The sequence below is a fragment of the Coregonus lavaretus genome, assembly GCF_964263955.1.
Source record: "Coregonus lavaretus genome assembly, contig: HAP1_SCAFFOLD_1620, whole genome shotgun sequence".
In the NCBI taxonomy this organism is placed as follows: Eukaryota; Metazoa; Chordata; class Actinopteri; order Salmoniformes; family Salmonidae; genus Coregonus; species Coregonus lavaretus.
This window is the reverse complement of record NW_028160957.1, coordinates 27,869-99,957: the sequence shown is the minus strand read 5'-3', so window position 1 is coordinate 99,957 and position 72,089 is coordinate 27,869. Positions and strand designations below refer to the sequence as shown.

At 44.2% G+C, this 72,089-nt stretch overlaps 3 protein-coding genes across 3 annotated transcripts; all 3 read right to left on the bottom strand.

Annotated features, from left to right (window-relative positions):
* Positions 1-1,854: 1,854 nt before the first annotated feature.
* On the bottom strand, positions 1,855-2,260 carry LOC311121264 (histone H2A; the record flags this gene model as incomplete). The annotated part of the gene is made up of 1 exon (XM_084195774.1): positions 1,855-2,260. One exon carries the CDS (start codon positions 2,258-2,260, stop codon positions 1,874-1,876), a length of 387 nt encoding a protein of 128 aa, XP_084051900.1. The 3' UTR covers positions 1,855-1,873.
* Positions 2,261-19,990: 17,730 nt separating this feature from the next.
* LOC311121265 (uncharacterized protein) lies at positions 19,991-23,706 on the bottom strand. The gene is made up of 7 exons (XM_084195775.1): positions 23,435-23,706; positions 23,091-23,336; positions 22,586-22,843; positions 21,738-22,082; positions 21,370-21,639; positions 20,756-20,839; positions 19,991-20,609 (listed from the first exon to the last, which is right to left on the bottom strand). Exons 1-7 carry the CDS (start codon positions 23,677-23,679, stop codon positions 20,543-20,545), a joined length of 1,515 nt encoding a protein of 504 aa, XP_084051901.1. The 5' UTR covers positions 23,680-23,706; the 3' UTR covers positions 19,991-20,542.
* Positions 23,707-24,943: 1,237 nt separating this feature from the next.
* Positions 24,944-55,727, bottom strand: LOC311121266 (uncharacterized protein; the record flags this gene model as incomplete). Its single annotated transcript, XM_084195776.1, has 4 exons — positions 55,598-55,727; positions 45,112-45,543; positions 31,734-32,165; positions 24,944-25,223 (listed from the first exon to the last, which is right to left on the bottom strand). The coding sequence occupies exons 2-4, from the start codon at positions 45,423-45,425 to the stop codon at positions 24,944-24,946; spliced, it is 1,026 nt and encodes a 341-aa protein (XP_084051902.1). The 5' UTR covers positions 45,426-45,543; positions 55,598-55,727.
* Positions 55,728-72,089: the final 16,362 nt, after the last annotated feature.

The window sequence follows — 72,089 nt, the reverse complement described above, 5'->3', positions numbered from 1 at the left end:
GGGGGCGTTGAGCAAGGATGCTCTGTCGGTCTCCTTCATGGCCGTCATCGACAGCCAGAGGTGCCGCTCCGTGACCACCGAAGTGGCCATGGTCCTGCCCGCACATATAGCACGCACATATAGCAACCGCTTGCGTCAGGTGGAGGATGGCTCCGGAAATCCTGGAAGCCTCCTCCACTTCCTCGCTGGTCATCTCTGACCTGCCCGTTGTGAGACGGGACAGGGAGGCCGCGAGGAGGGCGATGTTGTTCGCCGCCGCAACGCTCTGGGCTCCCAGCGTGAAGGATTTCTCAGCCAATTGGGCTGTGAACATGTCCTTCTGTGCTGGCAGGGTGGCCTTCTTGGAGGCTGCCCAGGGACTCGAACCCGGCACTAGGAACGCCGTCATGGCGCCTTCGAGCCTGGGGATTCCCCTAGCTGCCCACTCATATCCAGCCACTCTGGTGAATGGGGTGTACACTCTGGCCGGCGAACGCGCCGCCAGAGGTGCCCCCCACGAGCCCTCGACATATTTGCCAAGAGAAGGCAAAGCTGGAGCCATTGGCTCAGCCGCTCTCCTCGGCTTGGAGTAGGGGCCGCCCTCCATCAAATCCACCTCCATCGGGGGGGGAGCTGGGGGCAGCGCAATCTCCAGTCGGGTGGCCGCCTTCTCAATGAGTTCGGGAAAGTCCGAACGCAGAGAGGCTGCCGCGAAGGACAGAGCTTCTGACCTAACAGAGCTCATGTCTTCTTCGCACAGGGAACCTTCAGACCTCGCGCTTCCCGATGGGAAGGGGGTCTTAAAGGCTGGCGCCAGAGCTCCGGATTGCCCCACTGGGACATCCGGCTCGGCGCTCTCCCTGTCATCCTCTGATTCCGCACTGTCCGCTGATGCCTCTGAGCCAGAGGCGAGCACGGACATTACATCGTCAAGAGGGACCTCCTCCTTGAAAAACGCCCAGCGCTGCTTTCTCTCCTTCATAGGAAGGAGAGCGCAGGAGGCGCAATTAGGAGGGTTGCCGAGACCATCCTTGGCATGCAGCGGTCCCAAACACACGAAACATAGGTCGTGGGGGTCCGTGGTTGCCATGGAGGTGCAGCGGCACAGGGCCCTGAAAAGGGCCTTTGGGGGTGGGAAATTCCCTGGTGTGCTCATTGTAGGAAGACGTTGATGGCTGGATATCAACGACGAGATCTTCCTGAGTCTTCTTATGGCTTCTTCTCTAGTCCAGTCGCTGAAGATAATGGGAGGCAGATTGAGGGAACGGGGTTCCTTATATAGGGACACCTGTACTCCTATTGGCTGTAGGTGTGTGCATAATTTTGCTTCAGGCTGTTTCTGCCTTAGGGCAGAGGGTAAACCACTAGGAGCATAGCTCCCCTATGGGGCGGAGCTCCACGATATAGAACGGTTTGCTTGGTTCTGGCCATGGCGCTTCTCTGACAGTCGGGAGTATAGCCTCGAAATGCCTAAGTGAAGTTTATATAGCCGGCAGTGGGGCCTGCTGATTGGACACCATCTCCCCACCAACCCGATTGGCCCGTCGCGCAGGCCTCCTCCGTTGGCCATTGGACGGGAGGCGCGGCCTCTCCAAAATTCAAACTCCCGGTGCGCGCGCGCGCAATAGGACGCCGCCGGCCCTTTATGCGCAATAGGACGCCGCCGGCCCTTTACGCGCAATAGGACGCCGCCGGCCCTTTACGCGCAATAGGACGCCGCCGGCCCTTTACGCGCAATAGGACGCCGCCGGCGAATGTCGAAATAGTTGTGTATACACCCACTCAATGTGTGGCGGTCATAGAAAGGTACTTTGCGCTTTTGGAGAGCTAGGTGGTTGGCTCTTAAAAGAGCCTTTGGGGGTTGAGTAGTCAAGTTGAAGTCGCAGTAGCGAATTTACTTGGCTTTGACTGCCTTCTCGGTCTTCTTGGGGAGTAGCACTGCCTGGATGTTGGGCAGCACACCACCCTGAGCGATGGTCACACCGCCGAGCAGTTTGTTCAGCTCCTCGTCGTTACGGACGGCCAGCTGCAGGTGACGGGGGATGATACGAGTCTTCTTGTTGTCACGGGCAGCGTTGCCGGCCAACTCCAGGATCTCAGCAGTCAGGTACTCGAGCACGGCGGCCAGGTAGACTGGTGCGCCAGCGCCCACACGCTCGGCGTAGTTGCCTTTGCGCAGCAGCCTGTGCACACGGCCCACGGGGAACTGGAGCCCGGCACGGGATGAACGGGTCTTTGCCTTCGCCCTGGCCTTGCCTCCGGTTTTGCCTCTTCCGCTCATATTGGTAGCTTGAGAAAGTCTGAATGAGCCGCTCGCCACTTCGAGAGCCGTACTTATACCTCGCCACAAGAGGCAACGATTGGCCACCGGGCCGGTGTGGCCTTATCCAATTGGAGCGAGGGACAGACAGACAGACAGACAGCCCTAAACCGGTTCCAACCCACAGGCAGCGAGTGAGAGGCTACTTTGTTTCCCTCCGACTTTGTTACTTTGTGTCATTTCGCGTGAGCGCCAAAATGTCCGACATGAAATCCTCACATTATTTCTCTCCAAATGGGAAACAAACAGCTGGTGAGGGTGCACTCTTGAGTTTGAAATCGAAGCCACTATAGTATTGTTATTGTTACTCACTCAGTCTCTCTCTCAGTCTCTCTCTCTCTCTCTCTCTCTCTCTCTCTCTCTCTCTCTCTCTCTCTCTCTCTCTCTCTCTCTCTCTCTCTCTCTCTCTCTCTCTCTCACTCACACTCACTCACTCAGTCACTCTCTCTCTCTCTCTCTCTCTCACTCACACACTCTCTCTCTCTCTCTCTCTCTCTCTCTCACTCACTCAGTCTCTCTCTCTCTCTCAGTCACTCAGTCACACACTCTCTCAGAGAGAGAGAGAGACTCTCTCTCTCACTCACTCATTCATTCACTCACTCAGTCTCTCTCTCTCTCAGTCACTCACTCAGTCTCTCTCTCTCTCTCACTCACTCAGTCTCACTCACTCAGTCTCTCTCTCTCTCAGTCTCTCTCTCTCTCTTTCACTCACTCTCTCTCTCTCTCTCTCTCACTCACTCACACACTTTCTCTCTCTCTCTCTCTCTCTCAGTCTCTCTCTCTGTCTCTCTCTCACTCACTCACTCAGTCTCTCTCTCTCTGTCTCTCTCTCTCAGTCACTCACTCAGTCTCTCTCTCTCTCACTCACTCACTCTCACTCACTCAGTCTCTCTCTCTCTCACTCACTCTCTCTCTCACTCACTCAGTCTCTCTCTCTCTCTCACTCACTCATTCAGTCTCTCTCTCTCTTTCTCTCTCTCTCTCAGTCACTCACTCAGTCTCTCTCTCTCTCTCTCACTCACACTCACTCACTCACTCAGTCTCTCTCTCAGTCTATCTCTCTCTCTCACTCAATCACTCTCTCTCTCACTCACTCAGTCTCTCTCTCTCTCTCTCTCTCTCTCAGTCACTCACTCAGTCTCTCTCTCTCTCTCTCTCTCTCTCTCTCTCTCTCTCTCTCTCTCTCTCTCTCTCTCTCTCTCTCTCTCTCTCACTCACTCACTCACTCTCTCAGTCTCTCTCTCAGTCTCTCTCTCACTCAGTCTCTCTCTCTCTGTCTCTCTTTCTCTCTGTCTCTCACACTCTCTCTGTCTCTCTCCGAGTGGGACAAGGGCTGCATATGTGGTTGGACTGGGAGAAGAATCCCAGCAGGTGCATGTGGGTCAGAAGGTTGATTGCGGCCTCTTTTCTTTTCCCTGTTGTATAGGCAGTGGCGGTTCTAGACACATTTTACTAGGGGGGCCAAGGAGGGGCCAGTGTTTAATCAGGGGGGCACACATAAAAAAACTGGCAACACATGATATTTAAAGATTATAAACTTTATTTTACTTTAAAATCATATGACATTTATTATAAGTTATAAGTTCTAACAGCTCTTTGATAATCCCTCCATGCGATCATTGCACACTTGTGTCGTTCAGACTTTGCATGTAGTGAAAACGATTAGTTACCGGAGTGTAACTCCAGTTCTATGAGTGGAGCGGAGCCCCATAGGGGAGCTATGCTCCTAGTGGTTTACCCTCTGCCCTAGGGCAGAATAGCCTGAAGCAAAATTATGCACACACCTACAGCCAATAGGAGTACAGGTGTCCCTATATAAGGAACCCCGTTCCCTCAATCTGCCTCCCGAGATATTATCTTCAGCGAGACTAGAGAGGGTCGGTAGGGCCTTAAGTCCTATGGGGCTCCGCTCCACTCATAGAACTGGAGTTACACTCCGGTAACTAATCGTTCTATATCGTGGAGCTCCGCCCCATAGGGGAGCTATGCTCCTAGTGGTTTAAGGCGGAGCGAAACGCTCCAAAATGTACTCCCTGCCGAGCCTAACATTTCCCATTAAAAAAAAAATGAAAAAGGTCAAGCCCAGCAATGGCTGCAACCAATTCCCGCAGTAATGCGACTAAAAAACCCATCAGGGCATCACAATATACCGCGTCATCGGTTATAGACCCGCCCCATCTAGCTCAATGACAATGTCAATGGCTATTGGGCAGATCAATAGAATAGACGCCCTGCTAATCTGAACTAGCAGATAGCCGTGCCTCAATATTCTATGAAAACACTCAATACATGTTTCTACATGCTGACACTGTCAGCCAGGAGACATGCCACAGAATATGCTCTTCATCCAAAGCGGACCTGATAGAGACCTGTCTATCGTCCTGCTTCTCTCTCCTCTATCTCATGATCTCACCTCAGCCACGCTGAGTACAGACTGAGCCAAAGAGTTAGAAGACATATCCAACAGATAGAAACGGATAAAAGGAGACGGTGTCGACCATGACGCCGCTCTACAAATATCCTCTACCTCTGTTCCTCTGAAGAGGGCAGTAGAGGCTGCAACTCCACGAGTGGAGTGCGCTCTAATACCCTGAGGCGGTTGTTGCCCCGCCGCCTCGTACGCCGTCTCAATGCCTTCACAAATCCAATGAGACAATCGCTGTTTTGAAAGTGGTCTACCCAATGCAGTTGCACCGTGACACACAAACAGCTGAGGTGATGACCTAACCGCCGCTGTGTGCCTCACGTAACACGCCAGAGCGCGTACTGGGCACAAACAATGAAGCTTTTCCTCACTCCTCTCCCCATGGGGAGGGGGATGAAAAGCACACAATTCCACGATCTGTGATCTATATGCACTGTTAATAACCTTCGGCACAAATGCCGGGTTAGGACGTAACACCGCTCTGCTCAGATCGCCATTAATGGCAAGGCAGTCGGGTCTCGTTGACAGTGCACACAAATCACTGACTCGTTTAGCGGTAGTCAAGGCGAGCAACAGCGCCGTCTTGATAGACAGCACCTTGAGGGGTATTTGATTCAATGGCTCGAACGGCGACTTACATAGCGCTTCGAGAACCAATGCCAAATCCCACTTGGGCAGCGTAGCTCTAGGTCTTGGCCTAAGCCGTTGCGTTCCCAATAGGAAACGTTTCACTAATGGGTGACTGAAAACACTTTTCCCGTTAAACCCTTCATGACCAGCTGAAATTGCCGCTACAAACACTCGAATGGTGGAGGGCGATTTCTGCTTATCAAACATAGACTGTAGGAATGAGAGCACACTCTCTACCTGACAGCTCATGGGGTCTACGTCCTGTGTATTACACCATCGTGAGAAAACGTTCCATCTGCTGGTATATACCCTAGAAGTGGAACCGGCTCTTGCGCCCTGTATTGTTCTGATCACTGCATCAGACAACCCACGGCGCTTCAACCTGTCCCATTCAGGAACCAAGCCTTCAGTGGTTGGCCGATTATGGGCCATTGCCCTATCGAGCCTCCCGCCTGAGTCAACGCGTCTCGTCGATGTGGAATTGGCCAAGGTGGCGCAATCAACATCTGACTCATCTCTGCAAACCACGGAGCCCCCGGGCGATCGGGCGCTATCAGTATCACTGACAGCTCCTCTGACCTCACCCTGGCTAACAGTGGGAGAATGTAAGACAGCGGAGGGAATGCATACAGGAGAACTTTCGGCCACGGGTAGTGCGCGAATGTGTCTCTTCCCAATGGCGGTTCGTCCTGGTTTCTCAGAGAGAACCATAGGAGACACTGCGCGTTCACACGTGACGCGAACAGGTCCACCTCGGCTCTCCCGAATTGTTCCCAAATCTGTAGAACAATGTCCGGGTGCAGACACCACTCGTCGTCTCGAGGACCCCTTCTTGACATGAGGTCTGCCCCTACGTTCAAGTAGCCCGGGATGTGAGCTGCTCTCAACGAGCGAAGGTGCTTGTGAGCCCACAGCCACAATTCCATTGCCGCCCGATGAAGGGCAGGAGACCTGACCCCTCCCTGGCGGTTTATGTGAGCCACTGTGGTTCGGTTGTCTGACCAGACCAACACATCGCGACCCCGAAGGGTAGACGCGAAGTGGGTCAAGACCAGTCGCACCGTTTCCAACTCTAGGAGGTTGATGTGACGACCTGATTGAGGCCATGCACCTCCTATCGCTTGAGACTGACATGTCCCTCCCCATCCAGTCAGAGAGGCATCTGTAAACACTGGAATGTAGGATGACACCTTGCCCATCGGGACTCCGTGCGTGAGAACGCACGGGTTCCGCCAATAGTCCAGGTCTGCTCTTAGCGAGAGAGGAACCACCACCAACCGATGACGTTGACGCACTGGGTCTAGTCTTAGTTGGGCGAACCACCGCTGTGCTCTGCGCATGTGCAGAAGCCCTAGCGGGACCACAGAGTGGGCTGCCGACATGAGACCCAAAAGTGACATGATCGATAGCGCCGTTACTGTGTGACTCGGACGACACTTCCTCAGGGCTAGTAACAATGCTGCCCTTCGAGGGTCCGAAATTCGCGCCCTCATCATTACAGTGTCTAGCTGTATTCCCAGGTAGACAATCTGATGACTGGGCCAGGGTGCGCTCTTTTTCCAATTCACAGCAAACCCCAGACGCGTGAGATGATTCACTGTCTGTGTCGTGTGTGTGAACGCCAGCTCTGCTGACGGGGCGAGAATCAGCAGGTCGTCTAGGTAGGCTAATAGCCTTATTCCTTGACGACGCAGCGGTTCCAATGCCGCCTCCACACATTTGGAAAACGTTCGAGGTGCCAGGGCGTACCCAAACGGCATCCTCGTGAACTCGTACGCCACCCCTTGAAAGGCGAACCGCAGGAACTTTCTGTGGCGCGATTGTATCGGCACATGAAAGTACGCGTCCCTTAGGTCTATGCTTGTACACAAATCTCCCTTCTGAACACATTCCAGTAGGCGTTTTGTCGTTAGCATTCGGAAGGGCCGTTTGGTTATGCTCTCGTTGAGAATGCGTAAATCCAAAATCGGCCTCACTCCCCCCGTCTTTTTGGGCACTAGGAAATAGGGCGAGTATAGCCCCTTGTTCCTTTGCTCTCGGGGAACTACTGTGACCGCCTCCTTCGCCAAAAGTTCCGTAATCTCTGATCTCAGAGCGGCTACTTTGTCTGGCGTTTTCATCACCGTTTCCACCACTCCCCTGAACGGGGGTGGGGTCCGATGGAATTGGAGGGCATAACCCTTCTCTAACGTCCGTTCTAGCCAGCGTGAGAGGGTACAGCTTCGACGCCACTGCCAGCAATGCAGAGAAAGCGGGTGCGCGCGAAGCTGTGGTGCGTCCAGTAGGAAGGACCTGTATTCCTCTATGGCCCTCGCCGCCGCTATTCCCCAGCACTGGGTTGGTGGAATAGCCCAAGGCGGGCCCCCCTTGAAAGGGAGAGGACACATCAGCTCGTTCTGGGTGAATCGGGGGCTTTGATACGTTGGTTACGACCGTAACTCCAGTAATCTTGCCCTCCGTGAACGCAGCACGGGTCTGAACTGCACTGTCTGAGGTACTGGCCTGAGACAGAGCGCTCTTCCCGGAAAGCGATTGCGTCATCATGTCATTGTCTGACTGAGACTGCCGCTTAGCATGAGACTTATCCTTTACAGAACTCAGCAGAATCTGAAAGGTGTGATCTCTGACTGACACCACACGGTGGTGCCACAATGCCTCTTTACTGGTCTTAAGCGGCTGTTCAACGACACACTCAATGTGTGGTGAGCTGCGCTCAGAGCCATGGGCATTGACACGTTCAGAATAATTCGGAGGCGTCCATACCTTGGTGGTATTGCTGCTCTCCGTGAACGTCGCACGGGTCTGATCTGCGCTGACTGAGGCATCGGCCTGCAGTAAGGCGTCATTCCCGGCTAGCGGCTGCGCCCTCATGTCACATTGGGACAGAGGCAACTGCCTGCTATGTGAGACCTTTACTACAGAGCTCCTAGGAGTCTGTAGTAAGAGATCTTTATTAGGTGAGCTAAGGCTGCGCCTCGCTACCTTTACCCTTTTCCTCTCTTGAGCGCGCTCAGCTACACACTCTAAGTAGGTTGAGCTACACTCAAGATGGTGAGGGAGAGACATAGAACGTGAAGTGTTCTGTACCTTATGGAATAAATGTCCTTCTTTGACAATGTCAATGAGAACCAGCTCTTTATTCACACAATGAAAAACACTACCCTCCACGCCCTGAACAGTGGGGTGGGGGGGAACAGTAGGCCCTTCTGCGTAACTCGCCGGGCCATCCTCCGTTCTCTCCCCCTCGCCTCGTCAGAGGTGCTTGCGCTTCTGGGAGACCTTCTGGTGCTGCCAGGCTGGCCTCGTGACGACCTCCCTCACCGCTGGGACCGTCGCTGCCACCGTCGCTGCTGGAGGGGCCGAGCCCGCTCTCCTGTCTGTCTGTGGCGACGGGCCTGTCGCCTGGCCCGTCGCCTCCCTGTAGCTCTGCTGGGGGCGTTGGAGGTGAACGGGTTGGCTGGGGCTTTGCTGGTCCTCATTGCCAACGGCAAATGTTTCGCCAGGTGCCTCCTCTCCTCGTCCAGTTTGGCAATACGTTCGGTCGCGTCCTTCACGGCGAGGCCAAATAGGCCCTCGCTGGAGACGGGGGCGTTGAGCAAAGATGCCCTGTTGGTCTCCTTCATGGCTGTCATGGAGAGCCAGAGGTGCCGTTCTGTGACCACCGAGGTGGCCATGGTCCTGCCCGCACATATGGCAACCGCCTGCGTCAGGTGGAGGATGGCTCCAGAAATCCTGGAGGCCTCCTCCACTTCCTCACTGGTCATCTCAGACCTGCCCGTTGTGAGACGGGACAGGGAGGCCGCGAGGAGGGCGATGTTATTCGCCGCTGCTACGCTCTGGGCTCCCAGCGTAAAGGATTTCTCAGCCAATTGGGCTGTGAGCCTGTCCTTTTGGGCTGGCAGAGTGGCCTTCTTGGAGGCTGCCCAGGGACTCGAACCCGGCACTAGGAACGCCGTCATGGCGCCTTCGAGCCTGGGGATTCCCCTAGCCGCCCACTCATAACCGCTCACTCTGGTGAAGGGAGTATACGCTCTGGCCGGCGAACGCGCCGCCAGAGGTGCTCCCCACGAACCCTCGACATACTTGCCGAGAGAGGGCAAGGCTGGAGCCATTGGCTCAGCTGCTCTCCTCGGCTTGGAGTAAGGGCCGCCCTCCATCAGGTCCACCTCCATAGGAAGGGGAACTGGGGGCAGCGCAATCTCAAGTCGTGTGGCTGCCTTCTCAATGAGCCCGAGAAAGTCCGAGCTCAGAGAGGCTGCCGCGAAGGACAGGGCTTCTGACTTAGCAGAGCCCATGTCGTCATCGCACAAGGATCCTTCTAACCTCGCGCTCTCAGAATGAAAGGGGGTCTTGAAGGTAGGCGCCAGAGGTCTGGATTGTCCCACTGGGATATCCGTCTCGGCGCCCTCCTTGTCATCCTCCGATTCCGCACTGTCCTCTGATGCCTCTGAAGCAGAGGCGAGTGTGGACATTACGTCATCCAGAGGGACGTCCTCCTTAAAAAACGCCCAACGGGGGGCGCTAGAGAGCGTGCTATGGAGTAGACGTGCATTGCTAGAGCTCCGCTCAATTTTGAAACAAATTAATATTTATCTTAACCTCTCACAACCTATAACTTCAAACAAATATGACAAAGGGAAAAGGCAACAAAAAAGGGGGCGCTAAACAAGATAATTGGAATGAGACAGACAACGAACCAATTTCAACGTCGCCGACCCACGAGGAGCTAGCTGAAGAGGCTAGCTCCCAAGAGTTCCCCACAGATCCTACTCAAAGTGACATACTGGCTGCCATAAACGCACTAAGCAAGAAGGTGGACACAAGGTTGGCTGATATCTCAAAGAGTATTGGGACTTTGGCCGAAACTGTGAAGGCAACTAAGGGAAGGGTGCACGAGGTTGAGCAGACGACAATCGATCACGAGGCCAGGCTACAGGACATAGAGAAACAGTGCGCAACGCTCAAAAATGACAACAAAACCCTGAAGGCCCGACTGGAAATGCTCGAGTCGCATTCAAGACGCCAGAACATCCGAATATGTGGGATCCAGGAGGACACGGAGAAAGGGAAACCCACTGAATTTGTCTCGGAGCTGATACCGGCATTGCTGGGGAGTGAACACTTCAAAACGGCCATCCTGATCGACCGCGCACACAGAGCACAGGCAACAAAGCCGGCCAAGGGCGGGCCACCAAGGCCATTCATTGTAAGGCTGCACTATCCCCACACCAGGGATCTCATCCTCAAGCTGGCTAGTCAAAAGTTCCCCCTTAACTACAACGGAGCCAGGGTGTCTTTCTACCCAGATCTTACCTTGGAGGTGAGGAACCAACGGAAAGAGTATGATGAGGTACGCAACAAATGCAGGGCGGCCAACATCCGATATGGATTCCTCTTCCCTGCCCGGTTTAAGGTGACAGTCGAGGGATCAACACGTACGTTTGACAACGCAAAAGAGGCAGATCTGTTCTTGACAAGCAAGCTCCCCGGCTGAGGATACAGAACGGCTGTGCCAGCAGGCTAAATGGCCAAATACAGGCCAGGAATGTGTGTGAATTGAATTTCCGGCCTATGTCTTTTCGATCAGAAGATCAGAAATTGGGACTTATAGGATAGGTGAGATGTTGTGGCTAATATAGCATTGTTTGGCATGTCATGTTTTAGCGCCACTCACCCCCTAACATGAGAGTTAAGTTAAGTGTTATTTCATATTAGTTTATATGCGGAGCATCTATAGACGACGAGTTAGTTCAAGCTTTATGTCTAGACACCCTAACGTTTGTGTGTTAGCCAAGTAGTGCTTCGTTTGGGGAAGTCACTCAGTAAAGGGACGGGAGGGGGGTTGGGGTCTGTGTTTTATGTTCACGTTTATTAGTACAGGTGGCATGACAAGCTCCCGCACGGCGGGACGTTTTTCTTCTGGGTTTTGTATGACAGCAGCAATTTGCTTTAAAATAAGAAATGCCACATAGTGACCGAGCACAGAGTAGACCAGGTGGAATAAAGATAGTCAGCTGGAACTGTAATGGATTAGGGCATGTCGTGAAACGAGCTAAGGTTTTTTCTCATCTTAAATCACTGGGTGCTGACATAGTGCTTCTTCAAGAAACTCATATTAAACGCTCCGCGCAGGCCAAGCTACGAGTCGGCTGGATCGGTCAGATATACCAGTCTAACTTTGATGCAAAAGCGAGAGGGGTAGCAATCCTGATAAGGAAAAACATTCCTTTTGTTTACTCAACCTCGATTTCAGATCCTAATGGTCGGTATATTATTGTGGCTGGTACACTGAACTCAAAACCAATAACCTTGGTCAATTTATATGGACCCAACTTCGATGATCCAGTATTTTTTCAAAGGGTATTTAAGGCCATACCAAATATCTCGGATACAAGTGTTATTGTTGGAGGTGACTTTAACTGTACGTTAGACCCTCTTTTAGATAAACAGCTATCAAGGTCACTTCAACAATCAAATGCCAGTGTCTGTCTAAATACATTGATGACAAACCTTAACATTGTCGATATTTGGAGACTGACGCACCCAACAGACAGGGATTATTCTTTCTTCTCATCAGTTCATAAATCATATTCCAGAATTGACTATTTTTTGTTGGACTCCAAACTAATCTCAGCAGCTGAGTCGGTTACCTATCACCCCATTCTAATTACGGACCACTCTCCTCTGTCCATGGTGCTGAAACTCGACAATATGTCGACAGGTCGGCGACCGTGGCGCTTAGACGCATACCTGTTGAAAGATGAGGCTTTCTGTCAGTATTTGGAGGAGCAGATTGCCTTTTTCCTCAGTACTAACGACACGGGGGATGTTGACGACTCCACCCTTTGGGAATCTCTAAAGGCTGTGATTAGAGGTTACATTATTTCTTATACATCAGAGAGGAAGAAACGTGCCAATACTAGGCTGAGAGAAATTGAAAGAGAGTTAGGGGAACAGGAGAACGTTTTTAGGACAAATTCCTCGTATACAGTCCTTGAGAAGATCACAAAGTTAAAGTATGAATACAATACCATCCTTTCGAAACGGGTGGGCTCTTTACTTGCTAGAACGCAACAAAGTTATTTTGAACTGGGGGACAAACCACATAAATTATTAGCAAGACAGCTAAGACATGTACAAGCATCTAGAGCTATTCACAAAATAAAAGACAAGAAGGGTAAAATAGTAACAGATCCGCAGGACATTAATAAATGCTTTGCACAGTTTTACTCAGAGCTATACCAATCAAAATGCGATGCTACTGATCCACAAACTATGGAACGCTTTCTCGCTGATTGTGAACTTCCTAAACTAGACAGGGGGGCAGCTGCCGCACTCGATGCAGGGATAACCTTAGATGAAATTAACACAGTGATAGCACAATTTCCAAACAGCAAGGCCCCTGGGCCCGATGGATATGTAATAGAATTCTATAAGAAGTACTGCGCTAGTCTATCTCCACTTATGCTGCGAATGTTTCAACAATCCAAAGAAAATACCAAACTCCCGCAAACACTGTATGAGGCTACAATAGCCCTGATCTTGAAAAAAGATAGGGATTCCATGGAGATGTCGTCGTATCGCCCCGTGTTGTTACTCCCCATAGAAAACAAGGTGTTGACAAAGATATTGGCAAACCGATTGAAAAAATATATTTCCGACATCATACACCCTGACCAGACAGGTTTTATCCCGGGCCGACATATATACTACAATTTGAGACGCCTTTTCAACGTAATGTATCATGATCATAAAGTTGAGGCAGTGGTAATAGCTCTTGATGCAGAGAAGGCGTTTGATCAGATTGAGTGGAAGTATATGATGTCGGTTCTGGAGCATTTCGGATTTGGAAAGGAATTTATTAATTGGATAAGAATTATTTATGCACACCCAATGGCGTCCGTGGTGACCAATCAGGAAATGTCGCAGTCATTCCGCCTGTTCAAGGGGTGCCGACAGGGGTGCCCTATTTCGCCTGCTCTCTTCGCTATAGCCATGGAACCCCTTGCTACGCGCATTCGGGCATGTGCCGATATAGCTTCTGTTAAAATAAAAGACACACAGCACAAAATTTCCCTATATGCAGACGATGTTCTTTTGTTTTTGTCCAAGCCTAAAACGTCTATTCCACCATTACTTAACTTGATAAACACATTCGGCTCCTTCTCTGGCTACAAGATAAACTGGCAAAAAAGTGAGATGATGCCAATATCACGGCCTGTGGGTATGCAATTTCTGCAATCTACCCCGCTTAGGACAGTGAGGGACAAGTTCACAAGCCTTGGCATTGTAGTGACAAGAGACCTTGACCAGCTATTGAAAGTGAATTGGGACATGAAAATATATCAGCTTAAACAAAATATAGATTTCTGGAAAACTCTGCCTATCTCCTTGGTTGGTCGTATAAACGCTATTAAAATGGTTGTCCTACCCAGGTTTCTTTACCTCTTCCAATGTCTACCCAATTTCATACCACAAAGCTATTTTAAGAAACTGGATTCAATAGTAACTCCATTTTTATGGGATAACAAGGCAGCCAGAATTGCAAAGAAGCATTTATGCAAGTACAAGATAGAGGGGGGCTTTGGCCTTCCTCACTTCAAACTGTATTATTGGGCTGCTAATCTGAACATTGTGTCTTTCTGGAGGGAAAGTCTACCTGAGATGAGACGGAAGGATATGCCTTCATGGCTTTTGATTGAGCAGGCCTCCTGTCAACGTTCCTCACTCCCTGCACTTGTTAATAGCCCATCATATGTGAAAAAAGCCACTTATGACTCCAATCCAGTCATTTGTCATACTCTTAGGATCTGGAAACAGATTAGGGATTTTCTTAACATACCCACTGTGTACATAGACAGCCCGATTAGCCGGAATCATGCTTTCCACCCTGCAATGGATGATGTGGTGTTTTCACAGTGGAGGGAGAAGGGGCTCACAACAATTGGTAATCTATACATAGATGGTCAGTTAGCTTCATTTCAACAACTACAGGCAAAGTTCAACATGCCAACAACACATTTTTTCAGATACCTCCAAATCAGGAATTTCTTAAGGACACACATCCCACAGTATGGCATGAAGCCAAATAGTCCTACATTAGATAGCTTGATCCTTGTCAAACCCCATTCAAAAGGGTCGGTCTCCAGACTGTATGATGTGCTACAGGCCCACATAGAGGTATCCACAGACACCATTAAAAGGGCTTGGGAACAAGAACTTGGTTTAGAAATCTCAAATGAGGACTGGATAGAAGCTCTCAGGAATATAAACCACAGTTCAGTGAATGCCAGACACAACCTTGTACAGTTTAAGGTGATACACAGGTTACACTACTCAAAAGTAAAACTGCATAAAATATTCCCGGACACCTCACCACTGTGTGAGAGGTGCAAGCAGGAGGAGGGGACGTTGTCCCACTTATTCTGGACATGCCCTAAATTACAGGCTTACTGGGCTCTCATTTTTGATTACTTATCTAAGGCCTTTGATAGAGTTCTAGCCCCAGACCCATTGATCGCTCTGTTTGGTACAGTTGATGGGAATAACCAGGAGGGGAAAGCTGTCTCTCTTTGTACTCTATTAGCCAAAAGGCTCATATTGCAATTTTGGAAATTGGAGACTGTACCTACCTTTGAAATGTGGTTACGGGATTTAGGGAATGTAATCCATATGGAAAAGATTCGATACAACACCTCCAATAGAAGTCCATTGTTTTACAAAATATGGCAGCCGATACTGGATAAATGGTCTAGTCCCGCTTCATAACTGGGCTGACGATCTGCTGCTACTCTGCGCTGTACTCCACTCAATATTTATTTTTGGCTGAACTACACTGCTTGTAATGACTATATGCTGTCTTCTTATACACGTACCACCTAATAGGATTTTGTTTTATTTTGTGTATGTGTGAGTTAACTTTTGTTTTGTCCTCTGAACTGTCCATCCCATCCAACAGTACAATGAATGTCATTGTTTGTATTGCTGTCTCTTTTACTTTATTTTTATTGGAAAATAATAAACATATTATAAAAAAAAAAAAAAAACGCCCAACGCTGCTTCCTCTCCTTCATAGTAAGGAGGGCGCAGGAGGCGCAATTAGGAGGGTCGTCGAGACCGTCCTTGGCGTGCTGCGGTCCCAAACACACGAAGCAAAGGTCGTGGGGGTCCAAGGTAGCCATGGTGGTACACCGACACAGGGCCCTTAAAAGGGAAATTCCCTGGTGCGCTCATGCTAGAAGACGTTGACGGCTGGCAGTCAACGGCGAAATTCTTCTTAGAGTCTTCGTTATGGCTTCTTCACTAGTCCAGTCGCTGAAGATAATGGGAGGCAGATTGAGGGAACGGGGTTCCTTATATAGGGACACCTGTACTCCTATTGGCTGTAGTTGTGTGCATAATTTTGCTTCAGGCTGTTCTGCCCTAGGGCAGAGGGTAAACCACTAGGAGCATACCTCCCCTATGGGGCGGAGCTCCACGATATAGAACGATTAGTTACCGGAGTGTAACTCCAGTTCTATGAGTGGAGCGGTGTGTTCATTAGGGCGATATGGGCGACGCACTGCCAAACGGGAAAAGGAAGGGATTTTTTTTCTAATCAATTATATCACGGCAACAGTAGTTCAGTGTTCTAATCTAGACGTCTGATCTGCCACTAAATGTCCAATCAGGCTAAAGTCGTGCTTCAAATGTCCCCGCCCGTTTTGGGGCGATTTCAGTCAGGTTGAAAATCGCCCAGAAGTCTCTCATAGCCTCTAATGTAAAATTATTTTTTTTCAAATATCAGAGCTTTCAATACAATCTCTATGGGTTTCTGAGGGCTTGCACTTACGCGCTTTCGTCATACGTAACGTAACATAACCATGAACGTAACTAACTACTCTTTCACCCTGAAGGCGGCACGGCAGACAGCACCGCTTGGACAGCAACTGGTGTAACCGACATGCACCATCTTTCAGAAAAGATTAAGAAAAATGAGCTGTCAAAGACCCACATGGATAGCTGTTTGAGATTGTCTGCTTTGGGGAGAGTGAATATTGCCACTCAACTGGATGAGGGATACAGGCTAGCTGTCCGCCGCCACAACGATGAGGTTAGCAACAGCAGAGTCGTGAACACTGTCTACGAGAATCGAGAAGACCTCATAGAATGTTTTGAAGCCATTCTGACGGGTTCATTGGGTTCATTTGACCAGCCCACCGTGAGAGAGGCATCTGGCTACGTGAGGATGCTACATGATGAAGATTTTATTTTTTTCCTGCGGCTTTTTCACAAAATCATGCCCCACGTCGACATTCTGTACCAGAAGCTACAGAAGAAGGACATCGATGCTGTCTTTATCAAACGTGCCCTCGACAGCTTCACAAGCAGTGTGCAGGCCATAAGGTAAGATTAAACAATATCATTCAATCTTTCTCAAAGCAGAGCTTTATTTGAAAATGTATGCATGAAAGGAGACTGCATTTGTGTTTGAAATTACATTATTCTCATTATATATGGCCAGTGGTGTAATCTAGCTTATTTTATATACTATGTGTACTGTACAGTGGTGCTCATAAGTGTATGAACACATTCTAAAGTTGACTAAAAAGAGGAATACAAAAATAAAAAAATCATCTTTTGGAAATTGATCTTAATGACTTAATTAAAAAAGTTGGAAAATCCAACCTTTAAGGACACCAATTTTCTTTTCTTTTTTATTCCTATTTTTAGTCAACTTTAGCATGGGATCATAAGCTTATGAGCACCACTGTATACTGTGCTGAACATCCAGGCTATGTGAGACACAAAGGCTAACTTAAACACTAAAGACTTTATGCATCCCTGCCCATTTTAAGTGGAACTGAAGTATTTGTACTATACATGGATACATTGCATATACCTGTGCATCACATAGACAACAATACTGTACAAAGCCAACAAACACACTGGTCTGTTTGCCTTCAGGGACTCCTCTCAACAGCAGCTGCAAGAAGCAACAGGAGCCAAAAGACCCAGAACAGCTTTGAGAGAAGAGGAGAAGCAGAGGCTGTCTGAAGAGGTCTGCAACACCATCCTGGATCACACCAAAGAAAGGTTCTCTTTCTCTGGCCACCTTGTGAGTGCTACCTTACTGCAAGCAGACATGTTTGAAAGGTACTGCCATTCATTTCCTGATGAGGCTCTGAATGCCACTGTGAATGCATACCCCATGCTGAGCAAGGCAAAGCTCAAGACAGAACTATCTCTGATCTATGAGAATCCTGAATTCAAGTCATTGAACGCTTTGCTGTATTGAAACAGAGAAGAGAACAGTTTCAGTACAAGTAATGTAGCCTCTCTCTCTCTTTGTCCCTCCCTGTCTGTCTCTTTAACACACACACGCCCAAATCAGTTCACAGTTGATGTTGTTTAAAATAGTTATTTTTCATTTTTTTAAAGTAAAAAAAAAAAAATTCTGTTCATGTTCATTTTTACAAATCTATACAATTGGCCAGAATATGGTTGTTCATATTTACAAATCTATACAATTGGCCAGAATATGGTTGTTCATTTTTACAAAGCCATACAGATAGCTGTGTTTACCTTTTCTAGAAATTACTTTCAAATTCTGTTTTCAGGCAAAATGTCTATCACTGTTCATTTTCACAAATCTATTCAAGAGGGCAGAATATGGAAGTCTATAAAAATTTATTATTACCAATAACTTGCATCAATGTTTTCAGTAGCCTCTATCAAAAGCTCCTGCTTGCTTGTTGTGAATTATGCTCAGGTGCACATATTTCCAATTCAACCATGAGGCAAAAAATGTGGTAAAAGCTCTTGTTGATCCTGCAATCTGAACAAATACCAAGATGCTGTATTTTCAGCTGATATTTCATTTGTTTATGGAAATGCATATTGTTTATGCAGTGTTGAGGAATGTGAAAGAACACCCTTGATTATTTTTACTGTGATAACTTATTTTGATTTTGTAAGCCAACACTTTTGAGATCAGTCAATAAATGCTTCTGGTATTGACTTATATGCTGCCCCTGTCTTCATGTTGTTGCTGGACATATCTTTTTAAAAATGTGTGTAGGTCACCTAAAACAAGATAATTTTTTCAGGAGCCGCCACTGGTCACATACACATATTTAGCAGATGTTATTGCGGGTGTATTGGAAACTATTAAAACTAAAGATAACGGTCAACAATAGATTAGAAAGTAAAAGTAAAAAATGTAAGGGCATAGCAATTATCACAAAGGACACAATGAACCACAGAGGACCACAGAATAAAACTGGACCTATAAAACCCTGAGATGAACTGTAAACAGGAATAATACAACCTCAAAATGAGTCAATTATTCCAATAAGACATTTACAAAACCAACAGTATTGTACCAGCATATATCAGATCTGGATCAAACCCTGTAACCAGGGGAAACCAGGGAAACATACTGTAGCTACTTTCACAACCTAGAACCCTGAAGCTAGTTCTAAACTGGTTCCAGTATATAGAACCCTGAAGCTAGTTCTAAACTGGTTCCAGTATATAGAACCCTGAAGCTAGTTCTAAACTGGTACCAGTATATAGAACCCTGAAGCTAGTTCTAAACTGGTACCAGTATATAGAACCCTGAAGCTAGTTCTAAACTGGTTCCAGTATATAGAACCCTGAAGCTAGTTCTAAACTGGTTCCAGTATATAGAACCCTGAAGCTAGTTCTAAACTGGTTCCAGTATATAAAACCCTGAAGCTAGTTCTAAACTGGTACCAGTATATAGAACTCTGAAGCTAGTTCTACACTGGTACCAGTATATAGAACCCTGAAGCTAGTTCTAAACTGGTCCCAGTATATAGAACCCTGAAGCTAGTTCTAAACTGGTACCAGTATATAGAACCCTGAAGCTAGTTCTAAACTGGTACCAGTATATAGAACCCTGAAGCTAGTTCTAAACTGGTTCCAGTATATAGAACCCTGAAGCTAGTTCTAAACTGGTACCAGTATATAGAACCCTGAAGCTAGTTCTAAACTGGTACCAGTATATAGAACCCTGAAGCTAGTTATAAACTGGTTCCAATATATAGAACCCTGAAGCTAGTTCTAAACTGGTTCCAGTATATAGAACCCTGAAGCTAGTTCTAAACTGGTACCAGTATATAGAACCCTGAAGCTAGTTCTAAACTGGTTCCAGTATATAGAACCCTGAAGCTAGTTCTAAACTGGTACCAGTATATAGAACCCTGAAGCTAGTTCTAAACTGGTACCAGTATGTAGAACCCTGAAGCTAGTTCTAAACTGGTACCAGTATATAGAACCCTGAAGCTAGTTCTAAACTGGTACCAGTATATAGAACCCTGAAGCTAGTTCTAAACTGGTTCCAGTATATAGAACCCTGAAGCTAGTTCTAAACTGGTTCCAGTATATAGAACCCTGAAGCTAGTTCTAAACTGGTACCAGTATATAGAACCCTGAAGCTAGTTCTAAACTGGTACCAGTATATAGAACCCTGAAGCTAGTTCAAAACTAGTACCAGTGCATTCGGAAAGTATTCAGACCACTTCACTTTTTCCACATTTTCTTATGTTACAGCCTTAAATGGATAAAATAACACATTTTCATTATCAATCTATACACAGTACCCCATAATGACAAAGCAAAACAGGTTTTTTGAAATTTTTGCAAATGTATTAAAAACAGAAAGACCTTATTTACGTAAGTATTTAAACCCTTTGCTATGAGACTCAACATTGAAGGTGCTTCAACAAAGTAAAGGTAGTTCAATACATAAAAAACAGTTATACTACACATGTTCCTGTGTTTTAAAGGATCTTAATGACAGTACAGACGTATCAACTGTTAGTGGTAAATAAAACTACATATTCCTATCCTACAGTTATAATACACATGTTCCTGTGTTTTTAAGGATCTTAATGACAGTACAGACGTATCAACTGTTAGTGGTAAATAAAACTACATATTCCTATCCTACGGTTATAATACACATGTTCCTGTGTTTTTAAGGACCTGAGTGACAACACATGTAAGACGTCTGTCCACCAGATGATACATTCCTGTCCCTAAGACTATTTTTATGTGATTTTGAAACAGCCTTTTATATACATTGACCACATTATACTGTCATTATACAACATTATCTTCACCAGATCTCAAACCAGCCTTCTACATTGACCACATTATACTGTCATTATACAACATTATCTTCACCAGATCTCAAACCTCTTGTCTGTCAGGAAGGGTCTTCTGTCCTGGATTCTGTTGTTGAAGAGTCTGTAGAGAAGAACATTACTATTATTAATCATTATTAGAACATTAGAGAACAGATCTCCATCCTCCAATAGTTGCTCCCAGCAACAGAGACACCCATATGATCTCACACACACACACACTCTGCTCACCGTCACACACACCCTTACCGTACGGTGTGTATTGAAGTGTTGGTGGAGACCAGTTGGAGTATTCTGTCAGTCAGAGCATCAGTGATGTCATTATGACTCAGGCTACAACAGAGAGAGAGAGAGAGAGAGAGAGAGAGAGAGAGAGAGAGAGAGAGAGAGAGAGAGAGAGAGAGAGAGAGAGAGAGAGAGAGAGAGAGAGAGAGAGAGAGAGAGAGAGAGAGAGAATAGAGGAAGAGACAGACAGACAGACAGACAGACAGACAGACAGACAGACAGACAGACAGACAGACAGACAGACAGACAGACAGACAGACAGAGAGAGACAGACAGACAGACAGACAGACAGACAGAGAGAGAGAATAGAGGAAGAGAGAGAGAGAGAGAGAGAGAGAGAGAGACAGAGACAGATACAGAGACAGAGAGAGACAGACAGACAGACAGAGAGAATAGAGGAAGAGAGAGAGAGAGAGAGAGAGAGAGAGAGAATAGAGGAAGAGAGAGAGAGAGAGAGAGAGAGAGAGAGAGACAGAGAGAGAGAGAGAGAGAGAGACAGAACACAAGTGATCAGACATTTGTCATGAAGTCACACACACACACACACACACACACACACACACCCACAAGCCACTCACTCCAGGACTTGTACTTTGTGCAGGTGTGTGATCAGGGCCTGTAGGTGGTGGTCTGTGAGTTGACAGTGGCTGAGGTCCAGTTCTGACAGCCCCTCTGAGTGTTCCAGAACCAGGGCCAGAGATCCACAGGCCTTCTGGTCCAGCCTGGTCTCACTGAGGTCCAGCTCTCCATCCAGGGCTCTGCACAGGGACTCTGCGTGCCTCAGCACCCCCTCTTCAATCCCCTCACACACAAGGTCCAGCAGCTGACGTAGCAGAGCTTTGCTGGGGCTGACAGGACAAGAGGCAGAGATAACATTATGACACAGAGTAGGTCTAACTCCTACTGATGAACTAGTTGGTTAAATGTTTGTCTTTGTGTGTCTAACCTCAGCTTGACAATATGCAGGATGGGAAGCAACTCCCTCAGTGCTCTGTCCTCCACCTCACAGTCTCTTAGGATGATCTGCACCTGGTTCTGGACCAGCTGGGTGCTGTGTTGGTTCTGCTTCAGAACAGAGGTGATGGCCCTGCAGTGGTCAGTGGTCAGACACAGAGCCTCCTCCTGGTCCTGAGCTGACAGGTCCACAGAGGAGGAGCAGGAGAAGTCCAGCCTGTAGTGCAGAGACCTGAGCAGCCATACTGCTGTTGGTGGTGGTGGTGGTGGTGCCCCCTGCTGGATCGGAGAGGCAGCACAGCACTGGAGGAAACTCAGCAGTAACCTCCTGTCAACACTACACAGAGAGAGAGAGAGAGAGAGAGAGAGAGAGAGAGAGAGAGAGAGAGAGAGAGAGAGACAGCGAGAGACAGAGACAGCGAGAGAGAGAGAGAGAGAGAGAGAGAGAGACAGAGACAGAGAGAGAGAGAGAGAGAGAGAGAGAGAGACAGAGACAGAGAGAGAGAGAGAGACAGCGAGAGACAGAGAGAGAGAGAGAGAGAGAGAGAGAGAGACAGAGACAGAGACAGAGACAGAGAGAAAGAGACGGAGAGGAGAGAGACAGAGAGGAGAGAGAGAGGAGAGAGACTTATTTAAACACCATCACACATTAAAACACTGATAAACACACTACAACTCTGTTTATCATGTCAACTCCCGGCGTTCCCCTTCAATTCCACTCCTAGTTGAGGTTAGGTTAGTGCATTAGAGTAAGGTTAGGGTTAAAGGTTAAATCAGTCAGAAAATGGAAAGCCTCATAGTTCTATCAATTCTAGCAGGGTCAAAGAGTGCCAACTAAACCTGAGTTGGGAGACTCTGTCCAGAAGAGGCAGGATGCTCTCTATCTCCCCCGGTGGTATGGAGGTCCACAGCAGGTTGACTTTGACTTGGTGGCAGTGCTGCAGGGTAAAACACAGAGCAGTACAGTCCACTCTGTCCAGCTCTCTGCTGTTCAGGTTGATCCAATGGTCTGAAGACCTCAACAAACTGGACACACAGTCACTGGCTCTGCTGTCATAGATCTGTCTGATGGTGGACTTTACAAAGCTGGAACTGGACCTGAACAAACATGGAGAATGGATTGTTGTGGTTATGTCAAGGTTTCATAAAGGATAACTCACATAGCAACAACTGGCTGGACAGGACATTAATAATTAAAGTCTATAAATATTGAATAAAGATCTCTCACCTCTTCAATACAACCCTAATGATATTACAGAGGATCACTCAGAACAACATGTCACTGGATATAAATAGTTATGTTCTTCTTTCTAGAAAGTCTGAATAGAGAAAGAAGTTCTCCCACCTCTTGAATATAACCCTTCCCAGAAAGGGGAGAAGATCTGAGATGTTCTTCTCTAGGAGCCTGTTCTTCCTGAGGTCCACAGTGATGTTGTGGGTTGAATGCTGCAGCAGAGAGAGAAGCACTTCCAGGTCCAGCCTGCAGGAGGTCAGGTCTCCACCAACCTTCTCCAGGAACCACTGAGTCAAGTCCTTGTCCTGAGCTTCATACACAACTACAGTCAGCTGCTGCAGAGTGTCTGAGTTCAGTCTAGGAGGTTGGAACATAAAGGCAGTCAGAAATATGAAGAAAAACACATGAATGAAGTTCCTATTTCTACTTCTAAAAAACATCAGCTTCAGACTGACCTGAGAGAGAGAGGTCCCTGGTGACACAGCAGTGTGATGAGAGAGTGACCCTGGATCCAGAAGTCAGTCAGGTCCAGACACTGAACCCTCCAGAGTCTCAGCAGGGATGCCACACTACTCAGAGCCCTGGATAACACTCTCTCTGGTGGCTGGTTGCTCTTTAGGACCAGGGAGAGCTCTGGGACAGTCAGTGGAGTAGCACCTCTCCCTGTCCTCCTAACCAGTCTGGACAGTTTCACTGCCATGCCCACATTCAGCCTGGAATGAAAAGACAAAACTCAAGTCACTTTAAACAGACAAACCTTGTCAGATAAAATGCTCAACAGGAAATAACTATTGCACTGTCCAGAGGTGTCAAGGAAGAACTCCGCCTAAAAATATGTCTTGTTAAACAGGTCTTGTTCCTTTCAGCTGTTTGACCCCACTGGGTCAAACAGCTGAAAGGACCAAGACATGTTTACACAAGCACATATATTTAGGCGGAGTCTCTTCCTTGCACCTCTGGACAGCCAATACATCTCTGTTGCTAGGCAGGAACTGAAGTGGGGACTGTTCCTCCTCACTTCATCTGACCTGACCTCGGCCCGAACTCCTCCCTCCTCCCTAACTCACGGCTGTCCTACACTGAAACCAGACGGTTACCCTTCTCCTCTCCATAGGATACATGAGATTACCCTTCTCCTCTCCATAGGATACATGAGATTACCCTTCTCCTCTCCATAGGATACATGAGATTACCCTTCTCCTCTCCATAGGATACATGAGATTACCCTTCTCCTCTCCATAGGATACATGAGATTACCCTTCTCCTCTCCATAGGATACATGAGATTACCCTTCTCCTCTCCATAGGATACATGAGATTACCCTTCTCCTCTCCATAGGATACATGAGATTACCCTTCTCCTCTCCATAGGATACATGAGATTACCCTTCTCCTCTCCATAGGATACATGAGATTACCCTTCTCCTCTCCATAGGATACATGAGATTACCCTTCTCCTCTCCATAGGATACATGAGATTACCCTTCTCCTCTCCATAGGATACATGAGATTACCCTTCTCCTCTCCACAGGATACATGAGATTACCCTTCTCCTCTCCATAGGATACATGAGATTACCCTTCTCCTCTCCATAGGATACATGAGATTACCCTTCTCCTCTCCATAGGATACATGAGATTACCCTTCTCCTCTCCATAGGATACATGAGATTACCCTTCTCCTCTCCATAGGATACATGAGATTACCCTTCTCCTCTCCATAGGATACATGAGATTACCCTTCTCCTCTCCATAGGATACATGAGATTACCCTTCTCCTCTCCATAGGATACATGAGATTACCCTTCTCCTCTCCATAGGATACATGAGATTTAACAATGACATGTTCTGACAGAATGTCAACTTTCCCCTTTCTCCCCCAGTAGATTTGCATTCACCCAGTTCTAATATGGTAACATGAATAAGGATTGTTTCAAGTTAGAACCCAACACCTGTAAAAGCTGTCTTACTGAACATACCTGAGCTTGTGTAGCTTTGACTCATGTCTCACAATAAGTAAGGCTCCTTGGAGAGAGATCTTGCTGGGGGTAAGAGTGAGGTCCACTCTGGAGGCACAGAGACCCAGGACTCTCCCCACAGACCTGCAGGTTTTCCTGGGTAACTCTCCTCCCAGTGACAGGGTGGAGCCCAAGGCCTGGAGGAGAGAGGCCAACTGCTGGTCCTCCTCTCTGGACCTCACAGGGACGGACTCACACACCCTCTGGAAGAACCTGTCATCATCACAGCTGAAACAGCAAAACATGGGGGGACATGAAATCAGACATTTAGGAGACAGTCCAAAAGTATTGGGACAGTGACACATTTTTTGTTGTTTTGGCTCTGTACTCCAGCACTTTGACATGATACAATGACTATGAGGTTAAAGTTACAGCAATGTTTGTACATACAGTGCCTTGCATTAGTATTCAATCCCCTTACATACTTTTTATTGTGTTACAACCTGGAATTAAAATGGAATCAATTAGAATGTTTTTGTCAATAATTTACTCAAAATACTCTGTAATGTCAAAGTGGAAGAACAACATTTGTTAAAGATTAATTAAATATAAAACACTAATATACCTTGATTAGATTAGGTATTCTGAGTATAAACTTTCAGGTTTCATGTTACAAAACGTCTCAAAGATAAAATTCACAAGATTTCTAAAAGACACATTTCTAACATCACAAAATTTAAGAAAGATTCACAATATCTGTGTGACATTTAGTAATGCAACATTTGTTATGTCAAGAAATCTGAGTATAAATGTTACCAGATTCACCAACACTTGAAGTTGTATATTACAATGTTTCTACAAGACAATAATCACTAGCATCACATAATCACTAACCACCACACATGTTCAGACTCACCTCAGCTGTGAGATGTAGGGCAGACACTGAAGGAAACTCCTCACTTCACTCTCTTCATCTGACCAGCCCTTCAGCTCTACTGGTTTCTTCTCTGGTTGGAGTTTCAGCACTTCTAGGAGGAGGGAGGCCTTTCTCTTTGAGAGGTCTATGGACCAGACTGCATGAGCTGACTGGTAAACTGGCTGTAATGCTGGAAGGACACTCCTGCCTGTTTGAGTCTCATAGTCCTTCACATGTGAGTACAGATCCAGCAGGAGATCACTCTCTCTAAATGGATCATAACCATCATCATCATCATCATCATCATCATATGTGTATCTGCACATGGAGGATAATGTCTTTAAGATATTTTCTCCTGTCTCTGTATCATACTCAGCTGCAGCAACACTGAGTTTAGACAGAACTGACCAGGCCTCTTTATCATAACCAACAATCAACCTGAATGAGAAGACAGAGAAACATTGTTACTACATGATATCCTAGATTATCTGGTTAAGTCATGCAGAGGAATCACCCACAGACAAATAATAATGTTTACATGGCAGAATGGCAAATAAAGACTAATGGAGTGATTTGGATGAACAGATGTTTTATTAACAAGATAAATAGCTGGTACAATATGACACATCTCTGAGAAAAAAACACTCACCTCAGCTGTGAGATGTAGGGCAGACACTGAAGGAAACTCCTCACTTCACTCTCTTCATCTGACCAGCCCTTCAGCTCTACTGGTTTCTTCTCTGGTTGGAGTTTCAGCACTTCTATGAGGAGGGAGGCCTTTCTCTCTGAGAGGTCTATGGACCAGACTGCAGGAGCTGACTGGTAAACTGGCTGTAATGCTGGAAGGACACTCCTGCCTGTTTGAGTCTCATAGTCCTTCACATGTGAGTACAGATCCAGCAGGAAATCACATTTCTGACTGTGATATTCTTTAGACAGTGAAAACACTTCCTCTACAGTTGTTTGTATGGTTCCTCTCTCATGGAGAGCTGCTTGAAGACACAGATTCAGTAGGAATATCTTCTCTCTCTTTGTCCTCTCTTCAGGGGATCCTCTCTGATCCTGTGGTGGAGGAAACCTGCAAGAACATTTAAACAACAAATAGATGAATATGTGAAAGATATGATATGCATTTCTGATGGTCACATTATGGCAGTTAAAATACAATGCCTATCTTTCTAAACTCATCATCCACTTAAATTGTTCCTTAAAATCCTGACCACGAAGTAAGATTGCATCTTTTTAAACAGTATGTGTATGTTTAGTTTATTAAGTTAATGCAGAAAGCTAAATGCATCCTCTCTAAAGGGAAATACAGGGACAGACAACTACAATCTCTGAACTGTACGGATCCAACTCACCTCAGCTGTGAGATGTAGGGCAGACACTGAAGGAAACTCCTCACTTCACTCTCTTCATCTGACCAGTCCTCCAGCTCCACTGGTTTCTTCTCTGGTTGGAGATTCAGCACTTCTAGGAAGAGGGAGGCCTTTCTCTCTGAGAGGTCTATGGACCAGACTGCAGGAGCTGACTGGTAAACTGGCTGTAATGCTGGAAGGACACTCCTGCCTGTTTGAGTCTCATAGTCCTTCACATGTGAGTATAGATCCAGCAGGAAATCACTCTGTTCAGAATTGTCTCCACTGAGAAAAGGAAAGGTGCTGTAAGTCCACACTGATGATACCAGCTTCAGTGTCTTCTCTCCTGTCTGCTCCTCCCACTCTGCTGCTTGAGACAGGAGATCCACCAGGAACTTGATCCGCTTTGAGGGATCAGACCTCCATGGATAGAAACTGCAACAAGGACAGTAACAGCTGATTCAGACATGGATGAACACATGAAACCAGTCATAGCTAAAGATATATGAAGTAGTTATACATTTACATAACGTGCTTTGTTTATATGTAAAAGTATTTACTTTTAGAGACATTCACATGATGTATGTGTGACATTTAGTAATGCAACATTTGTTATGTCAGGAAATCTGAGTATAAATGTTACCAGATTCACCAACACTTGAAGATTTATATTACAATGTTTCTACAAGACAATAATCACTAGCATCACATAATCACTAACCACCACACATGTTCAGACTCACCTCAGCTGTGAGATGTAGGGCAGACACTGAAGGAAACTCCTCACTTCACTCTCTTCATCTGACCAGCCCTTCAGCTCTACTGGTTTCTTCTCTGGTTGGAGTTTCAGCACTTCTAGGAGGAGGGAGGCCTTTCTCTTTGAGAGGTCTATGGACCAGACTGCATGAGCTGACTGGTAAACTGGCTGTAATGCTGGAAGGACACTCCTGCCTGTTTGAGTCTCATAGTCCCTCACATGTGAGTACAGATCCAGCAGGAGATCACTCTCTCTAAATGGATCATAACCATCATCATCATCATCATCATCATCATCATATGTGTATCTGCACATGAAGCATAATGTCTTTAAGATATTTTCTCCTGTCTCTGTATCATACTCAGCTGCAGCAACACAGAGTTTAGACAGAACTGACCAGGCCTCTTTATCATAACCAACAATCAACCTGAATGAGAAGACAGAGAAACATTGTTACTACATGATATCCTAGATTATCTGGTTAAGTCATGCAGACGAATCACCCACAGACAAATAATAATGTTTACATGGCAGAATGGCAAATAAAGACTAATTGAGTGATTTGGATGAACAGATGTTTTATTAACAAGATAAATAGCTGGTACAATATGACACATCTCTGAGAAAAACCCACTCACCTCAGCTGTGAGATGTAGGGCAGACACTGAAGGAAACTCCTCACTTCACTCTCTTCATCTGACCAGCCCTTCAGCTCTACTGGTTTATTCTCTGGTTGGAGTTTCAGCACTTCTAGGAGGAGGGAGGCCTTTCTCTCTGAGAGGTCTATGGACCAGACTGCAGGAGCTGACTGGTAAACTGGCTGTAATGCTGGAAGGACACTCCTGCCTGTTTGAGTCTCATAGTCCTTCACATGTGAGTACAGATCCAGCAGGAAATCACACTGTTCAGAATTGTCTCCATAGGGAAAAGGAAAGGTGCTGTAAGTCCACACTGATGATACCAGCTTCAGTGTCTTCTCTCCTGTCTGCTCCTCCCACTCTGCTGCTTGAGACAGGAGATCCACCAGGAACTTGATCTGCTTTGAGGGATCAGACCTCCATGGATAGAAACTGCAACAAGGACAGTAAAAGCTGATTCAGACATGGATGAACACATGAAACCAGTCATAGCTAAAGATATATGAAGTAGTTATACATTTACATAATGTGCTTTTATTATATGTAAAAGTATTTACTTTTAGAGACATTCACATGATGTATGTGTGACATTTAGTAATGCAACATTTGTTATGTCAGGAAATCAGGGGATAACCTGGAATTAAACTGGATTCAATTAGAATGTTTTTGTCAAGAATTTACAATAACAGGTAAGGGTTAGCATTTTATATCATACCCCCAAGACATGCTAACCTCTCACCATTACAATAACAGGGAGGGGTTAGCATTTTATATCATACCCCCAAGACATGCTAACCTCTCACCATTACAATAACAGGTAGGGGTTAGCATTTTATATCATACCCCCAAGACATGCTAACCTCTCACCATTACAATAACAGGGAGGGGTTAGCATTTTATATCATACCCCCAAGACATGCTAACCTCTCACCATTACAATAACAGGGAGGGGTTAGCATTTTATATCATACCCCCAAGACATGCTAACCTCTCACCATTACAATAACAGGTAGGGGTTAGCATTTTATATCATACCCCCAAGACATGCTAACCTCTCACCATTACAATAACAGGTAGGGGTTAGCATTTTATATCATACCCCCAAGACATGCTAACCTCTCACCATTACAATAACAGGTAGGGGTTAGCATTTTATATCATACCCCCAAGACATGCTAACCTCTCACCATTACAATAACAGGTAGGGGTTAGCATTTTATATCATACCCCCAAGACATGCTAACCTCTCACCATTACAATAACAGGGAGGGGTTAGCATTTTATATCACACCCCCAAGACATGCTAACCTCTCACCATTACAATAACAGGTAGGGGTTAGCATTTTATATCATACCCCCAAGACGTGCTAACCTCTCACCATTACAATAACAGGTAGGGGTTAGCATTTTATATCATACCCCCAAGACATGCTAACCTCTCACCATTACAATAACAGGTAGGGGTTAGCATTTTATATCATACCCCCAAGACATGCTAACCTCTCACCATTACAATAACAGGTAGGGGTTAGCATTTTATATCATACCCCCAAGACATGCTAACCTCTCACCATTACAATAACAGGGAGGGGTTAGCATTGTCTTTGGAGGGTATAATATTTATGCCTCTGTAACCTTCCCACTCATCATCATTTCATGATTCATTCAGGATTAACCGAGATCATGGAAGCATCCACATTAATGTAGAAGTGTTTAGAAACATATTCTGTTCTTATTTACAATAAAACACAATACATTATTTAACATTCATTTCTATTGGACACTAAATAATCTGTGGAATACTTTAATACACATAAGTGAATATGCCCAAATACTTTTGGTTCCCTAAAATGGGGGGACTTTCACAAAAAAGTGCTGTAATTTCAAAAGAGTTCACCCGATATGGATGAAGATACCCTCCAATTAAAGCTGACAGTCTGCACTTTAACCTCATTGTAGTTGAATCATTTAAAATCCAAAGTGCTGTAGCACAGAGCCAAAATAAATGTGCCAAAACAAAAATGTGTCAATGTCCCAATACTTTGACCTCACTGTACATGAATACATGCCTGTCATATGGACACGTAATACCATGTCACAGAGAAAGTTCCATAATATGCAGGACATTTGGTTTTGTAGATTAGGTATTCTGAGTATAAACTTTCAGGTTTCATGTTACAAAACGTCTCAAACATAAAATTCACAAGATTTCTAAAAGACAAATGTCTAGCATCACAAAATGTAGAAAAATTCACAATATCCGTGTGACATTTAGTAATGCAACATTTGTTATGGCAGGAAATCTGAGTATAAATGTTACCAGATTCACCAACACTTGAAGTTGTATATTACAATGTTTCTACAATATAATAATCACTAGCATCACATAATCACTAACCACCACACATGTTCAGACTCACCTCAGCTGTGAGATGTAGGGCAGACACTGAAGGAAACTCCTCACTTCACTCTCTTCATCTGACCAGCCCTTCAGCTCTACTGGTTTCTTCTCTGGTTGGAGTTTCAGCACTTCTAGGAGGAGGGAGGCCTTTCTCTCTGAGAGGTCTATGGACCAGACTGCAGGAGCTGACTGGTAAACTGGCTGTAATGCTGGAAGGACACTCTTGCCTATTTGAGTCTCATAGTCCTTCACATGTGAGTACAGATCCAGCAGGAAATCACATTTCTGATAGTGATATACTTCAGACAGTGAAGACACTTTCTCTACAGTTGTTTGTATGGTTCCTCTCTCATGGAGAGCTGCTTGAAGACACAGATTCAGTAGGAATATCTTCTCTCTCTTTGTCCTCTCTTCAGGGGATCTTCTCTGATCCTGTGGTGGAGGAAAACTGCAAGAACAGTTAAACAACAAATAGATGAATATGTGAGAGATATGATATGCATTTCTGATGGTCACATTATGGTGGGTAAAATACAATGACAATCTTTCCAAACTCATCATCAACTTAAATTGTTACTCAAAATCCTGACTCCAAAGATTGCATATTTTCCAAACAGTATGTGTATGTTTAGTTTATTAAGTTACTGCAGAAAGCTAAATGCATCCTCTCTAAAGGGAAATACAAGGACAGACAACTACAATCTCTGAACTGTACGGATCCAACTCACCTCAGCTGTGAGATGTAGGGCAGACACTGAAAGAAACTCCTCACTTCACTCTCTTCATCTGACCAGCCCTTCAGCTTTACTGGTTTCTTCCATGGTTGGAGTTTCAGCACTTCTAGGAGGAGGGAGGCCTTTCTCTCTGAGAGGTCTATGGACCAGACTGCAGGAGCTGACTGGTAAACTGGCTGTAATGCTGGAAGGACACTCCTGCCTGTTTGAGTCTCATAGTCCTTCACATGTGAGTACAGATCCAGCAGGAAATCACTCTGTTCAGAATTGTCTCCATAGAGAAAAGGAAAGGTGCTGTAAGTCCACACTAATGATACCAGCTTCAGTGTCTTCTCTCCTGTCTGCTCCTCCCACTCTGCTGCTTGAGACAGGAGATCCACCAGGAACTTGATCTGCTTTGAGGGATCAGACCTCCGTGGACAGAAACTGCAACAAGGACAGTAACAGCTGATTCAGACATGGATGAACACATGAAACCAGTCATAGCTATAATAATAATAATAATAATAATAATATGCCATTTAGCAGACGCTTTTATCCAAAGCGACTTGCAGTCATGCGTGCATACATTTTTTTTGTGTATGGGTGGTCCCGGGGATCGAACCCACTACCCTGGCGTTACAAGCGCCGTGCTCTACCAGCTGAGCTACAGAGGACCATAGCTAAAGATATATGAAGTAGTTATACATTTTGATAGATTAATTATTAATGACTAATTATTACACCCTGAAACTGTGTGAAATGTGTTAGAATGTGTGAGTGTAGGACCAGTAAAGATGATGACATTGTGTTACTATTTAGCAATGTGAGTAAGAGTTAGGCCAGACAACAAAGGACAAGGAGAACTGTCTACAGGCAACTGATAACTGAGGAATTTAGGGAGTAGAGAAACTGTTAGGCTTGTGTGTGTGTGTGTGTGTGTGTGTGTGTGTGTGTGTGTGTGTGTGTGACATGATGGTCAGGAGAGCAGTTTTCCAGTGGAAAACTACAGCCCGCCTAAAGAGGGGAGGGATTTTTATTTTCTCTGACGTGTGCATATAAAAAGATTGTACGGCCATTTTGTTTTAGAACGTTCTCAATGAATAAAGCCTGATGATTGTATGCTGGGCTGCTTGGTCTGATTATTATAGATTTCCAACCTCTGGGATAAAGACTGAGTAGTAAGTTCATTTTTGAAACATTGGGATAGAAATTCACGTAACAGCTTGGTCCTTCGAGCCGGATCTCAACACCCGTTGCCTGTCATCCCAGGGAACCCCGAAACCATGCACGGTCGGATCTAGAATCCGTGGGATAAAGTCCTGACCTCTAAGATTGAGAGCATCTGGTCGGCGGGGTGGTGGCACAGGAATCCTCATCTCTCCCAAGTGGACATTCTCAATTTTTCCCCTGACCCATCTGTCTATCTCCTCATTTGAATTCCATGCTGTCACAGTCACTTGCCCATTTAAGCTTAATATCCTTGTCATCTATCGCCCTCCAGGTTCCCTTGGAGAGTTCATCAATGAGCTTGACGCCTTGATAAGTTCCTTTCCTGAGGATGGCTCACCCCTCACAGTTCTGGGGGATTTCAACCTCCCTACGTCTACATTTGACTCATTTCTCTCTGCCTCCTTCTTTCCACTCCTCTCCTCTTTTGACCTCACCCTCTCACCGTCCCCCCCTACTCACAAGGCAGGCAACACGCTTGACCTCATCTTTACTAGATGCTGTTCTTCTACTAATCTCACTGCAACTCCCCTCCAAGTCTCCGACCACTACTTTGTATCCTTTTCTCTCTCCCTCTCCTCCAACACTACTCACTCTGCCCCTACACAGATGGTAATGCGCCGTCGCAACCTTCGCTCTCTCTCTCCCGCTATTCTCTCCTCTTCCATCCTATCATCTCTTCCCTCTGCTCAATCCTTCTCCCTCCAATCTCCTGATTCTGCCTCCTCAACCCTCCTCTCCTCCCTTTCTGCATCCTTTGACTCTCTATGTCCCCTATCCTCCCGGCCGGCTCGGTCCTCCCCTCCAGCTCCGTGGCTTGATGACTCATTGCGAGCTCACAGAACAGAGCTCCGGGCAGCTGAGCAGAAATGGAAGAAAACTAGACTCCCTGCAGACCTGGCATCTTTTCACTCCCTCCTCTCTAAATTTTCTTAATCTGTTTCTGCTGCTAAGGCCACTTTCTACCACTCTAAATTCCAAGCATCCGCCTCTAACCCTAGGAAGCTCTTTGCCACATTCTCCTCCCTGTTGAATCCCCCCCACCCCCTCCCCCTCCTCCCTCTCTGTGGATGACTTCGTCAACCATTTTGAAAAGAAGGTTGACGACATCCGATCCTCGTTTGTTAAGTCAAATGACACTGCTGGTCCTGCTCACACTGCCCTACCCTATGCTTTGACTTCTTTCTCCCCTCTCTCTCCAGATAAAATCTTGCGACTTGTGACGGCAGGCCGCCCAACAACCTGCCCGCTTGACCCTATCCCCTCCACTCTTCTCCAGACCATCTTCGGTGACCTTCTCCCTTACCTCACCTCGCTGATCAACTCATCCTTGACCGCTGGCTATGTCCCTTCTGTCTTCAAGAGAGCGAGAGTTGCACCCCTTCTCAAAAACCCAACACTCGATCCCTCTGATGTCAACAACTACAGACCAGTATCCCTTCTTTCTTTTCTCTCCAAAACTATTGAGCGTGCCGTCTTTAGCCAACTCTCTTGCTATCTCTCTCAGAATGACCTTCTTGATCCAAACCAGTCAGGTTTCAAGACTGGTCATTCAACTGAGACTGCTCTTCTCTGTGTCACAGAGGCTCTCCGCACTGCTAAAGCTAACTCTCTCTCCTCTGCTCTTGTCCTTCTAGACCTGTCTGCTGCCTTTGATACTGTGAACCATCAGATCCTCCTCTCCACCCTCTCCGAGCTGGGCATCTCCGGCGCGGCTCAGTCCTGGATTGCGTCCTACCTGACCGGTCGCTCCTACCAAGTGGCGTGGCGAGAAGCTGTCTCCGCACCACGTGCTCTCACCACTGGTGTCCCCCAGGGCTCAGTTCTAGGCCCTCTCCTATTCTCGCTATACACCAAGTCACTTGGCTCTGTCATATCCTCACATGGCCTCTCCTATCATTGCTATGCTGACGACACACAACTAATCTTCTCCTTTCCCCCTTCTGATAACCAGGTGGCGAATCGCATCTCTGCATGTCTGGCAGACATATCAGTATGGATGATGGATCACCACCTCAAGCTGAACCTCGGCAAGACGGAGCTGCTCTTCCTCCCGGGGAAGGACTGCCCGTTCCATGATCTCGCCATCACGGTTGACAACTCCGTTGTGTCCTCCTCCCAGAGTGCGAAGAGCCTTGGCGTGACCCTGGACAACACCCTGTCGTTCTCCGCTAACATCAAGGCGGTGACCCGATCCTGTAGGTTCATGCTCTACAACATTCGGAGAGTACGACCCTGCCTTACACAGGAAGCGGCACAGGTCCTAATCCAGGCACTTGTCATCTCCCGTCTGGATTACTGCAACTCGCTGTTGGCTGGGCTCCCTGCCTGTGCCATTAAACCCCTACAACTCATCCAGAATGCCGCAGCCCGTCTGGTGTTCAACCTTCCCAAGTTCTCTCATGTCACCCCGCTCCTCCGCACACTCCACTGGCTTCCAGTTGAAGCTCGCATCTGCTACAAGACCATGGTGCTTGCCTACGGAGCTGTGAGGGGAACGGCACCTCCGTACCTTCAGGCTCTGATCAGTCCCTACACCCAAACGACGGCACTGCGTTCATCCACCTCTGGCCTGCTGGCTTCCCTACCTCTGCGGAAGCATAGTTCCCGCCCAGCCCAGTCAAAACTGTTCGCTGCTCTGGCACCCCAATGGTGGAACAAGCTCCCTCAAGACGCCAGGACAGCGGAGTCACTCACCACCTTCCGGAGACATTTGAAACCCCACCTCTTTAAGGAATACCTGGGATAGGATAAAGTAATCCTTCTACGCCCCCCCCCCCCAAAAAAAAAAAAAAAAACAACAAAAAAAAACATTGTAAAGTGGTTATCCCACTGGCTATAAGGTGAATGCACCTATTTGTAAGTCGCTCTGGATAAGAGCGTCTGCTAAATGACGTAAATGTAAATGTAATCCAGGCCGGCAGTGAACTGGTTCACGACAGGAACGGTGACGAGATCCAACCAAATTGAGTCCCAGCTACAAGAATAAGGTCAGTAATCTTTATTCATTGGATTTTGGGGGAATTGAACTGTAACCTGCAGTAAGGATTTATGGAGTTCAAATTTGCTGTAGTGAGGTTCCGTCAATAATCCACAAAGGGATCGACATCCCGGTAGCCCGTTTTTAGAAGATGGGGGGGGGTAAGGGGGGGTCCAAAATAGACTCCTGGTAGAGAGGCCATTACCGAACATAAACTAGCCTTGTGTTGAGACAATATGAAAGAGGGTTGTCAAAAGTACACCAGGAGGAATTAAAATAGCATGTGGGAGAAATAGAATATTATAAGTCACAAACAACTGTAGATTAGCAGTAACTCTATCCATTCCATGAAACTGGAGCCGTAATTTGTCTTAGTACAAACTCCAAGTTGCCGGTAGTGTTAACCAATAACCTTGCGTGAGACTTAATATTTGCTCAAAAGTCACATCTAAGAATACATTCCAAAAACAGGGACCAAAATAGGTTGTGTGAGGAAGTAAGTGATTATAATTGACTATTTTGAGGAAGAAACATAAGAAATTAATTAAAGATCGAATAAATCATTAAAAGCTAAATTGTAAAATTATTTAATACCTAACAACTCAGTTAAAGTGACAAAAACAATTATTAGAGAGTTGGAAGTAATCTAAATTCAAATAAAGGTGAGATTCAGGAATTTGGTAAAAGCCATAAAGTAATTTTTCAATGTTTTGGGTATAGGACGATCAAAGAGTCCTGCCAATATGGGAAGCAAACCCTCCAAGGAGGTCCCGGGTCAACCGGAGATGAGAGATTTATGGAATCCAGGGATAGAAGAAATCTCCATGATGTAACCAGGTGGAGGGAGAGGTATGGTTTTGAGGGACGTCTGGACGCAGATAAACTCGAATCCATGCTTAAACAGATACATAAGGTGTGTAAAGGAGAAATAAGCAGTGAGAGAGAGAGAGAGTAGGAGGGGGCCAGTACCCACTGATAGCCTTACCTAATCTATTGGCGGGGAATGAAAGGGGCCCCAGCAACCTTAGATGTATACAGTAATAATAATAATAATATGCCATTTAGCAGACAGGCCATGAACACAGAGGACGTGGCCAGAGCGGTAGATGGAATGACCCACCCCAAAACAGGAATAGTAAGGTTTGGGCTGCCGTTAAGAGGGCAGTGGGTTTCAGGGGATGCCCAGAGGGCACTTTTGCCATGGGCCGATCACGGAGAGTATGTTGGGAAAATATCTGAATTGTGTAATAGCCTCAGAGAACATTACCATCGTCATGCAGACTTCTCTAAAGCACATGAGTGTAAACAAGAGGATAGTGAGACTGTCAGCCAGTACTTAGAGAGGGTTAAATATGTGTTTAACGCAAACAGTGGCATACCGAACCAGACCACAGACAGGGGAATTATACGCCCTACCATCAGCAATTAAAGTTAGCATTCCTCAGTGGAATGAGACCAGAGATAAGCAGAACCATTAAAAGGACTTTGGTGGGTGGCATCGCTAGCTGAGGTTAAATGATATGCAATTCATCATGAGCAGAATAACAGACAGGACAGAGCCAAGAGAGAGCAGAAAGGAGCAGAGTACCTAATGGCCACTCTTGGGGAAATAGCGTGTAAAGGCAGAAAAGTAATGTTAGATGGAAAGTCAGCAAGAGATTGTTTTTTTTTACACAGGAAACCCTGTACAAACAAAAAAGTTATAGAAATTGGGTGATGAGAAATGTTTAATTGCATTGTTTAAGCAGGAATGGTATTAAATTCATGCTTTCTAGTTATGTGTATGCAAATATGTTATTCGTTTTTGGTGGTGTGTGGATAGAATTGACTAATGCCAGGATTTAGTAAACGAAGCAGAGAGATGTAGTGAGAGCAGTGGAAGGGATACCCCACCCTAAGACGGGGTACACCAGTTCAGAAGAGATATGGAAGGGCTGACCGCCAGCTTTAAGCTGAATACAGGGGTTCTAGAGTGGGCAGAAGGAGGGGCTTATGGAGATAAATTGGCACAACTCTGTGATAATCTGAGAGAATATTATCACAGACATGCCGACTTCTCCAAAGTCCACGAGTGTAAGCAGGGAGACAGTGAGACTATTAGTCAATACCTAGAGAGACAGAGATGTGTTCAATGCAAACAGTGGATTTATTAAACAAAAGGTTGATATTTTAATAAATTAATGCAACAGGTTTAAATCAGTAGATTACCGGAAGGTGGTTATGGGTTTGTTATTTATAGGTTTAGTGAATTTAATGATACTAGTTATCTGATATGTTCTGAGGGGGGAGTTTTGTGTTTAAAAATGTTTTTCCCAAGATTGAGGGAAATCCCCTACAGTATATGTTAAGTGACAGTAGGACAGTAGGAGATGCCTGGAATAAAATATCACTGCTTACTTATATGAAGTAAGGGCTATATTGGCAAATGAGTGAAATATGTGTAACCCTCTCACCAGGCTCGAATTTGACTCTCACAATATTACCTTATTTAGAATATCTGAACAGCATGGGATATTAGGTGAGAAGGACATCTCCAATAAGAATCCCTATTGTAAACTTGCTCGGGTGAATGACAAATAGGGTATTAACTTCAGATAGAATGATTATAGACTTGGTTATTACTATAAGGATATGCTTTCCCATGCATTAAATGAAACAGTAAATGACTCCACCAATACAACAGACATAAGGTTCAAGATCTATATTAATCAAATTTTCAATGTATCACATCAAAATAAATAAAAATAATACACCCCAATGATTTTTCCACAACCCATGTCCAAATTATTTGCAAGCTTGCTTAAACCCTGGGCGCGCGTTGGAGCTCATAAAAAAATGACGACATACATAAAGTCCTGAAGTCCACCCCACATTTGTAGTTACTCACTACTTGTAGATAATGCCTCAGCAAAATATAGTAGTTCCGTGCAGGTGTCCTCACAAGATCCACAGGTGAACACAGCTATCAATGCAGCCAGTACTCCGTAGCAGAAACAGACATCCGCTGGAAACCCAAACTCGTTGATCGTCACAAGCAATTCTCTCCAAGTCTTGCACGATGCTAGGCTAACCTCTAGGATGTCGAATGTCTCCACAATGCGACGGCAGCTTCAGCCTCCACTAGGTCTTTCTTAACTAAATAATAAACACTCTCTTATAGAAATAAAATCAGGATTTCCCTTCAAAAAAAACTCTGTAGGTATGGTTTTGTTCTCTCTTTATCGTTTCCTTTGGTCGTTTTTTCCTTCACCAACCCCACTAACGTCTCTCCTCTCCCTTCTTTCAACCTTTTCCCTCTCTTTTCTTTCCCAGTAACCAGTCCACTCTCCCATTGGCCACAACTTAACAAGTTACCTCATTGGTCAAAACTTTAACGTGATACGTGGGAAACTTAAACTTAAAAGTAAACCAACCTATTCACTTGTACATTTTTTCAAAAGAAATGCATTAATGACATTACAAATCAGGAGCTATTCGATCACCTTTTAAATCTAATACCAATGAATTATAACAAATAAACTCTATACTTGGTTTTAGCAAGGTATTACATATGACATTAAGAAGGGTGACAGGAACAATAGAAGGGGAAACAGTTCTATGTCGTGGAGCTCTGCTCCTAGTTCTTAGTTGCAGTACTGCGGGAATTGGTTGCAGCCATTGCTAGGCTTGACCTTTTCATTTTTTAATGGGAAGTGTTAGGCTCGGCAGGGAGTATATTTTGGAGCGCTACGCTCCGCCTTAAACCACTAGGAGCAGAGCTCCCCTATGGGGCGGAGCTCCACGATATAGAACAATTAGTTACCGGAGTGTAACTCCAGTTCTATGAGTGGAGGGGAGCCCCATAGGACTTAAGGCCCTGCCGACCCTCTCTAGTCTCGCTGAAGATAAATATCTCGGGAGGCTGATTGAGGGGAGGCATCCCCTCTTATAGGGACACCTGTGCTCCCATTGGCTGCAGGTGTGTGCATAATTTTGTCTCAGGCTGCTGCTGCCTTAGGGCAGAGGGTAAACCATTAGGAGCAGAGCTCCCCTATGGGGCTCCGCTCCACTCATAGAACTGGAGTTACACTCCGGTAACTAATCGATTTTCCTAAGGTGTTGATCAAAATAAACGATAATGGATCATTTGATATGGGATCACATGGAGCAGATTTAGGGGTTCAATAATCATTGTGAGATTTAAAGAGGATATGATCTGAAGGGTAATCAATTAAACATAAATCAAATACTCGAGGAATTTTGAGTGATTTTATGGATTAGTTATGAGGAATTAGACTGATACAAACGATTATTGATGAGTTAGGACTGGGGATATCTGTTTTGTGTGTACTTACCATCTTTAGATTACTGATGGTAATTGAAGGTTAACAAAATGTATAATTTCTCTTCCAGGAGAAAGAGATTTGCTTATCTCATTGGAATGTTGCCCAGGGATAGGGGGAGCAGTTTAGTTGAGTTAGGCAGTATTTAGGTCATAAAAGTGAGCTACCAAATTAAGTGGGGCCTGGCTATTTTTGGTTGTTGTGTTTCAATTGGGTTTTTCAAATAAAAAACAACACACCTAGTATGATGTTTATAAAGGGTTGTTATTTTCATTTTAGGGGGTTTTCAACAGGTCAAAGGTGATAAGTCTTAAAGGAGCACACACAGTGAATCTTAGGGAGTTTTTCGGTTTTGACTGAGTTTAGGGTATATTAAATTCTTATGAGAATAAATGTCACGAGGACTTAATGAACACTTGGGATAAGTAACATTTATGAAATATTTAGAATGATGGTAATCTTTAGTATACTATGGGATGGAACAGTTCGTTGAATGATTTCAATGGCCTCTGAACTCTGTTTTAACTTTCTGGTGTTAATTAATCATCCACACTGGTAATTCTAAAGTCATGAGAGGATGACATTAATACAGTTTATTTTACCAAGTTGAGGGTAATTTATAGTACTGTGAAAAGTGTGAAGATTATATTTTGGTAATAATATATATGATTTGAACCATAAAATAACAGAAGAGAGAGAGAGCTTTCCCTGAATGAGGGATACCTGTTGCTAGTCAATTGTACTAATCTTGGATTACTTTTACGGGATAGAAGTAAATTGAGGTATTATCAAATGTTGTCATTTAAATTTCATTTTTATTATGCTTTAATAAACAACAAGTTGGTATTTGAAACTAAATTAATGCAATGAGCTGCAGTAATCAGAGGAAGGCACAATCTAATGCGAAACAACTATTACCTAGATCATTTATTTAGTAATGAGATCAGGAAGATAGGAGCAATAAAGAAGCAAGGGACAGTCTCAAAAATAAATAAGGGATGGCAAATAGATGATAAATTACCAATATTACCTAAGTGATTGTTTAGGTAGGTCGTAATATTGATACATGGGCAGTGACATGTGTCAAAAGGAGGGATGGATGGTAGAGCAGATTAGACAACACTTTGTTGCATATGGGATTACTAATTATTTTAAAAATAACTTTTGTTCAAGATGTGTTATCTGTGCTCAAAATAATTTCCAGCAATTGGAAATTGATTTTATAGAGTTATCACGGAGTGAAGGGAAGAAATGTAGAGTAACCCCAGATAAAGATGGGTTATCCCCCTTTGAGAAAGTGTTTGGAAGACCTTACAGAATGCCACAGTTGGCAGGACCAGAACAGGCAGACATAGAACTAGAGAATACACTAGCAGAACACATGAGAAAATGTTTCGTTAACCGTATGTCTAAGAATTTGTGTCCTACAGAAGAATTAAAGGAGAAGGTGACTCATAGTATATAACCTGGAGACTGGGTGTGGATCCAATCGTTGAGGAAAAAGGATTGAAAGCAGTCACGCTGGGAGGGACCTATTGGTAACTGCCTTCGCTATAAGAATAGCTGAGAGAGCCACTTGGGTCCACGTTACCCATTGCAAAAACGTAGGCCCACATACCAACACCGTTGAACACACACAGAGTTAAAGAGAAGAACTGACCCATTAGGGTTCGGGGGTAAACTCTGTTAACGAAGAAACCCTACCCCGACCTTTCATCACTGTGGGGTGTTTATAGAGGTGTGGGTATGGGGAAGTACCAGGCAGGTGGGTCAGGGACAGGATTGGGATGGTGTTTTTGGGGGACTCTGAGCTGCATCATCATGTTAACCATATTATGGATTAATCCAGGTCAACCTAAACAGGGAAATTATGCACTGATTCGATCTCGTAGAAATACTGAAACCAAGAAAGACTATTGGGGGAATGATTATTTTAATAGTTAAAGTCAGTTTAGGACAAGATGGGGGATTCAAGATACCATTCGACTTCTCCCATGAAGAGATAGGAGGTTTTGGGGGCTTTGGTAAGAAGGGGGCGTGTACAAGAAAGTTAGGTCCTAGAAGGTATGGTAAATGCATTTGCACTGGGAAACGCTCATGTCCTTGGGCAAGGGTGTTTAAACATACCTGGGAAACATACTTTGAGAATGGAATGGACACAGTACACCGATGGGGAATTAAACAAACCCATGATAAATGTAAAACGGAACTGGTGATAACGGTAAAGTCAATTATGCAAGATGACATAGCAAGGAACTATTGGGCCTGTGTTGATGATTTCGGGGCAGATACAGTGGGGAGAACAAGTATTTGATACACTGCCGATTTTGCAGGTTTTCCTACTTACAAAGCATGTAGAGGTCTGTAATTTTTATCATAGGTACACTTCAACTGTGAGAGAAGGAATCTAAAACAAAAATCCAGAAAATCACATTGTATGATTTTTAAATAATTCATTTGCATTTTATTGCATGACATAAGTATTTGATCACCTACCAACAAGTAAGAATTCCGGCTCTCACAGACCTGTTAGTTTTTTTTTTAAGAAGCCCTCCTGTTCTCCACTCATTACCTGTATTAACTGCACCTGTTTGAACTCGTTACCTGTATAAAAGACACCTGTCCACACACTCAATCAAACAGACTCCAACCTCTCCACAACGGCCAAGACCAGAGAGCTGTGTAAGGACATCAGGGATAAAATTGTAGACCTGCACAAGGCTGGGATGGGCTACAGGACAATAGGCAAGCAGCTTGGTGAGAAGGCAACAACTGTTGGCGCAATTATTAGAAAATGGAAGAAGTTCAAGATGACGGTCAATCACCCTCGGTCTGGGGCTCCATGCAAGATCTCACCTCGTGGGGCATCAATGATCATGAGGAAGGTGAGGGATCAGACCAGAACAACACGGCAGGACCTGGTCAGTGACCTGAAGAGAGCTGGGACCACAGTCTCAAAGAAAACCATTAGTAACACACTACGTCGTCATGGATTAAAATCCTGCAACGCACGCAAGGTCCCCCTGCTCAAGCCAGCGCATGTCCAGGCCCGTCTGAAGTTTGCCAATGACCATCTGGATGATCCAGAGGAGGAATGGGAGAAGGTCATGTGGTCTGATGAGACAAAAATAGAGCTTTTTGGTCTAAACTCCACTCGCCGTGTTTGGAGGAAGAAGAAGGATGAGTACAACCCCAAGAACAGCATCCCAACCGTGAAGCATGGAGGTGGAAACATCATTCTTTGGGGATGCTTTTCTGCAAAGGGGACAGGACAACTGCACCGTATTGAGGGGAGGATGGATGGGGCCATGTATCGCGAGATCTTGGCCAACAACCTCCTTCCCTCAGTAAGAGCATTGAAGATGGGTCGTGGCTGGGTCTTCCAGCATGACAACGACCCGAAACACACCTAATTGTTCTGATAATAAAATAACCACTCTTAAAAAGGATAATACTAAGGCACCCCAATTCACCATGACCCCCGGAGATTATCAATGTGATAGACACCAAAGTAATGCGAATCGCAGATCAAATTGGAGAAGGGTTTACAACAACGTTTTTCTGGTGGGTTACAATTGATAAAAATGTTGACTGGATTAATTACATCTACAAAGGTTTGTTAATTAGACAAGGGATGCAGTGAAGAGAATCTCAGGCCAACTATCCGCCACCTCACTCATGACCTGCAGAATAGTTTGGTTCTCGAAATGCTTTTAGCAGAGAAGGGCGTATTTGCAAGATGGTGGGAGGTCATTGTTGTACGTTTATCCCCAACAATACAGCCCCAGATGGTACAGTAACTAGAGCACTGGCAGGTCTCACTGCATTAAGTAAAGAATGGGCTGAGAACTGGGGGGTGAATACATCAATGACTGGATGGTTTGATCAAATGTTTGGTAAATAAAAAACTATTGTTGTAACTATTTTAGGCGCGGCAATCGCGTCTATGGGTATGCTTGTTCTTTGTGGATGTTGTCTTATTCCCTGTGCCCGAGGGTTGGTGAGCAAGGCGTTGGAGCAGTATCACAGCAGATGGTGAGATACGGCCCAATCCCGGACTCCGACCTAAGGAATGAAGAATATTATCCACAAGGCTTGGTGGAGGACGACGACGATTCAGATAGTTTGAGACTGGATGTTAACCTAGAACTATAAATCTCTAGTTTAAAAGTTATTGTAATGATCTTTTGTGTATTAAAGTCTTGTTTTAAGTGTGATGTACTAATTAATCAATATTGCAGGATGTGATGAAGCAAATCTTCTTCACTATAGTCTTAGACTGTTGTTTCCAGATAGTGGGTAAACAGGTTAGGTACCATTGCTAAAGAGTAATGTTACGCTTTTAATCATGGGGTAACCCTGACGAACCTGTATTGAATGAGACAATATTTTATGTTTTTATATGCAAATCAACTTATATGCTTCAATGTGTGTGATTAATTTTTATAACAACATATATTTTGTGAGTATGTGTGTAATATTTAGTCAAAGGGTGGATTAATAGATTAATTATTAATGACTAATTATTACACCCTGAAACTTTGTGAAATGTAAAAAGATTGTACGGCCATTTTGTTTTATAACGTTCTCAATTAATAAAGCCTGATGATTGTATGCTGGGCTACTTGGTCTGATTATTAGAGATTTACAACCTCTGGGATATAGACTGACTATTTAATTTTAGAGACATTCACATGATGTATGTGTGACATTTAGTAACGCAACATTTGTTATGTCAAGAAATCTGTGTATAAATGTTACCAGATTCACCAACACTTGAAGATTTATATTACAACATTTCTACAAGACAATAATCACTAGCATCACATAATCACTAACCACCACACATGTTGAGACTCACCTCAGCTGTGAGATGTAGGGCAGACACTGAAGGAAACTCCTCACTTCACTCTCTTCATCTGACCAGCCCTTCAGCTCTACTGGTTTCTTCTCTGGTTGGAGTTTCAGCACTTCTAGGAGGAGGGAGGCCTTTCTCTCTGAGAGGTCTATGGACCAGACTGCAGGAGCTGACTGGTAAACTGGCTGTAATGCTGGAAGGACACTCCTGCCTGTTTGAGTCTCATAGTCCTTCACATGTGCGTACAGATCCAGCAGGAAATCACTCTGTTTAGAATTGTCTCCACTGAGAAAAGGAAAGGTGCTGTAAGTACACATTGATGATACCAGCTTCAGTGTCTTCTCTCCTGTCTGCTCCTCCCACTCTGCTGCTTGAGACAGGAGATCCACCAGGAACTTGATCCACTTTGAGGGATCAGACCTCCATGGATAGAAACTGCAACAAGGACAGTAACAGCTGATTCAGACATGGATGAACACATGAAACCAGTCATAGCTAAAGATATATGAAGTAGTTACACATTTTGATAGATTAATTATTAATGACTAATTATTACACCCTGAAACTGTGTGAAATGTGTTAGAATGTGTGAGTGTAGGACCAGTAAAGATGATGACATTGTGTTACTATTTAGCAATGTGAGTAAGAGTTAGGCCAGACAACAAAGGACAAGGAGAACTGTCTATAGGCAACTGATAACTGAGGAATTTAGGGAGTAGAGAAACTGTTAGGCTTGTGTGTGTGTGTGTGTGTGTGTGTGTGTGTGTGTGTGTGTGTGTGTGTGTGTGTGTGTGTGTGTGTGTGTGTGTGTGTGTGTGACATGATGGTCAGGAGAGCAGTTTTCCAGTGGAAAACTACAGCCCGCCTAAAGAGGGGAGGGATTATTTTTTTCTCTGACGTGTGCATATAAAAAGATTGTACGGCCATTTTGTTTTAGAACGTTCTCAATGAATAAAGCCTGATGATTGTATGCTGGGCTGCTTGGTCTGATTATTAGATATTTCCAACCTCTACAGACTGAGTAGTAAGTTCATTTTTGAAACATTGGGATCGAAATTCATGTAACAGCTTGGTCCTTCGAGCCGGATCTCAACACCCGTTGTCTGTCATCCCAGGGAGCCCCAAAACCGTGCACGGGCGGATCTAGAATCCGTGGGATAAAGTCCTGACCTCTAAGATTGAGGGTTAATCCAGGCCGGTGGTGAACTGGTTCACGACAGGAACGGTGACGAGATCCAACCAAATTGAGTCCCAGCTACAAGAATAAGGTCAGTAGTCTTTATTAATTGGATTTTGGGGGAATTGAACTGTAACCTGCAGTAAGGATTTATGGAGTAAAAATTTGCTGTAGTGAGGTTCCATCAATAATCCACAAAGGGATCGACATCCCGGTAGCCCGTTTTTAGAAGACGGGGGGGTGGGGGGGTCCAAAATAGACTCCTGGTAGAGAGGCCATTACCGAACATAAACTAGCCTTGTGTTGAGACAATATGAAAGAGGGTTGTCAAAAGTACACCAGGAGGAATTAAAATAGCATGTGGGAGAAATAGAATATTATAAGTCACAAACAACTGTAGGTTAGCAGTAACTCTATTCATTCCATGAAACTGGAGCCGTAATTTGTCTTAGTACAAACTCCAAGTTGCCGGTAGTGTTAACCAATAATCTTGCCTGAGACCTAATATTTGCTCAAAAGTCACATCTAAGAATACATTCCAAAAACAGGGACCAAAATAGGTTGTGTGAGGAAGTAAGTAATTAGAATTGACTATTTTGAGGAAGAAACATAACAAATTAATTAAAGATCGAATAAATCATTAAAAGCTAAATTGTAAAATTATTTAATACCTAACAACTCAGTTAAAGTGACAAAAACTATTATTCGAGAGTTGGAAGTAATCTAAATTCAAATAAAGGTGAGATTCAGGAATTTGGTAAAAGCTATAAAGTAATTTTTCAATGTTTTGGGTATAGGATGATCAAAGAGTCCTGCCAATATGGGAAGCAAACCCTCCAAGGAGGTCGCGGGGTCAACCGGAGATGAGAGATTTATGGAATCCAGGGATAGAAGAAATCTCCATTATGTAACCAGGTGGAGGGAGAGGTATGGTTTTGAGGGACGTCTGGACGCAGATAAACTCAAATCCATGCTTAAACAGATACATAAGGTGTGTAAAGGAGAAAGAAGCAGTGAGAGAGAGAGAGAGAGTAGGAGGGGGCCAGTACCCACTGATAGCCTTACCTAATCTATTGGCGGGGAATTAAAGGGGCCCCAGCAACCTTAGATGTATACAGTAATAATAATAATAATAATAATAATAATATGCCATTTAGCAGACAGGCCATGAACACAGAGGACGTGGCCAGAGCGGTAGAAGGAATGACCCACCCCAAAACAGGAATAGTAAGGTTTGGGCTGCCGTTAGAGGGCAGTGGGTTTCAGGGGATGCCCAGAGGGCACTTTTGCCATGGGCCGATCACGGAGAGTATGTTGGGAAAATAACTGAATTGTGTAATAGCCTCAGAGAACATTACCATCGTCATGCAGACTTCTCTAAAGCACATGAGTGTAAACAAGAGGATAGTGAGACTGTCAGCCAGTACTTAGAGAGGGTTAAATATGTGTTTAACGCAAACAGTGGCATACCGAACCAGACCAGAGACAGGGGAATGATACGCCCTACCATCAGCAATTAAAGTTAGCATTCCTCAGTGGAATGAGACCAGAGATAAGCAGAACCATTAAAAGGACTTTGGTGGGTGGCATCGCTAGCTGAGGTTAAACGATATGCAATTCATCATGAGCAGAATAACAGACAGGACAGAGCCAAGAAAGAGCAGAAAGGAGCAGAGTACCTAATGGCCACTCTTGGGGAAATAGCGTGTAAAGGCAGAAACACAGGGAAAAGTGAAGGCTAAAGCGGGGAAGGTCGGTGCTTCAACTATAACAAAGGAGGGCATTTCGCCAGAGAGTGTGAGGCCCCATGCAGATACTGTGGTAAGACAGGCCATAACTCCTTTCAATGCAAACCCAAAGGAAAAGGAAAGAAAGAAAAAAGAGAGAAGCCTAACAGACGTCTATTTCCCAGCTTTGAGCGTGAGGAAGAGGAAGATAAGGCTTGACTAGTCCTTGAGGGAGAAAGAGTAGACTCTAGTGAGGGGGAGACTACGGAACCCATTGATCCAAATTGTGAGGTGTTTGAATTGGCTACTATTGACTTAGCACTTCATCAGGAACAGAAACCTTATTTGACATTGACAGTAATGGGTAAGAAAATTAAATTCCTTTGTGATACGGGAGCCTGCAGGATAGCAATCTGTGCAACAGACAAGCCAGATAGAGTCAGGATTGATGGGGAGAAAATCATAGTGCGATCTGCCTCTGGACATCAATTTTTTGAAAGGTTATCAGCCCCAATAACCCTAAAACATGACCAATCAGGAGGAGAGGCAACCATACCCATCCTGATATCTAAGCTGTGTCCGGTAAATTTACTAGGACGTGATGTAATGACTAAATTGAATGTGGCCATCATTTCCACTGAGAGGGGAATGAAAGCACACATAGTCAGAGACAATATGGTGGTCTGTGGGGAAGGGGAGCCATGTTATTGTTATAGTCAAGATTTGTTAAGGTGGGGCATAACTGATATTCCCCGAACCTTGATGGAACTTGCTGATGATGTAGTACCAGGCCCCACTAAAATGTCCCCCGATGACCTACACTTTACTCTCTGGTATAACCAACACCCAGGTCCAGATGCAATCTATGAGGAAGCATTATTTAAAACCACAGAAAGGACTATAGCCTTGAAATGGTTTCACTATGACAACACCCACGCAGCAGTGGAGGTGGAACTAGGGCCCCAAAGTTCAGGGAAAGATGGAGCCCACATGTGTCCCTAGCAAAGGAGCCAGCAGAGGACTGGAAAGACATGGGCCAGTGGGTATCCAAGGGTAAGAGGATCACTGATTGGGTCAATATTGTGAGTGGCGATCAACACAGCCCATCCACAGATAGTACATTTAGATGAGAATAGCAGATACTGAGGAGAGGAATACCTGTTGACAGAACAACAGGAGTCAGACTTAAAAGAAGTTCCAGAGCATTTGTGGTCCCGGGGTCCAGCAGACGTAGGATTAATAAAAGGGGTAATTCCAGTACAGGTGATACCCAAATCTAATCATAGGCCATATCAGAAGCAATCCCCTATGAAACCAGAAGCAATAAAATGTTTGCAGTTTACCAAGAGCAGATTGGGAGAGAACTTAAGGGAGGGCCAACTCACTGGGAGATAGTGAGGCCAGAAACAAAGGGGCAGTGTCCTGGAAATCACAGTCTGTTTTGTTTTTTTAAGTTCTGCTGGGAGTATATTTGATGATGGGGATTTTCCATCTTGAATGAGAGGCTAGAGACGTCATAAAATAATAATTGGAATAATAATTATATATTAACTTGCTCACCCAAACGTAGACATACGTCATGGGTGAGACATAATTAATATAATATTGTACAAAGCCAATTTAGGGTTTCTATTAAGGAACGTCAATCACTACATTGGATATTAATACTATGGAGATAAATTCAATATATGCTGGTCAACTACGGCATGTGTTTGGTGTTATTTGTAGCCTACTTAGAAAGGACAGTTACCTACAGTGGGGAGAACAAGTATTTGATACACTGCCGATTTTGCAGGTTTTCCTACTTACAAAGCATGTAGAGGTCTGTAATTTTTATCATAGGTACACTTCAACTGTGAGAGACGGAATCTAAAACAAAAATCCAGATTTTTAAGTAATTAATTTGCAGTGTATCAAATACTTGTTCTCCCCACTGTATATCTGCTGTATTAGAATTTACTAATGCCAGGATTTAGTAAACGAAGCAGAGAGATGTAGTGAGAGCAGTGGAAGGGATACCCCACCCTAAGACGGGGGTACACCAGTTCAGAAGAGATATGGAAGGGCTGACCGCCAGCTTTAAGCTGAATACAGGGGTTCTAGAGTGGGCAGAAGGAGGGGCTTATGGTGATAAATTGGCACAACTCTGTGATAATCTGAGAGAATATTATCACAGACATGCCGACTTCTCCAAAGTCCACGAGTGTAAGCCGGGAGACAGTGAGACTATTATTCAATACCTAGAGAGACTGAGAGATGTGTTCAATGCAAACAGTGGATTTATTAAACAAAAGGTTTATATTTTAATAAATTAATGCAACAGGTTTAAATCAGTAGATTACCGGAAGGTGGTTATGGGTTTGTTATTTATAGGTTTAGTGAATTTAATGATACGTGGAGTTATCTGATGTGTTCTGAGGGGGGAGTTTTGTGTTTTTATTTTATTTTTTCAAGATTGAGGGAAATCCCCTACAGTATATGTTAAGTGACAGTAGGAGACAACGTATCTATTATTTTTTTTTTTTATAGATGCCTGGAATAAAATATCACTGCTTACTTATATGAAGTAAGGGATATATTGGCAAATGAGTGAAATATGTGTAACCCTCTCACCAGGCTCGAATTTGACTCTCACAATATTACCTTATTTAGAATATCTGAACAGCATGGGATATTAGGTGAGAAGGACATCTCCAATAAGAATCCCTATTGTAAACTTGCTAGGGTGAATGACAAATAGGGTATTAACTTCAGATAGAATGATTATAGACTTGGTTATTATTATAAGGATATGCTTTCCCATGCATTAAATGAAACAGTACATGACTCCACCAATACAACAGACATAAGGTTCAAGATCTATATTAATCAAATGTTCAATGTATCACATCAAAATAAATAAAAATAATAAACCCCAATGATTTTTCCACAACCCATGTCCAAATTATTTGCAAGCTTGCTTAAACCCTGGGCGCACGTTGGAGCTCATAAAAAAATGACGACATACATAAAGTCCCGAAGTCCACCCCACATTTGTAGTTACTCACTACTTGTAGATAATGCCTCAGCAAAATATAGTAGTTCCGTGCAGGTGTCCTCACAAGATCCACAGGTGAACACAGCTATCAATGCAGCCAGTACTCCGTAGCAGAAACAAACATCCGTTGGAAACCCGAACTCGTTGATCGTCACAAGCAATTCTCTCCAAGTCTTGCACGATGCTAGGCTAACCTCTAGGATGTCGAATGTCTCCACAATGCGACGGCAGCTTCAGTCTCCACTAGGCCTTTCTTAACGAAATAATAAACACTCTCTTATAGAAATAAAATCAGGATTTCCCTTTAAAAAAAACTCTGTAGGTATGGTTTTGTTTTCTCTTTATCGTTTCCTTTGGTCGTTTTTCCTTCACCAACCCCACTAACGTCTCTCCTCTCCCTTCTTTCAACTTTTTCCCTCTCTTTTCTTTCCCAGTAACCAGTCCACTCTCCCATTGGCCGCAATTTAACAAGTTACCTCATTGGTCAAAACTTTAACGAGATACGTGGGAAACTTAAACTTAAAAGTAAACCAACCTATTCACTTGTAAATTTTTTCAAAAGAAATGCATTAATGACATAATAAATCAGGAGCTATTCGATCACCTTTTAAATCTAATACCAATGAATTATGACAAATAAACTCTATACTTGGTTTTAGCAAGGTATTACATATGACATTAAGAAGGGTGACAGAACAATAGAAGGGGAAACAGATTTTCCTAAGGTGTTGATCAAAATAAACGATAATGGATTATTTTATATGGGATCACATGGAGCAGATTTAGGGGTTCAATAATCATTGTGAGATTTAAAGAGGATATGATCTGAAGGGTAATCAATTAAACATAATCATTGTATACTCAAGGAATTTTGAGTGGTTTTATGGATTAGTTATGAGGAATTAGATTGATACAAACGATTATTGATGAGTTAGGACTGGGGATATCTGTATCATGTTTTGTGTGTACTTACCATCTTTAGATTACTGATGGTAATTGAAGGTTAACAAAATGTATAATTTCTCTTCCAGGAGAAAGAGATTTGCTTATCTCATTGGAATGTTGCCCAGGGATAGGGGGATCAGTTTAGTTGAGTTAGGCAGTATTTAGGTCATAAAAGTGAGCTACCAAATTAAGTGGGGCCTGGCTATTTTTGGTTGTTGTGTTTCAATTGGGTTTTTCAAATAAAAAACAACACACCTAGTATGATGTTTATAAAGGGTTGTTATTTTGATTTTAGGGGGTTTTCAACAGGTCAAAGGTGATAAGTCTTAAAGGAGCACACACAGTGAATCTTAGGGAGTTTTTCGGTTTTGACTGAGTTTAGGGTATATATGATTTCTTATGAGAATAAATGTCACAAGGACTTAATGAACACTTGGGATAAGTAACATTTATGAAATATTTAGAATGATGGTAATGTTTAGTATACTATGGGATGGAACAGTTCGTTGAATGATTTCAATGGCCTCTGAACTCTGTTTTAACTTTCTGGTGTTAATTAATCATCCACACTGGTAATTCTAAAGGCATGAGAGGATGACTTTAAGATAGTTTATTTTACCAAGTTGAGGGTAATTTATAGTACTGTGAATAGTGTGAAGATTATAATTTGGTAATAATATATATTATTTGAACCATAAAATAACAGAAGAGAGAGAGAGCTTTCCCTGAATGAGGGATACCTGTTGCTAGTCAATTGTACTAATCTTGGATTACTTTTACGGGAAAGAAGTAAATTGAGGTATTATCAAATGTTGTCATTTAAATTTCATTTTTATTATGCTTTAATAAACAACAAGTTGGTATTTGAAACTAAATTAATGCAATGAGCTGCAGTAATCAGAGGAAGGCACAATCTAATGCAAAACAGCTATTACCTAGATCATTTATTTAGTAATGAGATCAGGAAGATAGGAGCAATAAAGAAGCAAGGGACAGTCTCAAAAATAAATAAGGGATGGCAATTGGATGATAAATTACCAATATTACCTAAGTGATTGTTTAGGTAGGTGGTAATATTGACACATGGGCAGTGACATGTGTCAAAAGGATGGATGGATAGTAGAGCAGATTAGACAACACTTTGTTGCATATGGGATTACTAATTATTTTTAAAAATATATTTTGTTCAAGATGTGTTATCTGTGCTCAAAATAATCACCAGGGCAGACAAAGGGCACCTCAGGTTGAGTATCCTCCGGCTAAGTACCCTTTCCAGCAATTGGAAATTGATTTTATAGAGTTATCACGGAGTGAAGGGAAGAAATTTAGAGTAACCCCAGATAAAGATGGGTTATCCCCCTTTGAGAAAGTGTTTGGAAGACCTTACAGAATGCCACAGTTGGCAGGACCAGAACAGGCAGACATAGAACTAGAGAATACACTAGCAGAACACATGAGAAAATTGTTCGTTAACCGTATGTCTAAGAATGTGTGTCCTACAGGAGAATTAAAGGAGAAGGTGACTCATAGTATACAACCTGGAGACTGGGTGTGGATCCAATCGTTGAGGAAAAAGGATTGAAAGCAGTCACGCTGGGAGGGACCATACCAAGTCCTATTGGTAACTGCCTTCGCTATAAGAATAGCTGAGAGAGCCACTTGGGTCCACGTTACCCATTGCAAAAAGGTAGGCCCACATACCAACACCGTTGAACACACACAGAGTTAAAGAGAAAAACTGACCCATTAGGGTTCGGGGGTAAACTCTGTTAACGAAGAAACCCTACCCCGACCTTTCATCACTGTGGGGTGTTTATAGAGGTGTGGGTATGGGGAAGTACCAGGCAGGTGGGTCAGGGACAGGATTGGGATGGCGTTTTTTTGGGATTTTGGGGGACTCTGAGCTGCATCATCATGTTAACCATATTATGGATTAATCCAGGTCAACCTAAACAGGGAAATGATGCACTGATTCGATCTCGTAGAAATACTGAAACCAAGAAAGACTATTGGGGGAATGATTATTTGAATAGTTAAAGTCAGTTTAGGACAAGATGGGGGATTCAAGATACCATTAGACTTCTCCCATGAAGAGATATGCCTCAGACCATGTTCTCTTGTGTGATAGATTTGGGATCAAACCAAACCTCACCTAATTGTTCTGATATTAAAATAACCACTCTTAAAAAGGATAATACTAAGGCACCCCAATTCACCATGACCCCCGGAGATTATCAATGTGATAGACACCAAAGTAATGAGAATCGCAGATCAAATTGGAGAAGGGTTTACAACAACGTTTTTCTGGTGGGTTACAATTGATAAAAATGTTGACTGGATTAATTACATCTACAAACATTTGTTAATTAGACAAGGGATGCAGTGAAGAGAATCTCAGGCCAACTATCCGCCACCTCACTCATGACCTGCAGAATAGTTTGGTTCTCGAAATGCTTTTAGCAGAGAAGGGCGTATTTGCAAGATGGTGGGAGGTCATTGTTGTACGTTTATCCCCAACAATACAGCCCCAGATGGTACAGTAACTAGAGCAATGGCAGGTCTCACTGCATTAAGTAAAGAATGGGCTGAGAACTGGGGGGTGAATACATCAATGACTGGATGGTTTGATCAAATGTTTGGTAAATAAAAAGCTATTGTTGTAACTATTTTAGGCACGGCAATCGCGTCTATGGGTATGCTTGTTCTTTGTGGATGTTGTCTTATTCCCTGTGCCCGAGGGTTGGTGAGCAAGGCGTTGGAGCAGTATCACAGCAGATGGTGAGATACGGCCCAATCGCGGACTCCGACCTAAGGAATGAAGAATATGATCCACCAGGCTTGGTGGAGGACGACGACGATTCAGATAGTTTGAGACTGGATGTTAACCTAGAACTATAAATCTCTAGTTTAAAAGTTATTGTAATGATCTTTGTGTATTAAAGTCTTGTTTTAAGTGTGATGTACTAATTAATCAATATTGCAGGATGTGATGAAGCAAATCTTCTTCACTATAGGCTTAGACTGTTGTTTCCAGATAGTGGGTAAACAGGTTAGGTACCATTGCTAAAGAGTAACGTTACGCTTTTAATCATGGGGTAACCCTGACGAACCTGTATTGAATGAGACAATATTTTATGTTTTTATATGCAAATCAACTTATATGCTTCAATGTGTGTGATTCATTTTTATAACAACATATATTTTGTGAGTATGTGTGTAATATTTAGTCAAAGGGTGGATTAATAGATTAGTTATTAATGACTAATTATTACACCCTGAAACTGTGTGAAATGTAAAAAGATTGTACGGCCATTTTGTTTTATAACGTTCTAAATTAATAAAGCCTGATGATTGTATGCTGGGCTACTTGGTCTGATTATTAGAGATTTACAACCTCTGGGATAGAGACTGAGTATTTAATTTTAGAGACATTCACATGATGTATGTGTGACATTTAGTAATGCAACATTTGTTATGTCAGGAAATCTGAGTATAAATGTTACCAGATTCACCAACACTTGAAGTTTTATATTACAATGTTTCTACAAGATAATAATCCCTAGCATCCCATAATCACTAACCACCACACATGTTCAGACTCACCTCAGCTGTGAGATGTAGGGCAGACACTGAAGGAAACTCCTCACTTCACTCTCTTCATCTGACCAGCCCTTCAGCTCTAGTGGTTTCGTCTCTGGTTGGAGTTTCAGCACTTCTAGGAGGAGGGAGGCCTTTCTCTCTGAGAGGTCTATGAACCAGACTGCAGGACTGGCTGACTGGTAAACTGGCTGTAATGCTGGAAGGACACTCCTGCCTGTTTGAGTCTCATAGTCCTTCACATGTGTGTACAGATCCAGCAGGAAATCACATTGATATTCCTTATTCTCATAATCATCAACACTGAAGGGGAAAGTGCTGTAAGTCCACACTGATGATACCAGCTTCAGTGTCTTCTCTCCTGTCTGCTCCTCCCACTCTGCTGCTTGAGACAGGAGATCCACCAGGAACTTGATCCGCTTTGAGGGATCAGACCTCCATGGACAGAAACTGCAACAAGGACAGTAACAGCTGATTCAGACATGGATGAACACATGAAACCAGTCATAGCTAAAGATTTATGAAGTAGTTATACATTTACATAATGTGATTTGTTTATATGTAAAAGTATTTACTTTTAGAGACATTCACATGATGTATGTGTGACATTTAGTAATGCAACATTTGTTATGGCAGGAAATCTGAGTATAAATGTTACCAGATTCACCAACACTTGAAGATTTATATTACAACGTTTCTACAAGATAATAATCACTAGCATCACATAATCACTAACCACCACACATGTTCAGACTCACCTCAGCTGTGAGATGTAGGGCAGACACTGAAGGAAACTCCTCACTTCACTCTCTTCATCTGACCAGTCCTTCAGCTCTACTGATTTCTTCCCTGGTTGGAGTTTCAGCACTTCTAGGAGGAGGGAGGCCTTTCTCTTTGAGAGGTCTATGGACCAGACTGCAGGAGCTGACTGGTAAACTGGCTGTAATGCTGGAAGGACACTCCTGCATGTTTGAGTCTCATAGTCCTTCACATGTGAGTACAGATCCAGCAGGAAATCACTCTGTTTAGAATTGTCTCCACTGAGAAAAGGAAAGGTGCTGTAAATCCACACTGATGATACCAGCTTCAGTGTCTTCTCTCCTGTCTGCTCCTCCCACTCTGCTGCTTGAGACAGGAGATCCACCAGGAACTTGATCTGCTTTGAGTGATCAGACCTCCATGGACGGAAACTGCAACAAGGACAGTAACAGCTGATTCAGACATGGATGAACACATGAAACCAGTCATAGCTAAAGATATATGAAGTAGTTATACATTTACATAATGTGCTTTGATTATATGTAAAAGTATATAATTTTAGAGACATTCACATGATGTACAGTGGGGAAAAAAAGTATTTAGTCAGCCACCAATTGTGCAAGTTCTCCCACTTAAAAAGATGAGAGAGGCCTGTAATTTTCATCATAGTTACACGTCAACTATGACAGACAAATTGAGAAAAAAAAATCCAGAAAATCACATTGTAGGATTTTTAATGAATTTATTTGCAAATTATGGTGGAAAATAAGTATTTGGTCACCTACAAACAAGCAAGATTTCTGGCTCTCACAGACCTGTAACTTCTTCTTTAAGAGGCTCCTCTGTCCTCCACTCGTTACCTCTATTAATGGCACCTGTTTGAACTTGGTATCAGTATAAAAGACACCTGTCCACAACCTCAAACAGTCACACTCCAAACTCCACTATGGCCAAGACCAAAGAGCTGTCAAAGGACACCAGAAACAAAATTGTAGACCTGCATCAGGCTGGGAAGACTGAATCTGCAATAGGTAAGCAGCTTGGTTTGAAGAAATCAACTGTGGGAGCAATTATTAGGAAATGGAAGACATACAAGACCACTGATAATCTCCCTCGATCTGGGGCTCCACGCAAGATCTCACCCCGTGGGGTCAAAATGATCACAAGAACGGTGAGCAAAAATCCCAGAACCACACGGGGGGACCTAGTGAATGACCTGCAGAGAGCTGGGACCAAAGTAACAAAGCCTACCATCAGTAACACACTACACCGCCAGGGACTCAAATACTGCAGTGCCAGATGTGTCCCCCTGCTTAAGCCAGTACATGTCCAGGCCCGTCTGAAGTTTGCTAGAGTGCGTTTGGATGATCCAGAAGAGGATTGGGAGAATGTCATATGGTCAGATGAAAACAAAATAGAACTTTTTGGTAAAAACTCAACTCGTCGTGTTTGGAGGACAAAGAATGCTGAGCTGCATCCAAAGAACACCATACCTACTGTGAAGCATGGGGGTGGAAACATAATGCTTTGGGGCTGTTTTTCTGCAAAGGGACCAGGAAAACTGATCCGTGTAAAGGAAAGAATGAATGGGGCCATGTATCGTGAGAGTTTGAGTGAAAACCTCCTTCCATCAGCAAGGGCATTGAAGATGAAACGTGGCTTGGTCTTTCAGCATGACAATGATCCCAAACACACCGCCCGGGCAACGAAGGAGTGGCTTCGTAAGAAGCATTTCAAGGTCCTGGAGTGGCCTAGCCAGTCTCCAGATCTCAACCCCATAGAAAATCTTTGGAGGGAGTTGAAAGTCCGTGTTGCCCAGCGACAGCCCCAAAACATCACTGCTCTAGAGGAGATCTGCATGGAGGAATGGGCCAAAATACCAGCAACAGTGTGTGAAAACCATGTGAAGACTTACAGAAAACGTGTCATTGCAAACAAAGGGTATATAACAAAGTATTGAGAAACTTTTGTTATTGACCAAATACTTATTTTCAACCATAATTTGCTAATAAATTCATTAAAAATTCTACAGTGTGATTTTCTGAATAATTTTTTCTCATTTTGTCTGTAATAGTTGACGTGTACCTATGAAGAAAATTACAGGCCTCTCTCATATTTTTAAGTGGGAGAACTTGCACAATTGGTGGCTGACTAAATACTTTTTTTCCCCACTGTATGTGTGACATTTAGTAATGCAACATTTGTTATGTCAGGAAATCAGGGGATAAATGTTACCAGATTCACCAACACTTGAAGTTTTATATTACAATGTTTCTACAAGATAATAATCACTAGCATCACATAATCACTAACCACAACACATGTTCAGACTCACCTCAGCTGTGAGATGTAGGGCAGACACTGAAGGAAACTCCTCACTTCACTCTCTTCATCTGACCAGTCCTTCAGCTCTACTGGTTTCTTCTCTGGGTGGAGTTTCAGCACTTCTAGGAGGAGGGAGGCCTTTCTCTCTGAGAGGTCTATGGACCAGACTGCAGGAGCTGACTGGTAAACTGGCTGTAATGCTGGAAGGACACTCCTGCCTGTTTGAGTCTCATAGTCCTTCACATGTGAGTACAGATCCAGCAGGAAATCCCTCTCTCTAAATGGATCATCACCATCACCATCATCATTATAATCATCTGTGTATCTGCACATGGAGGATAATGTTTTTAAGATATTTTCTCCTGTCTCTGTATCATACTCATCTGCAGCAACAATGACTTTAGACAGAAATGGCCAGGCCTCTTCATCAAAACCAACAATCAACCTGAATGAGAAGACAGAGAAACATTGTTACTACATGTTAGCCTAGATTCTCTGGTTAAGTCATGCAGAGGAATCACCCACAGACAAATAATGTTTACATGGCAGAATGGCAAATAAAGACTAATGGAGTGATTTGGATGAACATATGTCTTATTAACAAGATACATAGCTGGTACAATATGACACACCTCTGAAGAAAAAACACTCACCTCAGGAGTGAGATGTAGGGCAGACACTGAAGGAAACTCCTCACTTCACTCTCTTCATCTGACCAGCCCTTCAGCTCTACTGGTTTCTTCTCTGGTTGGAGTTTCAGCACTTCTAGGAGGAGGGAGGCCTTTCTCTTTGAGAGGTCTATGGACCAGACTGCAGGAGCTGACTGGTAAACTGGCTGTAATGCTGGAAGGACACTCCTGCCTGTTTGAGTCTCATAGTCCTTCACATGTGAGTACAGATCCAGCAGGAAATCACTCTGTTTAGAATTGTCTCCACTGAGAAAAGGAAAGGTGCTGTAAGTCCACACTGATGATACCAGCTTCAGTGTCTTCTCTCCTGTCTGCTCCTCCCACTCTGCTGCTTGAGACAGGAGATCCACCAGGAACTTGATCTGCTTTGCGGGATCAGACCACCATGGACAGAAACTGCAACAAGGACAGTAACAGCTGATTCAGACATGGATGAACACATGAAACCAGTCATAGCTAAAGATATATATGAAGTAGTTATACATTTACATAATGTGCTTTGATTATATGTAAAAGTATTTAATTTTAGAGACATTCACATGATGTATGTGTGACATTTAGTAATGCAACATGTGTTATGTCAGGAAATCTGAGTATAAATGTTACCAGATTCACCAACACTTGAAGTTTTATATTACAATGTTTCTACAAGATAATAATCACTAGCATCACATAATCACTAACCACCACACATGTTCAGACTCACCTCAGCTGTGAGATGTAGGGCAGACACTGAAGGAAACTCCTCACTTCACTCTCTTCATCTGACCAGTCCTTCAGCTCTACTGATTTCTTCCCTGGTTGGAGTTTCAGCACTTCTAGGAGGAGGGAGGCCTTTCTCTTTAAGAGGTCTATGAACCAGACTGCAGGACTGGCTGACTGGTAAACTGGCTGTAATGCTGGAAGGACACTCCTGCCTGTTTGAGTCTCATAGTCCCTCACATGTGAGTACAGATCCAGCAGGAAATCCCTCTCTCTAAATGGATCATCTCCATCATCATCATCATCATCATTATCATATGTGTATCTGCACATGGAGGATAATGTATTTAAGATATGTTCTCCTGTCTCTGTATCATACTCAGCTACAGCAACACTGAGTTTAGACAGAACTGACCAGGCCTCTTTATCATAACCAACAAACAACCTGAATGAGAAGACAGAGAAACATTGTTACTACATGTTATCCTAGATTCTCTGGTTAAGTCATGCAGAGGAATCACCCACAGACAAATAATAATGTTTACATGGCAGAATGGCAAACAAAGACTAATGGAGTGATTTGGATAAACAGATGTTTTATTAACAAGATAAATAGCTGGTACAATATGACACATCTCTGGGAAAAAAACACTCACCTCAGCTGTGAGATGTAGGGCAGACACTGAAGGAAACTCCTCAATTCACTCTCTTCATCTGACCAGCCCTTCAGCTCTACTGGTTTCTTCTCTGGTTGGAGTTTCAGCACTTCTAGGAGGAGGGAGGCCTTTCTCTTTGAGAGGTCTATGGACCAGACTGCAGGAGCTGACTGGTAAACTGGCTGTAATGCTGGAAGGACACTCCTGCCTGTTTGAGTCTCATAGTCCTTCACATGGGAGTACAGATCCAGCAGGAAATCACATTTCTGATTGTGATATACTTCAGACAGTGAAAACACTTTCTCTACAGTTGTTTGTATGGTTCCTCTCTCATGGAGAGCTGCTTGAAGACACAGATTCAGTAGGAATATCTTCTCTCTCTTTGTCCTCTCTTCAGGGGATCTTCTCTGATCCTGTGGTGGAGGAAAACTGCAAGAACAGTTAAACAACAAATAGATGAATATGTGAGAGATATTTGAATTTCTGATGGTCACATTATGGTGGGTAAAATACAATGACTATCTTTCTAAACTCATCATCCACTTAAATTGTTCCTTAAAATCCTGACTACAAAGACTGCATATTTTCCAAACGGTATGTGTCGGTTTATTTTATTAAGTTAATGCAGAAAGCTAAACGCATCCTCTCTAAAGGGAAATACAGGGACAGACAACTACAATCTCTGAACTGTACGGATCCAACTCACCTCAGCTGTGAGATGTAGGGCAGACACTGAAGGAAACTCCTCACTTCACTCTCTTCATCTGACCAGCCCTTCAGCTTTACTGGTTTCTTCTCTGGTTGGAGTTTCAGCACTTCTAGGAGGAGGGAGGCCTTTCTCTTTGAGAGGTCTATGGACCAGACTGCAGGAGCTGACTGGTAAACTGGCTGTAATGCTGGAAGGACACTCCTGCCTGTTTGAGTCTCATAGTCCTTCACATGTGAGTACAGATCCAGCAGGAAATCACATTTCTGATAGCGATATACTTTAGACAGTGAAAACACTTTCTCTACAGTTGTTTGTATGGTTCCTCTCTCATGGAGAGCTGCTTGAAGACACAGATTCAGTAGGAATATCTTCTCTCTCCTTGTCCTCTCTATATTATCCTTCAGTAGAGGAAATCTGAACAAACAGTTTAAAACACAGATGATATACAGGTGAGTGATGAGGACTGATATGAGTAACAGGGTTGGGGAACTGAAAACCAATAGCACTTTATGACTCCATCTTTCCATAACAATACAACTATGAATTAGAATTTTGTTCAATTTCAAATCCTACTGAATTAAGAGTTTCTACAGCATCTTCATATGTGCATGTATTAAACAGATAAAGACGATGTTAACATAAATACTATCTACATCAATTCAATGACATATGGACTCTTGTTGGATAAACTCCCTCACCTCAGCTGTGAGATGTAGGGCAGACACTGAAGGAAACTCCTCACTTCACTCTCTTCATCTGACCAGCCCTTCAGCTTTACTGGTTTCTTCTCTGGTTGGAGTTTCAGCACTTCTAGGAGGAGGGAGGCCTTTCTCTCTGAGAGGTCTATGGACCAGACTGCAGGACTGGCTGACTGGTAAACTGGCTGTAATGCTGGAAGGACACTCCTGCCTGTTTGAGTCTCATAGTCCTTCACATGTGAGTACAGATCCAGCAGGAAATCACATTTCTGATAGTGATATACTTCAGACAGTGGCAACAGTTTATCTACAGTTGTTTGTATGGTTCCTCTCTCATGGAGAGCTGCTTGAAGACACAGATTCAGTAGGAATATCTTCTCTCTCTTTGTCCTCTCTTCAGGGGATCTTCTCTGATCCTGTGGTGGACGAAAACTGCAAGAACAGTTAAACAACAAATAGATGAATATGTGAGAGATATTTGAATTTCTGATGGTCACATTATGGTGGGTAAAATACAATGACTATCTTTCTAAACTCATCATCCACATAAATTGTTCCTTAAAATCCTGACCACGAAGTAAGATTGCATCTTTTGAAACAGTATGTGTATGTTTAGTATATTAAGTTACTGCAGAAAGCTACAAACTTCCTCTCTAAAGGGAAATACAGGGACAGACAACTACAATCTCTGAACTGTACGGATCCAACTCACCTCAGCTGTGAGATGTAGGGCAGACACTGAAGGAAACTCCTCACTTCACTCTCTTCATCTGACCAGCCCTTCAGCTTTACTGGTTTCTTCTCTGGTTGGAGTTTCAGCACTTCTAGGAGGAGGGAGGCTTTTCTCTTTGAGAGGTCTATGGACCAGACTGCAGGAGCTGACTGGTAAACTGGCTGTAATGCTGGAAGGACACTCCTGCCTGTTTGAGTCTCATAGTCCTTCACATGTGAGTACAGATCCAGCAGGAAATCACTCTGTTTAGAATTGTCTCCACTGAGAAAAGGAAAGGTGCTGTAAGTCCACACTGATGATACCAGCTTCAGTGTCTTCTCTCCTGTCTGCTCCTCCCACTCTGCTGCTTGAGACAGGAGATCCACCAGGAACTTGATCTGCTTTGAGGGATCAGACCTCCGTGGACAGAAACTGCAACAAGGACAGTAACAGCTGATTCAGACATGGATGAACACATGAAACCAGCCATAGCTGGGAAGCCTCCTTCCTAAGTTTGAGTTTGAGTTTGAGTTATTCACTGCGTTAGCACACTCCGCCAACCCTGATGTCCTAGCAGTGTCTGAATCCTGGCTTAGGAAGGCCACCAAAAATTCTGAAATTTCCATCCCCAACTATAACATTTTCCGTCTAGATAGAACTGCCAAAGGGGGTGGAGTTGCATTCTACTGTAGAGATAGCCTGCAGAGCTCTATCATACTATCCAGGTCTGTGCCCAAACAGTTTGAGCTTCTACTTCTAAAAATCCACCTTTCCAGAAATAAATCTCTCACTGTTGCCGCTTGCTACAGACCCCCCTCAGCCCCCAGCTGTGCCCTGGACACCATATGTGAATTGATTGCCCCCCATCTATCCTCAGAGTTCGTACTGCTTGGTGACCTAAATTGGGATATGCTTAACACCCCGGCCATCCAACAATCTAAACTAGATGCCCTCAATCTCACACAAATTATCAACGAACCTACCAGGTACAACCCTAAATCCGTAAACATGGGTACCCTCATAGATATCATCCTGACTAACTTACCCTCTAAATACACCTCCGCTGTCTTCAACCAGGATCTCAGCGATCACTGCCTTATTGCCTGCGTCCGTAACGGGTCCGCAGTCAAACGACCACCCCTCATCACTGTCAAACGCTTCCAAAAACACTTCAGCGAGCAGGCCTTCCTAATTGACCTGGCCCAGGTATCCTGGATGGATATAGACCTCATTCCGTCAGTAGAGGATGCCTGGTTGTTCTTTAAAAGTAATTTCCTCTCAATCTTAAATAGACATGCCCCATTCAAAAAATACAGAACTAAGAACAGATATAGCCCCTGGTTCTCCTCAGACTTGACTGCCCTTGACCAGCACAAAAACATCCTGTGGCGTACTGCATTAGCATCAAATAGCCCCCGCGATATGCAACTTTTCAGGGAAGTTAGGAACCAATATACACAAGCAGTTAGGAAAGCAAAGGCTAACTTTTTCAAACAGAAATTTGCATCCTGTAGCACTAACTCCAAAAAGTTTTGGGACACTGTAAAGTCCATGGAAAATAAGAGCACTTCCTCCCAGCTGCCCACTGCACTGAGGCTAGGAAACACTATCACCACCGATAAATCTACAATAATCGAGAATTTCAACAAGCATTTTGCTACGGCTGGCCATGCTTTCCACCTGGCTACCACTACCCCGGCCACCAGCTCTGCACCCTCCGCTGCAACTTGCCCATGCCCCCCCCGCTTCTCCTTCACACAAATCCAGACAGCTGATGTTCTAAAAGAGCTGCAAAATCTGGACCCCTACAAATCATCTGGGCTAGACAATCTGGACCCTTTCTTTCTAAAACTAGCCGCCGAAATTGTCGCAACCCCTATTACTAGCCTGTTCAACCTCTCTTTCGTAACGTCTGAGATCCCCAGAGATTGGAAAGCTGCCGCGGTCATCCCCCTCTTCAAAGGGGGTGACACTCTAGATCCAAACTGTTACAGACTTCATTCCAAGATGGCGAAGTAGTGCAGTCCTGTTATTGTCGTGTGTCTGTAAATAGCCTGTAAATACCTTGTTTTTTTGTATTTTTCGTACCTATTTCCCTATCAGACTTTTCATCCTTCTACAAAATATACTTTCCTGCAACCCGCCTCACTCAATGTGGAACGGATTCTATTATTGACTTACCTTTTATCTAGAATCTCCAGTGAAACTAGCTAGCCAGCTAGCCAGCTAACTAGCTACTTGCTATTAGCCTTAGCTAGCGGTGTTTCACCCAGAACATTGGATTTTTTTCCGCGGGATTAATTTTAATCACTGGACATTGATCACCGGATATTCGGCCAGTCTGCACAGCGCGTTATCGACCCAGAACATATCAGTTTTTCCGCTGGAATCACTGAATCACTGGACCTTTAACTCCGGATTCGTCGCTACCAGCTAGCTACAACAAAACGGACGCTGTGGTCTGGCTAATTATCCTGAGCTAGGCCCATCTCCCGGCTATCTACCTCTCTGTCAACCGGACGGGACCACCTAGTATTGACACGGAGCCCCGCCGATCCTACACGACTGGTCTGCCGACGAAATCGTCTGATGTGGTTACGACGTTAACCACGAAGATTCCATCCATCTGCTAGCCCTGGCCCGCTAGCACACGCTAGCCGTAGCCTCTTACTATTGCTTCACCACCGGACCTTATGATAACTCAGCTATACAGCTGATATCTGCTGGACTGTTCCTTTTTACGGTACTACATCCTGTTTATGTTTAGCCTCAGCCCAAACATGGTTAGTTTATTGTTGTTTCGGTTATTTCTAATTGTACTATATCACTGTAGACCCCCCAGCCTAGCTAAACCTGCCTTAGTTAGCTCCTTCGCACCTCCCCCTATACACGCGGAGACCGACTCAATTGATGACTCTAGCAATGCTATCTCTTTCATAGTTACCCAACGCTTAGGGTTACCTCCACTTTACTCATATCCTTCCATATCCTTGTCTGTACATAATGCCCTGAATCTTTTCTATAACACCCGGAAATCTGCCCCCTTTATTCTATGTACCCAACGCACTAGAAGACCAGTTCTTAAAGCCTTTAGCCGTATCCTTATTCTAGTCCTCCTCTGTTCCTCTGGTGATGTAGAGGCTAACCCAGGCCCTGCAGCCCTCAGTATCACTCCTACTCCCCAGGCGCTATCATTTGATGACTTCTGTAATCGCAAAAGTCTTGGTTTCTTGCACATAAATATCAGAAGTCTACTTCCTAAGTTTGAGTTATTCACTGCGTTAGCACACTCTGCCAACCCTGATGTTCTAGCAGTGTCTGAATCCTGGCTCAGGAAGGCCACCAAAAATTCTGAAATTTCCATCCCCAACTATAACATTTTCCGTCTAGATAGAACTGCCAAAGGGGGTGGAGTTGCATTCTACTGTAGAGATAGCCTGCAGAGCTCTATCATACTATCCAGGTCTGTGCCCAAACAGTTTGAGCTTCTACTTCTAAAAATCCACCTTTCCAGAAATAAGTCTCTCACTGTTGCCGCTTGCTACAGACCCCCCTCAGCCCCCAGCTGTGCCCTGGACACCATATGTGAATTGATTGCCCCCCATTTATCCTCAGAGTTTGTACTGCTTGGTGACCTAAATTGGGATATGCTTAATACCCCAGCCATCCTACAATCCAAGCTAGATGCCCTCAACCTCACGCAAATTATCAACGAACCTACCAGGTACAACCCTAAATCCGTAAACATGGGTACCCTCATAGATATCATCCTGACTAACATACCCTCTAAATACACCTCAGCTGTCTTCAACCAGGATCTCAGCGATCACTGCCTTATTGCCTGCGTCCGTAACGGGTCCGCGGTCAAACGACCACCCCTCATCACTGTCAAACGCTCCCTAAAACACTTTAGCGAGGAGGCCTTCCTAATTGACCTGGCCCAGGTATCCTGGATGGATATAGATCTCATTCCGTCAGTAGAGGATGCCTGGTTGTTCCTTAAAAGTAATTTCCTCTCAATCTTAAATAAACATGCCCCATTCAAAAAATACAGAACTAAGAACCGATATAGCCCCTGGTTCTCCTCAGACTTGACTGCCCTTGACCAGCACAAAAACATCCTGTGGTGTACAGCATTAGCATCAAATAGCCCCCGCGATATGCAACTTTTCAGGGAAGTTAGGAACCAATATACACAAGCAGTCAGGAAAGCAAAGGCTAACTTTTTCAAACAGAAATTTGCATCCTGTAGCACTAACTCCAAAAAGTTTTGGGACACTGTAAAGTCCATGGAGAATAAGAGCACTTCCTCCCAGCTGCCCACTGCACTGAGGCTAGGAAACACTATCACCACCGATAAATCTACAATAATCGAGAATTTCAACAAGCATTTTGCTACAGCTGGCCATGCTTTCCATCTGGCTACCACTAACCCGGCCACCAACTCTGCACCCTCTGCTGCAACTTGCCCATGCCCCCCCCGCTTCTCCTTCACACAAATTCAGACAGCTGATGTTTTGAAAGCGCTGCAAAATCTGGACCCCTACAAATCAGCTGGGCTAGACAATCTGGACCCTTTCTTTCTAAAACTAGCGGCTGAAATTGTCGCTACCCCTATTACTAGTCTGTTTAACCTCTCTTTCATAACGTCTGAGATCCCCAGAGATTGGAAAGCTGCCGCGGTCATCCCCCTCTTCAAAGGGGGTGACACTCTAGATCCAAACTGCTACAGACCTATATCCATCCTGCCCTGCCTTTCGAAAGTATTCGAAAGCCAAGTTAACAAACAGATCATCGACCATTTCGAATACCACCGTACCTTCTCCGCTATGCAATCCGGTTTCCGAGCTGGTCACGGGTGCACTTCAGCCACGCTCAAGGTCCTAAACGATATTATAACCGCGATTGATAATAGACAGTACTGTGCAGCCGTCTTCATTGACCTGGCCAAGGCTTTCGACTCTGTCAACCACCGCATTCTTATTGGCAGACTAAATAGCCTTGGTTTCTCAAATGACTGCCTCGCCTGGTTCACCAACTACTTCTCAGATAGAGTTCAGTGTGTCAAATCGGAGGGCCTGTTGTCTGGACCTATGGCAGTCTCTATGGGGGTGCCACAGGGTTCAATTCTTGGGCCGACACTTTTCTCCGTGTATATCAATGATGTCGCTCTTGCTGCTGGTGACTCTCAGATTCACCTCTACGCAGACGACACCATTTTGTATACATCTGGCCCTTCATTTGACACTGTGTTAACAAACCTCCAAACGAGCTTCAATGCCATACAACAATCCTTCAGTAGCCTCCAACTGCTCTTAAACACTAGTAAAACTAAATGCATGCTTTTCAATCGAACGCTGCTGGCACCCGCCCACCCGACTAGAATCACCACTCTCGACGGGTCTGACCTAGAGTATGTGGACAACTACAAATACCTAGGTGTCTGGTTAGACTGTAAACTCAACTTCCAGACTCACATAAAGAATCTCCAATCCAAAGTTAAATCTAGAATCGGCTTCCTATTTCGCAATAAAGCCTCCTTCACTCATGCTGCCAAACATGCCCTCGTAAAACTGACTATCCTACCGATCCTTGACTTCGGCGATGTAATTTACAAAATAGCCTCCAACACTCTACTCAGCAAATTGGATGTAGTCTATCACAGTGCCATCCGTTTTGTCTCCAAAGCCCCATACACTACCCACCACTGTGACCTGTACGCTCTTGTTGGCTGGTCCTCACTACATGTTCGTCGTCAAACCCACTGGCTCCAGGCCATCTATAAATCACTGCTAGGCAAATCCCCGCCTTATCTTAGCTCATTGGTCACCATAGCAGCACCCACCCGTAGTCTGCGCTCCAGCAGGTATATCTCACTGGTCATTCCCAAAGCCAACACCTCCTTTGGCCGCCATTCCTTCCAGTTCTCTGCTGCCAATGACTGGAACGAATTGCAAAAATCTCTGAAGCTGGAGACTCTTATCTCCCTCAATAACTTTAAGCATCAGTTGTCAGAGCACCTTACCGATCACTGCACCTGTACACAGCCCATCCGAAATTAGCCCAGCCAACTACCTCATCCCTATATTGTTATTTATTTTGCTCTTTTGCACCCCAGTATCTCTATTTGCACATAATCTCTTGCACATCTAGCATTCCAGTGTTAATACTATTGTAATTATTCTGCACTATAGCCTATTTATTGCCTTACCTCCATAACTTGCTACATTTGCACACACTGTATATATATTTTCTGTTGTATTTCTGACTTTATGTTGTTTTTTTTTACCCCATATGTAACTCTGTTGTTTTTATTGCACTACTTTGCTTTATCTTGGCCAGGTCGCAGTTGTAAATGAGAACCTGTTCTCAACTGGCTTACCTGGTTAAATAAAGGTGAAATAAATAAATAAAATATTTTAAAAAATCCATCCTGCCCTGCCCTTCAAAAGTTTTTGAAAGCCAAGTCAACAAACAGATCACCGACCATTTCGAATCCCACCGTACCTTCTCCGCTATGCAATCCGGTTTCCGAGCTGGTCATGGGTGCACTTCAGCCATGCTCAAGGTCCTAAACGATATTATAACCGCGATCGATAATAGACAGTACTGTGCAGCCGTTTTCATTGACCTGGCCAAGGCTTTCGACTCTGTCAACCACCGCATTCTTATTGGCAGACTAAATAGCCTTGGTTTCTCAAATGACTGCCTCGCCTGGTTCACCAACTACTTCTCAGATAGAGTTCAATGTGTCAAATCGGAGGGCCTGTTGTCTGGACCTATGGCAGTCTCTATGGGGGTGCCACAGGGTTCAATTCTTGGGCCGACTCTTTTCTCTGTGTATATCAATGACGTCGCTCTTGCTGCTGGTGACTCTCAGATCCACCTCTACGCAGACGACACCATTTTGTATACATCTGGCCCTTCATTGGACACTGTGTTAACAAACCTCCAAACGAGCTTCAATTCCATACAACACTCCTTCAGTAGCCTCCAACTGCTCTAAAAACACTAGTAAAACTAAATGCATGCTCTTCAACCGAACGCTGCTGGCACCCGCCCACCCGACTAGAATCACTACTCTCGACGGGTCTGACCTAGAGTATGTGGACAACCAGGGACGGCCTGTTCAATAGGGCGATATGGGCGACGCACTGCCAAACGGGAAAAGGAAGGGATTTTTTTTCTAATCAATTATATCACGGCAACAGTAGTTATCAGTGTTGTAATCTATACGTCTGATCTGCCACAGTGCCACACTGCCACTAAATGTCGAATCAGGCTAAAGTCGTGCTTCAAATGGCTCCACCCCCTTTTGGGGCGATTTCAGTCAGATTGAAAATCGCCCAGAACTTCTGTCATAGACTCCCATGTAAAATCTATTTTTTTCAAATTTCAGAGCCTTCAATACAATCTCAATGGGTGTCTGTGGGCTTGCACTTACGCGCTTTCGTCACATGAACGTAACTAAGAAAAGAGAGGGTAGCAGCGTCAATCAATTCACTACTACTATCAACATGGCTAGGCTTCAGTGCAACTCGGTTGTGTCTTTGAAAGAATTTCCTTTTTGTCGGCGAACAAATGAAGATAAATTGGCAACGAAACAATTAGGACCTCCCAGACCAAATGTAATAATTCAACAGGTTTCTACTAAAGGGGGGAAGTCCTACACCCGAGGATTTTCCAAAAATTGGTATGAACGAAAAACCTGGCTAGCAGGCTGCGATGTAGCTAATCAGGGACGGCCTGTTCAATAGGGCGATATGGGCGACGCACTGCCAAACGGGAAAAGGAAGGGATTTTTTTTCTAATCAATTATATCACGGCAACAGTAGTTATCAGTGTTGTAATCTATACGTCTGATCTGCCACAGTGCCACACTGCCACTAAATGTCGAATCAGGCTAAAGTCGTGCTTCAAATGGCTCCACCCCCTTTTGGGGCGATTTCAGTCAGATTGAAAATCGCCCAGAACTTCTGTCATAGACTCCCATGTAAAATCTATTTTTTTCAAATTTCAGAGCCTTCAATACAATCTCAATGGGTGTCTGTGGGCTTGCACTTACGCGCTTTCGTCACATGAACGTAACTAAGAAAAGAGAGGGTAGCAGCGTCAATCAATTCACTACTACTATCAACATGGCTAGGCTTCAGTGCAACTCGGTTGTGTCTTTGAAAGAATTTCCTTTTTGTCGGCGAACAAATGAAGATAAATTGGCAACGAAACAATTAGGACCTCCCAGACCAAATTTAATAATTCAACAGGTTTCTACTAAAGGGGGGAAGTCCTACACCCGAGGATTTTCCAAAAATTGGTATGAACGAAAAACCTGGCTAGCAGGCTGCGATGTAGCTAATGCAGTTTTCTGCTACCCCTGCTTACTCATTCACCCTGAAGGCGGCACGGCAGACAGCACCGCTTGGACAGCGACTGGTGTAACCGACATGCACCATCTTTCAGAAAAGATTAAGAAACATGAGCTGTCAAAGACCCACATGGATAGCTGTTTGAGAATTTCTGCTTTGGGGAGAGTGAATATTGCCACTCAACTGGATGAGGGATACAGGCTAGCTGTCCGCCGCCACAACGATGAGGTTAGCAAGAACCGCCATATCCTCAGCCGGCTAATCCAGTGTGTGAAGTTTTGCGGCGTGTTTGAGTTAGCTTTGCGAGGCAAAGATGAAACTGAGGGCTCCACCAACCCTGGTATTTTTCTTGGACTTGTCAACTTTGTGGCACAATTAGATGAGGTGTTTGATGACCATCTTAAAAATGCTAAAGTTTTCAAGGGCACATCAAAGACCATTCAAAACGAGCTACTGGAGTGTATGCTAGCGGTCACGAGGGAACATATTGTGGAGGAGGTGAAGTCTGCGAACTTCGTAGCTATCCAAGCTGACGAGACCACGGACGTTTCTACACAGACACAGTTGGTGCTTGTGCTGAGGTACATAGATAGCAAGCACAAAGTGCAGGAGCGATTTTTTGAGTTCCTTCCCATCTCGGAATCAACCTCAGTCTCAATCGCCAGTGTACTTTTGGAGAGACTGAACGGTCTTTTTGCCGATGACGAGAAAGTCAAACTCATTGCGCAAGCTTACGATGGAGCCAGTGTGATGAGGGGAGAGAAGGCTGGTGTGCAGAAAAAGGTGCGTGAGCATTTCAAGAATGCCCATTACGTGCATTGCTATGCGCATCAGCTGAATTTGATCATGCAGCAAGCTACTTCTCGCATCAAAAAAGTTAAC

Excerpts from the sequence above, each read along its gene's own strand:
- LOC311121265 (XM_084195775.1), bottom strand. The coding sequence starts at position 23,679 with ATGGCAGTGAAACTGTCCAGACTGGTTAGGAGGACAGGGAGAGGTGCT. Across the intron at positions 23,337-23,434 it reads CAGGGACCTCTCTCTCTCAG|ACTGAACTCAGACACTCTGC; the intron begins GTCAGTCTGAAG and ends CCAACCTCCTAG. Across the intron at positions 20,840-21,369 it reads CACAAAGTACAAGTCCTGGA|CCTGAGTCATAATGACATCA; the intron begins GTGAGTGGCTTG and ends TCTCTGTTGTAG.